The 72,089-nt window shown below is 38.9% G+C and overlaps 3 protein-coding genes and 1 pseudogene across 3 annotated transcripts; 2 read left to right on the top strand and 2 right to left on the bottom strand.

Annotated features, from left to right (window-relative positions):
• Nucleotides 1-15,885: 15,885 nt before the first annotated feature.
• Nucleotides 15,886-22,385, bottom strand: LOC128868862 (uncharacterized). The gene is made up of 4 exons (XM_054111407.1): nt 22,067-22,385; nt 16,400-17,003; nt 16,137-16,333; nt 15,886-16,063 (listed from the first exon to the last, which is right to left on the bottom strand). Exons 1-4 carry the CDS (start codon nt 22,383-22,385, stop codon nt 15,963-15,965), a joined length of 1,221 nt encoding a protein of 406 aa, XP_053967382.1. The 3' UTR covers nt 15,886-15,962.
• A 4,113-nt stretch (nt 22,386-26,498) lies between these two features.
• LOC128868859 (uncharacterized) lies at nt 26,499-27,596 on the bottom strand (the record flags this gene model as incomplete). Its single annotated transcript, XM_054111404.1, has 3 exons — nt 26,499-26,649; nt 26,711-26,907; nt 26,977-27,596. Coding segments are annotated over 3 exons (915 nt in total), but the record flags the coding sequence as incomplete, so codon positions are not given.
• Nucleotides 27,597-36,214: 8,618 nt separating this feature from the next.
• Nucleotides 36,215-37,998, top strand: LOC128866769 (uncharacterized). Its single transcript, XM_054107740.1, has 3 exons — nt 36,215-37,121; nt 37,183-37,382; nt 37,450-37,998. The coding sequence occupies exons 1-3, from the start codon at nt 36,256-36,258 to the stop codon at nt 37,545-37,547; spliced, it is 1,164 nt and encodes a 387-aa protein (XP_053963715.1). The 5' UTR covers nt 36,215-36,255; the 3' UTR covers nt 37,548-37,998.
• A 20,422-nt stretch (nt 37,999-58,420) lies between these two features.
• LOC128868857 (V-type proton ATPase subunit B-like) lies at nt 58,421-59,264 on the top strand (annotated as a pseudogene).
• The last annotated feature ends 12,825 nt before the right edge of the window (nt 59,265-72,089 follow it).

The raw sequence follows: 72,089 nt of genomic DNA, 5'->3' as shown, positions 1-72,089 counted from the left end.
TGGAGGGATTAAAAAATGGATGGAGTGTTGGAAGAAGTGTATACAGTGGCCGACATAACTATGCATACCCTACCTTAGGGAAAATTCAAACACAAATATTTTTTTCTATTATATCATTCAAATTTCGATTAACTTATTAATTTATTTATATTATAGTAACATTATAAAAGCACAAATCAAAATATATCAATTCCAAAAACAAAATATTATTTTGATATTTTTTTTTTATAAATGCCCAGAAACTTGTAGCGACAAAATTTGCGTACCCTTGTACCCTACTAGTAATAGTAAAAGTAATAACGTTATGCAAATGACTCAATACTTAGTGTTGCCGCCTTTTGCGTTAATTACAGCCAAAAGGCGGCGTGGCATACTGTGAACTAATCTCTTAAGAAGCTCTTCAGGTATTTTATTCCAGGTCTCTTGCAGTTTCTGAAAAAATTCTGCTTTCTTTGAGCGGCAACTTGAGCGATCGAATTTTTCGTCTAAATATTGCCATAAGTGCTCGATAGGATTAAAGTCGGGGCTTTGAGCGGGCCATTCTAAAAGTTCTATTGAGTTTTGTTAAAGTATTTCTTTGCTACGCGACTGGTATGTTGGGGGTCGTTGTCTTGTTGATAGATGAATTTGTGTCCAAGACCCATTATTCGTGCCGAGGGCTCTAAGAATGTGCTTAGCATATTGACGTAGGACTCCCCAGTCATTTTTCCTTCAATATGTACCGTATCTGATATACCGCTATAGGAACAACAGCCTCAGATAAGCACACTTAACCCGCCAAACTTAATTGTGCTTTGCACGCACTTTGATTGGAGCCTCTCATTACTTTTTCGCCACACTTTTTCTCTTCTTTTTGTATTTTTAAACTCAAACTTACTCTCATCGCTCCATATAACCCTCTTCCAGAAACTCAATGCCATATTGAAGTACTTTTTGGCAAATGCTAGTCGCGCTTTCATATTTTTATTGCTGATGAAAGGTTTCCTGATTTTGTAATGACTAGAAAACCCCTCTTCACGAGTTCTCCGCTGAATTGTTCGCTCGCTTACATTAATTTGAAGACTTTCTTTAATAAACCTTGCCGAAGTTGTAGGGTCTTTCTTAATTTCCCTTACTATTTGCGTGTCATCGCGAGAATTGGTTACCCTTGGCCGACCTGTTCTTGGAGCGCTCGCAAAGCCGCAATTTTTTTGAAACTTTTTATAACTCTCTGGATTGTTGACTTGCATCTATTATATTTTTTAGCAATTTTGGCATACCCCATTATATTATTTCCTTCGACTTAGGCATTACAATATGCTAAAAGTTGTTTGTTGTAAAATACAAAGGGTTTTTCAATTGGCGCGGGTCGATTTTGGCGCCCTGTGGCAGCCATTTTGTTTTGGTGACATCTGTCAAATCTTTTGTTTATTATTCAATTGTTTATGCCAAATCATCATGGCAAGTTACACGATTGAACAGCACGTTCAAATGATAAAACTTTATTATAAAAATGAGTGTTCATTAACGTAAACGTTGCGCGCATTGCGCCCATTTTTCGGTAGACGTGGTGGTCCTTCCAATTTCTTATGGCCCATATTGAACCATATGGACCTAGACGACATGTGGTTGCAGCAGGACGGCGCTACGTGCCACACAGCAAACGCCACGACATTCCATTTCACCATCTACGCGCCCTTATTGAAACCCCCTTTATTTAAAACGAAGGACAACACACGCGGATATTTTAGTGGTATGCACACTTTTGTCGAATCCGAAAAGCAACTGAGACGCAATTAGTGAACATTGTTCTGCCATGTGAAAAGATAACGGCACATTTTTAACGGCGCTGGTTTGCTATCTCACACTTAGGAAAATAATGTGTACAATCTTAAATTCGAGGAGCAGCTTACGGACTTATTTCCATAACAAAATGTTTCTTCAAGGGGTATTCATAGCTATGTCGGCCACTGTATATCTAAAAGGGGACTATGTTTAAAAATAAAAATGTCTGAAAAATATGGTGTCTTAATTTCTTACACGAGTACTTATTGAACTCCCCTCGTTTATTAGCTTAGCCGCTCAATAATTTTGAATGAACAGCGCTCGCGTGCGGTGGACATGCTATAACGCACCAACCCAAGTGCTTGCTTCGAAATGTTTCTAATACTTACAACACTTGAAAAAATCGTCCTTGCCAATCGCTACTCGACATTTGTACCGGCATCTTCATATGGTTTCTTGTCTTATATTTTATGAAGTCAAAATTATGGAGTTAGCTTATGTTTGGAGCCATGTTTACCACGTGCACCAAAATCCATCTACTACTTTTTATTAGTTATTTTATTTATATTTTTTATTCATATTTAATGTTGAAATAATACATAAAACACTATTTTGTTTTATTTTTAATTACTTTTATTATTTGGTTACATTTTTGTCAAAAAAAACACGAGCGTCTAGTGGTTAAAAAAATATACTCGTATGTACAAAACAATGAATTCATTACACATTCGCAATTTCATGAAAATAATCCAAAACAACTACAACGCACATTTTCATACATACTACACGTGTGGTGCTCTTCTTATTTATCTGCCAAATCTGTGGATGTCTAATGACCAGCTGTTAATTGTCTGTTAAGTGCCTCTGTTAGCTACGACAGAGAGCACTCACGCTCGCATACGTAAATACATACAAACTTTGTGCATAGATGCTAAGCTGCGTAAGTATGTTGGTTTTTGTATGGCTGAATAGTTCCACGCATACGCGCTAAGTGTTTTAATTAACACTTTCGCCGCCATATTTGCGTAACATGATGATGTTCTTAGGGCAGACAGACATAGGCACAAACATTAATTCATAGTAGCGGTGCCTCTTTCTTTGAATAATTGGCGCTTGATTTTGAATTTGTGCGATAGAGATAATACTTGAATGCAAATGAGTGCGCGATTTAACTTGGTTTCGGCAGCGCTTCAATGCTAAGGTCTGAGCAGAGTGCATTTAATTTTTATTTTGCCTTTCATAAATCTTCTCTCATTAAAGATTTAAATCGATTCATGAAGATTGAGAAATTTTTGCCGAGAAAACCTAAGCGAGCGACATATTTTGAGGAAGGAACCTAATCTTCAACTTAGCTTGAGATGAATAAATTGCCGGAGCCAATCAATTCAACCGATTGATTTATTTAGTAGATTCACCGCCTAAAGAAGTTCCAAAAAAGGAAATTACTTGCTTCGAAATGCTGTGTAAGTGACTTAGTCTGGTCGCGGTAAACTTTATTAAGCCTTCCGCGTTTTTTGCAAAGCATTCAGAAAGCGTACTGTAAACTAGCAAATCAATCCCTTTCATAATCTTTTGCTCTTATTTTAATCACTAATGATTTGGTGGCTTGACAAGATAGAGATAGAGACATGAATGAGATTTGCACTTCGACATCATGGTATTTTGTGCACTCTACTCATCCAAACCCAGTTCCCTTACTGAACTCAGGATAGAGCTGGGTTCGATGGAGCGTATGTGTTTTTCCTTCGGCTGCAGTTGGCCAAGGTATGTTAACCTTCTCCGCGGTATAGCGCTGCATTCCAGGAGAAGGTGCGTTAGAGTCTGCTGGGGCTGGTCGCAGAAACGTCCGCAGACCAAATCCCGATCATGTGCAAATTACTTCGCAGTCTGCAGTGGCATGTGAGGATGCCCGTGAGCATTCTCATGTTATCATTCGGGAGGCTTATGAATTCTTTAAAGCTCTTTTGGTTGTACCCTCTCGGTAGGGATTTCGACTGGCATAGCCCCATAGTAGCCGGATGCCATTGTGCATTCCTAGTAGATTAAGTTTCTCGATACATTCAAGTACCAGTGAGAATTTGATCACACAGGACGATAGGGGCATGAGTGTCGCCTGACTGACGCTCAGAATGGCGATTAACTCTTTCCTAGCTAAGTTTATCTCTGTACATAGACAAATGGCATACATATCCGCTTGGAAGATACTTGGAAAACTGCCCATCGGCATAGATCGTTTGGTCCTGGGGCCGTAAATTCCAGCGCCAATGCCTTCTGGGGTATTCGAGCCATCTGTGTACCAGTCAGGGTACACCTCTGGAGTTTCTTTTCAAATGCATGTCTACTCCAATTCAACTTGTTGTTCAGTTCTATTCAGAACTTTTTTTCGCATTTGAAGACCTTAGTGGTATCGTCGCTGGGTAGCTGGGTGAGTGGTAGCTGCAGCTTCAGCACTTCCATGTTTTTAGATGACATCACTTTTCCTCTCCCGAAGTCTTCCCTGGTAATATTTAGCAGCCTACACTGGGCTGATTGCTGAATAACTATATGGAGCGGTGTCAGCTCGAGCAACACCTCCATCGCAGATGTAAGGCAGATCTGCATCGCTCACGTGATGCACACGCATGCTAAGAGCTGAAGCTTAGTTAGCGCTGCCCGCACTGTCGAGAGAGTGACTCTCGATGCCCAAGCGACCGCTCCGTATGTCACCATTGGTCTTATTATCATGATGTACATCCATTTCAGGGTTCTTGGATTACAGCCCCAAGATTTTCCTGCTTGACGTTTGCAGATCATGAGAGCCTTTGTTGCCTTGGGCAGGGTTACGTCAGCACGCCTTTTCTAGTTTAGCTTGGCATCCAGGGCAAGGCCAAGATACTTAACTTCTGGTGGCTTGGTGGCTTTGATCATCTATTCCGGGCTTTTTTCGAACAGCAGTTGCCCTCGGAAAGCAGAGACTAACATCATTCTTTATGGACTCTTTTTGCCGTCATTTTATCTCAAGCAACAAGATTTTGGCGGCCGCCGTAGCCGAATGGGTTGCTACGTGACTACCATTCAGAACTCAGGGGGAACGTAGGTTCAAATCGCGGTGAAACACCAAAATAAGGAAAAACATTTTTCTAATAGCGGTCGCCCCTCGGCAGGCTATGGCAAACCTCCGAGTGTATTTGTGTAATGAAAATGATCCTCATAAAAATATCTGCCGGTCGGAGTCGGCTTGAAACTGTAGGTCCCCCCATTTGTGGAACAACATCAAGACGCGCGCCACAAGGAGGAGGAGGAAGGCGGTTGAACACACAAAAAGGGTGTTGTAGTGTGAAACTTCTTAGGCGTCGATGGACGAGGGAGAATGGAGAGTGAAATTTCAAGGCCATGCAACGTTTTGGGCATTTTCGTTCCGCGAGAGAGAAAAGATATAACGTAGAGAAAAAGGAGAGAGAGAGATATACCATATGTATATCTTAGATTTACTTCAAGCTATTTTCCTGAGTTTTTTCTTGTGGTTGCTAATGTTTAGTGAGAAATAGCACCGCCTACTTTTTGACGCTTATTTGTTGGGGCAAACTTGTAGGAAATATATTTTTGGAGCCTAGTTTTTCGCGTTATATTGCCTTGGTGCCTACTGTTTGGGGCGTTTTTTGGTTCCAATTTTTTTGTCTTTTTCTTGGTGCCTACTTTTCTGGCTAGTGCTTGTGCGTACTATAAAGTGCTATCCATTCCGGCGTCGGATTTATTGGTATTGCCTTGCGGTAATTTTTACTGCTGTGGTCCTGGAATCGTGCGTGTGTGCGGGTGATAAAGGCTCAAAGTAGTGCGCCACCGTTTGTGTCCGGCGTTTACCTACATCGGTCGGCCTTTCTCCGTTTATTTAAAATTTTGTCAATTTGTATTCTCTGCAAATGTTGTGAATTGATTTAGATATATATTCTTTCTCTCTCTCTATCTCTCATTCTCTCTCGGGTCTCTCTCTCTTTCTTTGACTGCCGTGAAAGTTTCGCTTCTGTTATGTGTACTACGCCACACGCACTTTTTTTTATAAAAAATGTTGTAAAGAAGTTTGTGAAATGATTTGTCCATTTCGTCCTTCCTACGATATGCGGTAGAGGGCGCTGCAGTACCTAAACTAGATTTTCTTGAAATCTATTTTTTATGTAACTAATTTTCTATAGAAAAGCATGAGATATATTTTCTTTTATACTTTCACATTTCAATTACGAACTGAACCTTCCTAAAAAATACCTATCCAGTACGAAGTTTTTCCTACAAAATGTAGATACCTACAATTATGGCGTCTGGGGGCCGCAGATGGTTTTCATAAGAAGCTTTTTCATGGCAGTAGTTCACGCGAATCCAAAAAAGGGTGTTCACTTTGAGCCCAATTGGAGGACGAAAGAGAGGCCGACCAAGAAAGATTTGGCTTGATGACGTAGAAACAGACTTAAAAGCGATGAACGTTCGTAATTGAAGAAATGAGGAAAGAGAGGGACTGAATTGGAGGAGGATTGTTGATGAAGCTATAGTCCACCACAGATTGTGAAGCTAAGAGAGAGAGAGAGAGTTCACGCGAAGGCTTGGCATTACTTGTAGAGGGCGACCGCTTTAACCAAAAAAAAAAGAAACAAAAACAAAAAAAACGATTTCTGTCGAATTCGGAGCCACCCCCTAAGTAGTCCCTAAAAACCTCACTAGGCTAAGGCGGCTACCATACGGTGTGATTTAAATTATCAACCTAACATTTTGACAATCTGACTGCACATTTTGACAATCTTACCTTATGTTTTCCGTTGCTTTAATTGTTTCAAGTCTTATTTTTGGCTTGCCATTTTACACTGAAGTTCTGTACACTTTTCCTCTGGAATGCTTTGCAGAAATCGCCTTAATCTGCAATGAATTAAATATTTCCTTTGTTTGCACTCACCTTCCCGCTTTCGTTATTCTTTTGGCGTTTCAACAAAGCTGCCCAAATTAACTGCACCCCCGACCCGCTCACCCTACAAAGTTGACCAACACTTGATGTGGTTAGTAGTTAATTACTACTAAAAGGATAATCATGTCGCAGCCTAAAAGTGAGTTAATGCGTTTTTCTAATTTATTTCAGAAGTATTTGCACTTATTCACTCAGCCTCCTGTTTTTTTTGGAATTTTTCTGCTTTCGCAATAATTCTCAGAAGTGAAATATATTTTTGGAAGAATGTGTAGTAGGCCTGCAGTCAAACGTCAACTAGTTGTGAAATGCCTTTCAACCAGTAGTTTGCTTTGCAGCTGAAGTAGTGCGCCTGCAAACTTTTTTTCAATACTACCAACTGATACATGGCAATGTCCTGTGGAATAGACAAACTTAAAGTATACACAGCTAATGTATCAGCACTTTACTAGGTAATGAAATACTTCATAATAAGCAAAACCCAATGAGGCTAGTCCAATTTGGGACGAAAGTCACTAGTTTTAGATGAGTCGATTTCGGTATCTCCACATTTGCATGCGCCTAATTCTCGTTGCACATAATGGTTAACGGGAACCCGGTGGAATTTGTCGAAAACTTTTGCTACCTCGGCTACACTATCACGGCAGACGGCGGAGCAGATGAAGATGTCAACTGCAGCCTAAACAGAGCAAGGGCGACGTTCGGGCGAAACGAAACACCTACGAAATCCCCATTTCACTAAATGAATTGGTTTCTGTTATTTTTGATTTTAAATGAAATCAAAACTTAATTTTTTCAAAAATATCTTAGTTTTCTAGGTTACATCTTTTTTACAATTTAAAAAAATCTGGCAACAAGGATCTTTCAAGTGCAATTAGAGCCTTCACAAATCATGAAAGTCCTAAAATAGATGGCATTAATTAAGTCTTTTGAAGTAGAATTAGAAAAGTATTATCTTCTTTATATTAGGTATATATACGAGGGTGGATTTTATATTTCTGGTTTTTGGCGCTTCTAGAGTTGTCAAGCGCCATCTTAAACGTTTTGACATAGTGTAACGGTAACTAACGTGATAGTGATATTAGTGTTGTTTCACAGTGGCTTTAAAAATGCATCTTGACAAAAACAAGTAATTAAAACATTGACTCTCACATTTCGCCATTTTTTTAATGAGTTAGTGCGTTGGAAGTTATATCCCTAGCTGACTTCCAGTAAAAGCTTGGTGAAATTTGGTTCAGTGCAAGAGAAGTTATTGCGTCTAAAATGTCAGTATGTTTGTGTCATCGCTACAAAAATGAGTTTCGAACAAAGAGCTTATATCAAATTTTGTTTTAAAATCGGTAAAACGTTTACCGAAACATTTGAATTGATTAAAAAAGTTTATGGCGATGATTGTATATCTCGTGCCACAGTTCATGAGTAGTTGTGTGACGCGTTTCAGAGTTATTTGAGAGGACATAAATGACAAAGAATATACGGGCCACTCGAAATCAGTAATCACCAAAACCTCCAACGAAATTGTTCGTAAATGTATCAAAAATTAACCGAAATCATCATTGAAATTCATGGAATCGGGGTAGAATATCTGCAAAACATCAATTTATCGCATTTTAACTGACCATTTGGGCTCACAAAAGGTCTGTGCACGTTTCATTCCACACAGGTTAACTGAGGACCAAAAATTGCCCAGAATACAACATTCGAAAGACCGCATTAAAGAGAGAAGACGAGAACTTTCTTTACAACTTTGTAACTGGCGATGAAATGCTGTGTTCCCAACATGAACCTGAGACTGAAACTAAGCGGCAAAGTGCCGAATGGAAGGCCCCAGACGAGCCACCACCAAAAAAATCGCGTTTGGAGAAGTTAAAAATCAAGTCGATGCTCATTACGATTCAATGAGAATTGTCCACAAGTAGTTCGTGCCAATGGACCAAACCATCAATTCAATTTTCTATCTTGGCGTTTTGAAGCATTTGTTGCATCGAATTCGTTGAATTCGCCCTGAATACCGCGAAAGAGGAAGCTGGCGCTTATTGCTGATAATGCACCATCTCATCGATCTATTCTTATGACTAATTTTTTGACTAGAAATCGCATTTTAACCATAAGTCACTTACCGTATTCGCCTGACATGGCACCCTGTGACAACTACGTGTTCGGAAAATTGCGTTTGGCCATGAAAGGAAAACGTTTTGCGTCCGTAGAGGTCATTCAAAAAGCTGGTACCGACATCAATGACCTAAAAAACTCTTTCAAAAAGCTTTTAGATCGCGCAAAACAGTGTATCGAGGCCAGAGGGGACTATTTTGAATAAATAAACTCGAAGTTATCAGAACAAAGCTCCTGTCGTTTCTGTTTTAGCTCAGTCTTGTTTATTTTGGACTTCACCTTGTAGATTTACTGGCAAACATCTTTATATAAGTTAACAAATAACACTTAATATAGGATATTTCATAAGTTAAGAAACAGCCCTCGCAATTGCGACATTACATAAGTTGTATCAGCGCGCTATAGCTGCAATGGTCAGCGACGGTAACCGGACACTTTTGTTTTGCTGCAAGAGTTTCCGTTATCGCCAAAGATTTTGCTGAGTCGGCTTGCCGACCATGACATTGTGGCGTAATGCGAGTTTTGGCTTAGCTTAAGTGAAATATTCTATGTATTAAGAATTTAGTTTGGAATACAGCGCTCTTCCAATAAGTCGCTTAAATAAATATCCACTCCGGCACTTGGCCGTTAAATAATTTGTTTTATTGTCTGAGCCCGAGGCCAGCAATAAGAGGCACAGTTCGCCTCTCAACCTAATCTTCACCCGCAACAGGACTGGAGAATATTAATTTATACAAATATAGTGGGCTCTAATTCAAAATTGGAAAGAATCTCTCGAAGGCGTTTGATGTCAAACGAGGTTTCCAGCAAGATGGCTCCTTATCGGGTGACTTCTCTAACCTGATGCTGAAAAATATTGAACGCGCCGCGAAATTCAATCGCTCGGGCACCATTTTATAATATACTAGCAAACCCGGCCCCTTCGCTGGGCACACTAAAATAGAATAGATATGGTTTAGAACAGAAAATATATGATTTTCATATTATTTATTTATTTATTCTTTATTCAAGCGCTTTGGCATAAACAATATTTTTTGTTTTTCTATTTGTTTTTGAGTAAATATAAAATATAAATTGAAAACCAGGAAAAAAGAAATTGTTTTTAAATTTCAAATCAACGCATATGAATAAACAATCGTCTTTTTTGTGATCATCCATGAATTTTTCGCTTCAATTTATATGTTTTATTAAGCATTGGAGCTTTTTTAACCATTATCCATTTATATTTTTCAAAAAAAAAAACGAAAAAAATTTTTTTTTCCACGAACACATAATTTCATTCGGATTTCACATTAAATTCTCCAATTTCGTAAGAAATTATTCACTGTTCCAAAATCCACTCCAAAAAAAATAACAAACAATTTTTACATGTTGCACTTACGTTTTTTCCTTATGGCATCCAAATCAGAAAGAAATATTGACACATTGTAACTCACACTGTCAATTTGACAGTTCAGTCCCGCCCCAAGCGTTAAAAAAGTAAGCGACATTATGGCTGGTTCAAAAGAACGCTGTACCCGTTGCCACTGCTCCGAATTACAACCAAACTTTACGAAACCCATTTTCAATACTTACTTAACAATGTGCGTAAGTTTGGTTTAATTCGGTGCAAAGACACGGCGGGTCCACTTTTTGGCATATATTTCGAGACCCTAGTCATCAATAGGTATGAAAATTACCCCGTATTAAAGCACTTATCAACAGCTTTCATTTGATACCCATATTGTACAAACACATTCTAGGGTCCACGTTTTGGTCTCTATCTCGAGACCCTAGTCACGGAGCGGATGGAAATACTCTGAACTAAAGCATTCACCAACAGCCTCCATTCGTCCACGTTTTAACCTATATCTCGAGACCCTATCTACCAATAGGTATCCAAACTATACGGAAACCATCTTCAATACCTCCTTAACAATGTGTGTAAGTTTGGTTTAATTCGCTGCAAAGACACGGCGGGTCCACGTTTTGGCATATATTTCCAGACCCTAGTCATCAATAGGTATGTAAATTACCCCCTATTAAAGCACTTATCAACAGCTTTCATTTGATACCCATATTGTACAAACACATTCTAGGGTCCACGTTTTGGTTTCTTTCTCGAGACCCTAGTCACGGAGCGGATGGAAATACTCTGAACTAAAGCATTCACCAACAGCTTCCATTTGATACCCATATTGTACATACACAACCAAAGGTTACCCGGGTCCACGTTTTGACCTATATCTCGAGACCCCAGTCACGGAGCGGCATGAAAAATACTCTGTACTGAAGCATTCACCAACAGCTTCAATTTGATATCCATATTGTACAAACACATTCTAGGGTCCACGTTTTGGTCTCTATCTCGAGACCCTAGTCACGGAGCGGCTTGAAAGATACTCTGGACTAAAGCATTCACCAACAGCTTCCATTTGATACCCATATTGGACATACACATCCGAAGGTTACCCGGGTCCACATTTTGACCTATATCTCGAGCCCTATTTCCAAAATAAAATATAATCCATGTTACTCGTGAATGATGTAGCTTTCGAATGGTGAAAGAATTTTTAAAATCGGTCCAGTAGTTTTTGAGCCTATTCATTACAAACAAACAAAGTTTTCCTCTTTATAATATTAGTATAGATAATAATTAAAAAAAACGGATGTAGGGTATTTCTACCTGAAACACATATGGTCCATGAGCGTAGAGGGACATTTTTGCGTCTGCACGTTCATGAAACACATGTGGTTTATATACCCCCTGACGCACATATGGCTCAGGAACGTATCAGTGCTTATCAGGCGCACGTTTCCTGAACCATATGTGGCTCAGCAGACAGGGAACGTGTTAATTATGTGGGAATTACTAATATAGAACGTGAAAATAGCGTTTTATTTCGCTGTAAAATTGTATGTGCATATAATTACATGGAATTCAGTACATACATAGATACATATGTACATACGTCCGAAATGAAATAATGCGAGTGATTCGTAAATACATACATACATACGTCACCATACTATGTAATTCAACATTAATGAGGTGTGGTGAGATTATCGCTTAACGCCTGTTGCTTCATTCGGTTGACAGCGAACACACACACAAACAGCTTTTTTTGGAAAAAGAGCTGCTTTTGTTTAAACAATTTTGGTTAAATAATAAATATATCAGTTTTTTTTTGGTGCAGAACGAAAGTAAATATTTCAAAGTTAAACTCTAAGAAAATTTCATTTTAATTGGTTGATTTGTTTATGATTTATGGCCGTGAAAACAAAAAAATTATGTTTTTTTGCCACATTTTGACCGATTGCCACGCCCCCTTTATATATTTCTTCACATTATATAGATATAAACCTTCCTCTTCAATCAATCTATCTTTAAAAAAAAACCGCATCAAAATCCGTTGCGTAGTTTTAAAGATTTAAGCGTATACGGGGACATAGGGACAGAAAAAGCGACTTTGTTTTATAATATGTAGTGATATAGAGTGTATGTTTGCTGGCGATATTGACCCTCTGCGATTGTATGTCTACTCTCAGCCACCAAAGCTTTTTTACAGAGCCGTATGACTACCCTCGGATACCACAAGAAAGAACTATATTAACAGTATAACATTCAAACAGTATTTATTAAAAAAAATTTATGAATCTTGTTTATCCTTCATAATCTGACATGCTTTGTATCACTGCTCTTTCAACGGAAATGAATGTCGACCGGTGCGACACTCATGTCCAAATTTAATACGTCCACAAAAGGTTATTATCATCGACCCTCTCAAAGGCGCGGTTTGTCCCGCCTTTTCAATACTGGATAAAGAAGCAAAGCGAATGGATCTGGTTGTGAACGAGGACAAGGCAAAGCACCTTCTGTCATCAAACATCGACTACCTTCCGTATCGATACGCACGTCACTGTTGTTGACAGCTAAAATTTCGAGGTTGTAAGGGAGTTCGTTTATTTACGAACCAGCATTAACACCGATAACAATGTCAGCCTTGAAATCCAACGTAGAATCCCTCTTGCGAACAAGTGCTACTTTGGGCGAAGTAGGCAATTGAGTAGTAAAGTCCTCTCCCGATGAATAGAATTAACACTTTATAAGGCTCTCATCATGCCCGTCCTAACGTATGGCATAGAAGCTTGGACGATGACAATAACCGATGAGGCGTCGCCTGGAGCGTTTAAGAGAAAGATTCTGCGGAAGATTTTTGGACCTTTGCACGTTGGCAACGGCGAATATCGCAGGCGATGGAACGATGAGCTGTATGAGCTTTACAACGACATAGACACAGCGCAGCAAATAAAGATCCAGCGGCTTTGTTGGGTCATGTCGTCAGAAAGGATACAAACGTTCCGGCTTTGAAAGTATTCGATGGCAACAGATGACGAGATAGGCCTCTTCTGCGTTAGAAAGATCAGCTGGAGAAGGACTTGGCTTCACTTGGTGTGCGCAACTGGCACCGGTTAACAGGAGGAAGAAGTGACTGGCGCGCTGTGATAAACTCTGTCTGCTTTAATGACCATAAATTATTAACAAAACCGAAATGATAATCGGCTGTTTGAATTGACTCTATTACGATGGGCATTTATTTGATATTTCTGATGCTTCGCGGAGTTTTTAACTGCAGTTAAGTACTTAGCGAATATTAGCTATGATAGTAACTGAGGTACACAGAGTCATAGATGTGATATTAATAAGTTGTGGGTTGCATTGTTTTTCGTTTTGAAAATTATTCGTTCCATAAATGGTATAACCCCAAAAAACCACTATCCATCCAATCCTTACTCCCGCACAAAAGTCAGCGCATTACTTGCATTGTGGCTGCTAAAACAAGAAAAAAAAAACAAAGAAAAAGACACAGTAACACATTGCATCAATGGCGCCAGCAAGAGGAAGCGGGCTGCCGCGGTAATAGCGCAGGCCCACCAAAATTTAGCGAAGTCCTCAACCATCTGTGCGATCCTTCTGACAGAGAAATGTGAAACACAGAAGGCGCTCCATGAAGTAAGAAGGCGTTGTTCCTATGCAACGACAGGCGGGCATTCCCACTATTTAGGACTTGTAGTGGTAGGATAATCACCTACGCTGTCAGAAATCAAGAATAGATTAACGATACCAACGCAAGACTGAGTCTTGTCGAGGCCCTACGCTCCCGAGTGGAGTGAACAAGGAAAGCATAAAGAGTGGTATAGTTTACAATAATAATCAATCACACAATCTGCTTTCGCAAAAACTGTTCTATAAGTACATAATCACAATTCGTTTGTTTGCTGGAAGAACATCATAACCAAAAAAAATTAGATAAGTTTGCAGATATAACCGTCACACAGTGGGAATTTTTCGACCAATTTTTTTATTTTTTTTATTTTTTTATTAATTTGTTTTTTGTTTATAGCGGAACAGGCAAACATTAAGAGTTGTCTTATAAGATACTCTAACGCAATCGACTATTAAGAAATGTGAAGTGAAGAAAATGTGAATTTTATCCAAACTCCCAACTGACTTTCGTATTTGGAAAGAATTTCATTCTAATTCAGTGGTGGTTTCGCCGATCTCACGACTATTAGTTGCCTTGGAATCAACGGTAAGAAATAAGGGGCTAGGATTGATCCCGCAAAAACAAAATGACAAGGAATTCTGCATCAGCAAGCCCAAAAACTTTAGTATAAATTTTTTTTAATTGTTCCAGTGAATATTCTAGTTTTCTCTATGAAAAAAAAAAAGTATTTAGGTTCTCAGGCAGTTAGTGGATGATTTCACCCCTTAAGATGGATGGGAAATTTGGGTACTTGCTGTGATGTTTTACCGTTGATTAGAACTGCAAAAAAAGAACTCCAAACCGAATGTCAATGCATACAATTTTTCGGTTTTAAAATTTTTCTAAATTTTTTGATGTAATACTAAAAAAATTGAAACTTACGCCTAAACGCATTCTTGCAAAATCATTTAAGAGCGTTAAAAAAAGAACAATTATGAAAATCGCTCGAAAATTGCTTTCTCTAGGATTTTTGAACAAAATTTTTTCGACCAATTTGAAATGCCCTTACTTTTACTTAGCGAGGCATTTTCTTTTTTGTCGAGACAACTAGCAGATACAGCACTCATCCAACATAAAGTCCATTGTACTACACTTGGGTTCCCCTTTCAATTTTCTTTAAGTCTATCCGACTTTCGAAGGCATCTGAGTAGATCTTGTGGTGCTAATGAGCCAAGGTTGTCACTCCTCATCACAAAAGTGCCAAAGACCACAAGCCTGTTTCGCGCGAAGGCTGGGGAGACGCACAGAAAGTGGCCCGCCATCTCATCCTTCCCTCCACATGCTGGGCAGAGTGCGCTCTCTGAGATGCCTACCTTCACCCATAGAAAATGGCCCGTCAACAGACCAATGATAGGAGAATCTGCCGCAGTCAGGCGATCATGACAGGTAATATCAGTTTTGCCCATCTGCAGCCTCTCTCAGTCTGCCAGCCTCACTTGAGGGTTGAAGTAACCCGTTTGCTAACCGTGGCTTTGAAAGCTGCAGAAGGGAATACATCCTAGCTAAAGAGTCCAAGATATTGTGGCTCGCGATACCCACGTGTCCCGGGACCCATGTTAGCATCGTGATATTATGTCTGCTGACTAGTTCAGCTTGGATATACAGGACTCAACTACCCTTGGAGTGGTTGGTGAGCTGGCTAAGGCCATGAGCGCAGCTTTGCTGTCGGTGCAGACACATACAGATCTACCTCTCCATCTGTTTTCCACAACAAAGTTCATCGCTTCTTGAACAGCGTACAACTCCACTTGAAACACAGATGCATGCATTCCAAGAGCAAAGCGTAGTTTTCCCCGGTGGATTCCACGTAGACAACAGAGCCGGAGCCGTGCTCGGTCCTGGAGCCATCCATGAAAACGGAAAAACAGTGTTTGCCGGGGGGCTCATTTTCAAAGTTTGACCACAAGTGAGCCTCTGTTAGCAAAGCATAGCAAATGGAAAATTGTGAAGCAGTTTTCGCAATTTTTATAGTTTTTTCGTAAGAACGTTTTTCCAGCAAGCGAGCGATTTGTATTCGATATTTTTTGTTTTTTACAAATTTTATTATTTTTTCGCTTTTTGTGTTAGCCATAAAAAATGTATTTTAAATAGTAAATATAAAATTGTTTTTATTCCTGAAAATATAGCCCGTATTATCAGTTTATTGTCGTCTTTACGACATATGATATACTGAACCCTGTCTCCTCCGTGCTCCACTGTGAATCGCTAGAGAAGTACATAATGTAAGGCGCGGTTGCTAAAAAAAATATCAGAATGATTTAAAAAGCTCCAAATTTTTCATAAATTATCACAGCAAAGCGTTAACCTACCAACTAATATCTGGCCGCTAGTCAGCCCTTGGCCACAGAAATAGGTCGGCTGGTAATATGTATTGTCTTTGAACATCGCATCCGGTATCATCAGGTAGTCGTTTTGGCGCCCCTCTGTATAAATAGTTGGATGGCACGCCTCGTCGTAGAATGAATTTGTCTGTTCCGCAGAAAGAGAGAATTTATTTACTGTATACCTAAAAAGTGTAAAACAGTATTTAATAACAAAATCTTATTGTTTGCGCACTCTTCTGTATGCCTACTCGATCATTGTGGTGCCCGGTAAAGGTTTGATACAGATCGTGTACTTCATATCCATCATATAGTAGACATTTCCGAAACTTTTAATCGTTCCAGTTGGTTGTCTGAAATACTGCAGACAGCCAGGTGGTGCAAGTAAATCCAAATCACTGTTTTTCGCTGTGAAAATTGTACGCAAATCCTGCAGATTAGCTTGTCCCATGAACGGCAGCAACATGCCACTACCAGCCTGCTTTTTCGGTACTGGGCACTCCAGTTGTGTGACCACCAAATACCAGGTGGATTGCGCCCATTGCGTGGGTAAACTGAATTCCAAGGTGATTTGTGATGCGCCAGCTGCCACATTGAATGGCAAATATAAATGTTGACCACTATTTTCGCCACACACCGTATAGCCGCCGACTGTGAAGGAGTCGCTACAAATCAGTGTGTTGGCGTCTGTGTTTTGTGTGGGCTGCTGCAACTCAAAACGTTGAAATTCGATAAGCACTTGACAGACTCTGTTGTTGTACGGTGTTATGGTGTATTGACATGACGTTGGCAGTTGGATGGGATTTTTGATGATAGTGCGCTTCAAGTTCGAAATATGGCCGCATTGAATATTTGCTGTAAATGATATGAAAATTTTTTTTTTAATTCTCCGTAAAAGGTATTTGAAGCACTAAAATCCAAAAACACTCTATAAAAATAAGTTATATTTCACGCCAGCTTCACTTGACATGGGAACATCTCTGTCTCTGTCTCTGTCTCTGTCTCTGTGTCTGTCTCTGTGTCTGTCTCTGTCTCTGTCTCTGTCTCTGTCTCTGTCTCTGTCTCTGTCTCTGTCTCTGTCTCTGTCTTTGTCTTTGTCTCTGTCTCTGTCTCTGTCTCTGTCTCTGTCTCTGTCTCTGTCTCTGTCTCTGTCTCTGTCTCTGTCTCTGTCTCTGTCTCTGTCTCTGTCTCTGTCTCTGTCTCTGTCTCTGTCTCTGTCTCTGTCTCCGTCTCTGTCTCTGTCTCTGTCTCTGTCTCTGTCTCTGTCTCTGTCTCTGTCTCTGTCTCTGTCTCTGTCTCTGTCTCTGTCTCTGTCTCTGTCTCTGTCTCTGTCTCTGTCTCTGTCTCTGTCTCCGTCTCTGTCTCTGTCTCTGTCTCCGTCTCTGTCTCTGTCTCCGTCTCTGTCAATAGGGTGACTAATTTTGCGCCGTCTTGAGCAATATAATCTATTCGTACATCCTTTGTTAGATGTTTGGTCAAGCTCCATCTCCCATTTGTGGTCTGCATCTTGTTTCACATATGGAGGGGCCAACCCTTTTAAGCAGCCTCCGAACGCCCGATAGTCTTTTATGAGAAGTTTTTGTGTGGCAGAAATAAAATCATTTCCTGTCACTCGTTGTTTCATGCCTACAGCGAATACTGCGCTTTTTGGCATTTTTTAATCTAAAAGCTCAGCCTCCTCTTAAGAAGTGTTTACTCAGTGACCACAGACCTGCATGCTGGTGTTTAGAACAGCTTTTCCATTCCTATTGTAGTCCATTTGGCAAATCCAGTTTCCCCTAAACAAACTATGAAAACCCCCAAAACATTCAAAGTATCCTGAAATCAGAGGGCTATAAGGACTGAGTAGCTAGAAAAAAAAACAAGCAAACTAGGAAGCTGCGGTTGAATTTTGTTGAGGAGCACGTAAAACATGATGCAACTTGGTGGGGTGTTGTCATTTTCCTGGATGGGAACAAATTTAGCCTATTCGGTAGTGACGGGAAAGTCATATTTTGGCGGAAGCCCAATGAGGAACTTAAACCACAGCACCTGTAACCGATGATAAAGCACGGCCGCGGCAAAACACGGAACCCGCAATTTAGTTTTTATGGAAACAATTAAGAATAAGGAAATATATTATGTTAATGTATTCAAGGCAGAATTTCAAACAGTCAGCAGAGTTGGGAAAATCGGCATTAAGCCTGGTCATCTTTTGACAACGCGGTTGAAAAAATTTGACTCGACAGAGGCAAGCAGCTTCTTCGGTGGCATGCGGTCGATGGCTATGAAAATATTCTTTTCATAGATGAGAAAATGTTCACTGTTGAAGAAGCTTTTATTAACTGAAACAAAAAAATCTATGCTAAAACTTCCAAAGACGCAAAAAATTTTGTTCCAAAGTTTCAGTGTGGCCACCATTCAGCCTGCGTAATGGTTTGGTGGGGAGTGCCTTACCATTTCCGCGAAAAAGGGGACCGGAGCAACAGTGTACCAGGAGGATGGCTTAGAAGGCATGGGGACGCTATGGAGCAGTACTCTAAGCAATGGAGAGCGTTGGATCTTCCAGCAAGATTCCGCTCCAGGCCATAAGGGGTTAGAAGTAGTCAAAATTTTCAAAAAAGTGGATTTGCATTTTCTTAAAGTAGAATATCTTTAAAATATTGTGTGGCAATTTAAAGTGAATCCGGCAAATATTTTTCCAATTAACAATGGCGCTCGGGCGCTCGGACGCTCCAGATCATTCGAGACCAAGTAACTAGCTGCAAAATGGATGCTGCACATATGAAAATGCGAGGTAAGCGCGCTTACGCTAACACTCGAGAAGTTAGGCAACAGCAAATCGATATTTTGGAAGCTGCTATGACGGCTGACACAGTGTAAGTAGTAAAATAATTCGAATAACTCTACATAAATCGATAGCGAAACTTTCAATGCGTTTTTTCTCAGAACTGTGTTTTTTGAACTGGTGATCACTCGAACTTGAGAACCGCTTGGCAGATTTAAATAACATTTATACTGCTTTTGAAAAACATAAAATCTCGTGCCTGATCGAAGAATTTTTTTTTTTCAAAAATTTCGATTTTTTTTAAACAATTAATTCTCGGTGTTTTTCTGGAAAATCTGAAAAATATTACCTGAGGCCACCATATTGTTAATTTAAAAAAAAAAAATCGATCAAGCACAAAATTATCTATTCATAAAACTTATTTCTCTTGTGCGATTGATTTTAGATGAATCTCCAAGGACTTATGATGATCACCGCAAGGGACTTCTGGAGAAACGAGCTCCACACAAACAGCGATAACTTTTACAATTATTCATTTTTTTTTTCAGAAATTTTTCTAAAGTTAAGTCGAAACATGATTTATTTGTGCTATGCTTTTATTTTTGTAAAATAAAGCAACTGACTAGCAAACAAAAAATTATCAAAATCATAATGTTATCGAGCCTACCCTAACCACATTAGGCAAAAACCATCCAGCTGTGCATAAACAACAATATTCTTCGGTTCATAATCGCAGAAGATCGGCCGATCCGTTTGGAAGTCCAGATCTGAATCCATTGCACTACAGTTTGTGGTCAGAAATTTGGCGAGTCTGAAAAAATCTTTTGTTCAAACAGTGACGTCAATATCCATGGAAACCGTACGTGCCGCAAATAGCTGAATGGCCGAATCGTTTGAAGCCTTGTATAAAAGAAGATGGTGACCATTTCGAATGAAAATTCAAATTTTTTTTATTATTTACATGATTGACTAAAACTAACTTCATTAAAAAAAAGTATGATTTCATATCTATAACCGATTTACCTTATAACAGAACTTATGGCAGGACTATTTTTGTAGGAGAATCAACTTTATTTTTATTTCATAATAAAAATATTGTATTAAAATGAAGTGAAGCAAAAATTGTCAAAGCTTGCCAATAAGTCACTGTGCTGTAATTATTATTATTCTTATTAAACGCACTGTAGGTTTCCAAATTTTAACACAAGGCTTCTATGGGAAAATCTCTAGGATAAAACTGATCTATATTTGCTGAGGTATCTACTATGGAAGAGTAGTTTGATCTCACCCTTTTTTGCCCACCTTTGTTCGTGACTTATTCTAACAAAGAAAAATCGAAAAGAATCGCTGCATAGGAACTTGGCTGGTTTGCCCCTTCATTTCATTCTTGCGGCACATTTTTTTCTAACGATTTTGCAACCAATTTTAAAGTAGTTGCACATGCACATCCTACATTTATTTGACCTACATGTTTTTGTGAAGGAAAACATATTAGGTACGCAACTAAGTTCCCGCTGTTTGTCAATAGATGCCGCCAGCAATGTATGTTAGTCGATTCTAACATAACCCAGGTGTCACAAACCAAGCTTAGACATATGGTAAACAAACTGCTTCTACACATTAGTGATTTTGTCTTGGCATCATACACCTTTGGTTTTGTGAAAATGTCTGATTTCGTGCCGAATAATCGTCATTTGCGGGAAGTGCTGATTTTCCTCTCTCATTGGAAAAGGCGGCGGCTGAAACGCATCGAGAGCTACAAAAAGTTTATGGAGATGCTGCTTTAAGTGAAACAACGTGCCGATATTGGTTCCGTCGCTTCAAAGACGGTGATTTTAATGTTGATGACCGTCCGCGTGCCCCGTGAAGGAAGGCCAAAAACCTTCGAAGACGCTGAATTGGAGGCATTGCTCAACGCGGATCCGTGTCAACCGCAAGAAGAGCTTGCTTCAGTATTAGGAGTTACCCCCCAATCCATTTCCAAGCGATTGCATGCTTTGGGAATGATTCAGAAACAGGGGACTTGGGTTCCTTATGAGTTAAAACCAACAGATGTTGAACGTCGTTTGTTCGTTTTTTCGCCTGTGAACAACTGCTCCAGCGGCAAAAAAGGAAAGGTTTTCTTCATCGCATCGTGACGGGTGATGAAAAATGGATTCATTACAGCAATCCAAAGAAAAGAAAGTCATGGGGACTACCCGGTCATGCTTCTACGTCGTCGCCTCGGCCGAATATTCACGCTGCGAAGGTTATGCTATGTATTTGGTAGGACCAAGTTGGTGATATTTATTATGAACTGTTAAAACCAAGCGAAACCATCACTGAGGTTCGGTATCGACTTCAATTGATGCTGTTGAGCCGAGCACTGCGCGAGAAGCGGCGAGGCATGAAAAAGTGATTCTACAGCATGACAACGCGTGACCTCACGTTGCCAAACCCGTTAAAACGTAGCTGGAAACACTGAAATGGGAAATCCTACCCCACCCGCTATATTCTCCAGATATTGCGCCGTCCGATTATCACCTGTGCCGATCGATGGCCTATGGTCTAGCTGATCAGCAGTTCCACTCATATGAAGACATCAAAAAATGGCTTGATCCGGAGATAGCTTCAAAAGATTAACAGTTTTACCGCGACAGAGATACCAGAAAGATGGGAAAAAGTAGTAAGCTAGCGATATAAAGTTGTATTTTCATAAAACTTAGTTGCGCACCTAATAAAATCAATGAAAAGTTAAAACAATTACTGGGCTGGGCTGTCGAGCGCTTGAAGTTTGAGCAAACTATTTTTTAACATTGACGGCTAAAATAACATCCATGATGAGTCAACAATTTATGTTAAGTTTAAACTTTTGCAAAATCTGTCGCTTTTCGCTCGATCGAATGGACGATTGAAGATCACATTTTTCCGAAAAAAATCATATTTTTAGCTGAGGTGCATTTTTAGCGCTGCAACTACTTTAACAAACAAAAGTAGCACATTTGGGGGAAATATACGCATGTCATCATGAAAAAACCAGAAGCCAATCACGACTAGTGGAAACATAAAAGCTAATGAAGAGAGCAACGTGTTTTTATGTGATCCTTTCAAGAAGTCTTAATTGGTTTTATTTTTTGTTTTCCACTCGCCCATTTATTGGCATCTCACTCACTTTCACAACATACGCCATAGGTACTACAGAATCCTTTCGCCGTGCCGCCTTGACGCATGCAATTGAAGCGCGTTAGGCAGGTGCCCGATGTGCCCTCGTTTGTGGTGCAGGCGGCGGCTACTGAGCTGTGGCGAGATTCGCGAAACATGCGCGACTCTTCTGGTTCTTCGTAGGGTGTATTCGAATAAACATAGCTGACATTAGCGTTGCTGTACAGGATATTATCACTCCACACGGCACAGAGTACGTTGCGAGCGAAAATCAATACTAATAACAATATTTGGTGCAAAAGCGCAGAACCGCAGGGTGGCAGGTGCATGTTTTTTTTAGGATTTCTATTATTGCTTATTAATTAAAAAATATTTTTTTTATACTTCTTCTTTTTTTTGTATTTTTTTATTTAGTAATATACTTTTCAGGATTTTATTATATTTTAACTTTGCGCGACAAAATTTTTATATAAGTGTTCACTCTTTTCTACATAGAATTTCACTTCCTTTCCTTCGCCAATATCTGTTGTAAGCTTCAAATTTGTGTGTATGTATGTATGCACTCTCATTCAGTCGTCTAACGCCCACTATCACTCGTACAACGCACGCGCACGCATCGCAAACTGTGACGTTAGTGAGCCGAAGCGTTCGTTTTATAGATTTGCTGTAGCGCAGACCGCACACACACCCGATCGATCACTCAGCGCATTAGAAGCCATGCATTGATTCTGATGGGATAGTTCGTTTCACCAATCAAGCGTTCGCTGATTCGAGCCAACTGCTGAGCACCCGAGCAGTGGTGTTCGTAGTGAATCTCTACAAAGAAACAAAAACAAAAACATAAAGCAATAACGTCGAAAGCTCTTGCGCTAGCTTGCGCGCACTTGAGTCTTCCGCCTGTTTGCACAAACAACGTGCTCCGTTCTACGGCTACCTTTGTCATGTGTAAATATTTGCAAGCGTTTAAGTGCTTGAAAGTAATATGCAAACTCGCCAAAAATACGCCGAATTAAAAGTTGGCATTAGTTTCAAAGCGCATATTTAGTTTGTAAAAATTTCTTTTTTATTTACACAACATTTTTTTTAATGTTGTAGCCTCTATTGGAGCAATGAATTTGTGCCTGGCTCAATCAACCGTAGCTGGCACATCCAGCCGACGTTCGTTCGACTTTCTTCTTTAATTATTTCACACTCGTTGACTTGCATGATTTAACCCACTAATTTGTTTCGCTTTGTTTTTGGTCAAAAATTCTGTTAGTTGGAATTTCTAAATTAGGCAATGTTTGCATGTTCATATGTTAGCCAAATATTGGTTTTACTCTATGAGAATGAAGTATAGTTGGCTGTGTAAGCATTTAATTCCCATGGAATATTCGCGCTAGACAAAGCAAGCAGAATTTGGGCAGCCGACGTAAAAGGCTTACGAGTTTCGAGTTGCGACGCCGCACTGAAGTCAAAAAGGGGTAGCCGCTCTACCACTCAGGTGGCACTGAGGTGTCATATATTTGAAAGCCGCAGCAGCTAAGAGTGTCCTAAGGCTTAGAACATCTAACAGGCAGCTGTTTAACGAAAATGTGGCCTGACTCCTTCATAACTACGAGAGGGGTTCAATATGTATCCGTGTTAGAAATGAAGATAGCATTTTTTCATTTTTTTTATCAACATAGTCCCCCTTTAGAACGATGCACTTCTGGGCGGCCGCCGCAGCTGAATGGGGTGCGTGACTTCCATTCGGAATTCAGAGAGAACGTAGGTTTGAGTCCCGGAGAAACACCAAAATGAAGAAAAAGTTATTTCTAATACCGGCCTTCCCTCAGCAGGCAATGAAAAACCTCCGAGTGCATTTCTGCCATGAAAAAGCTCCTCATAAAAAATATTTGCCGTTCGGAATCGGATTGAAACTGTAGGGAGGAGCTCGGCCAAACACCCCGAAAAGGGTGTACGCGCCATATATATATACTTCTCCCAACAGTTTGGCCCTTTTTGAACACCTCCAAAGAATAGGATTTGTCGAACTCTCCAAAATATCGGCGATGGATTCCTCGTTTGAACGACATTTTTTCCCAGCGAGCCATTTCTTCATGTTAGGGAACAAGAAAAAGTTGCAGGGAGCCAGATCGGGTGAATACGGGGGATGCGGTACCGGGGATGCGGTACGGGGGATGCGGTACGGGTGATGCGGTACGGGTGAAGCAATTTATGCAGTTTGGCGGCTACAACTCCGGATGAATGTGCTGGTGCATCAACGTGGTGAAACAGCACCTTCTTTTCCGCCGAAAGTGGCCGTGTCTCCTTCAATTTTTTGTGAAAACGGTCCAAGAACTCACTGCCGTATTGCCCAGTTATCGTTCTTCCATTTTCTAAAAAATCCATTAGGATGACGCCGTTCTCATTCCAAAAAATCGTCGCCATGAGCTTTGCGCCCGATGGGACTTTCTTCGCCTTCTTTGGAGCAGATTCACCGGCAGAAATCCATTGCTTTGATTGTTGCTTAGTTTCTGGTGTGTAATGATGAATCCAGGTTTCATCAACGGTGACAATTTGATGCAAAAAATTCTTCGGATCTAGCTCAAAATTGCTTCAAACACTACTTCGAAGTTAACAGCCGCATCCGCTTGTTGTCCACTGTGACCAATTTTGACATACATACATCGGGCCAACAATTTGTTCATCGCCAACTTAAATAAAAATTAAAATATTAATTGCCGTTCCGGTCGACCCACCTAAGGCCTTTGTTACTTCGCGCACTTTCGTTCGTCGTTCAGCGAGAATCATGTCGTGGACTTTTTGAATGATTTCTTCGGTACGTCTGTCGGGCGTTCTGAGCGCTCCTCATTAAAAAACGATGTTCGCGCACGTTAAATTCGTTGAACCAATATCCAACTTTGGTCATAGATGGCAAAGCGTCCCTATAGACAGCATCCAACTTTGCTTTTTCTCCTCGCATTTTTTCCCCATCCAAAAACAAAAACCAAATTACCGAACGATACTGCACTTTTTCCATCTCAGGAAACATCACGAAACATGTCTTACGCGAATAGCTGCCAAATCCAAACTAACCTATCAACCAGTCTGAAATTTGTTTTGCCGTCATTTGATAGATGGCAGCACACGCTAATGTCCACTTCTCTCCGGTACTCCCTCTGTCACCAAAAACGGGTGCTTGTTAAACCGCCCTCTTAGAAGTAGAGTGAAACATTGAAACCGGTCGCGGAAATTGATTTGGGTTCAACTTCGCCATTCACTTCCCAACCTAGACATTTTTGTTCATTCCAAGCAATGATGAGATTTCAATCGTCACAAAAAGCTTCCAAAGGGGAAACTCATCTGCCATCTTCTCCCAACCATTCTCACTAAAAGAAGCTTACAGACTGATAAAGCCGGAAGGTACATATACAATTTACATGGCTGGAAATCTTACGAGGCTGATGCACCTCGTTGGTCCTCCATTCATTCGCCTCGTTTTCAGACACAAAAAAAGAGGAGCAATCAAGGGACTAGACTACTAGCAATAAGAGCGACATGTTTGAAGTCTTGTAGAACTAACATGGATTAGAATGATTTAACATCTTAATCGCGATAGGTCTGATAAAATTCTTCCTTGCATCTTAGAATCCTACGAATCCAAGCCTCGTTCCGGACAACTTTTGGAGAGAGAAATGTGCAAAGCAACCAACCTTGTGAGGATTAATCCACGAATGACGACCAGCCAGATCGCAAAGAAAAGTTCCATAAGTATATATGTCCGAATGCAATACGAAAAATTCTTAAGAAGGCTGAGTCTCACGAAAAAACCTTTCATATCAAGAGTAAATCGACTTAAGCGAACAGCTTTTGCAAAGGAGTTTTTAAATAAGCCACCTTAGTTTTGGAAAGCAGTTATTTTCTCAGATGAAAGCCAATTTTGCATTTTTGGTATAAAAGGCCGCAACATTATGTGGGGAAAACCGGAAACAGCACTCGATAAGCAAACCCTGGAGCCTACAGTAAAGCACGGTGCTGGAGGGGCGATGGCGTGGGGGTGTATTGCAAACTCGGCGTTGGTAAAATGCCGTTTATAGCATCGATAATGAACAAATATGAGTATATTAATATTAAAAAAAATAAATTACGAGAAAGTGCAAATCAACTGGGTCTGGGTGAAAAATTTATTTTTCAACCCGACAACGACCCGATGCACACTTCACAGAGATTGCTAAATTCTGCTCGATCAAAAATATTCCAAAACAATCGTATTGCAATATGGTGGAATGCCCTTGAGAAGGGTGTGAACATCAAAAAACTTGACAAGGAATAGCTTTTACGAGTATATTGCCTGCTTAGGCTTGAAACGACTTTACTAAACTGAAAAAAATTTGGAGGCACTCAAATTCGCCTTTGCTCGTTTCTATTCGAAGACTTTTTTCGAAATAAAAAGAAATTTTAGACATTTAAGTCACTTTAACGACTTTTATTCAATTAATTCGCGGTTCACAGAGTAACAAAGTCCGAAGTATCAAAGCGCAGTTTTAATGCGATATTCAATGTGGAAGCCCGTTTCCACTTCCTGCCAATGCTCATCGCTGGCAAAATACATAATGAACGGGCCTGATCCTGAAACAACGAGAAACAGATTTTAACAAACACGCAATTCACCAGCATCTCAACATCTTACCCACTAAAACTTGACCCGCAGTGAGGCCTAGACCACAAAAATACGTTGGCTGATGTGCTCTGTTATCTGCGAAGTACGAGTTTGGTATCATCAGGTAGTCGCTTTGGCGTCCCTCCGTGGATATGGCCGGATGGCAGGCGTCATTATAGTATTCGAAAGACAACTCGGACGACATTGAAAACTTCTTTACGGTATATCTAAATAAAGTTAAAGCAAAAAAACACCTGCACTTCAACTCAAACTTGAAATATTAATTTCTTTCTTACTCGATCTCGTTGGCGCCTTTTGTGGACTTTATACAAATCGTATACTTGAGATGGGTCATATAATGTGTGCTAATGCCATCGCGATAGTTGAAGCTCTTTATAACTCCTGATGGTTGTGTATAGTATTGGTCACAACCGATGGGCGCCAGCAAATCTAAGTCATTGATGAATCGCGAAAAAAGGTTACGCATATCGAGCAGATTATTCACCACGCCACTGATGAGTGGCGGCAATCCATCGCCGAGGTGACTGCCAGCAGGTGGGCACTCGAGTTGCTCGACAATCAAATGCCAACTAGATTGCGCAGAATTCGAAGGTAAATTAAAGCTTAGCACTGTGCTGTCTGCCGTGAATGGCAAGTAGATATGTTGGCCGCTATTATCGCCACATAATTTGAAGCGGCCCGCCGTAAATGAGTCCGTACAGGTCAGAGTGTTCATGAGCGCATCCATGGTCGGTTGTTGCAACTCGAAGTGTTGGAATTTGATTAGTAATTGGCAAACATTCATGCTATATCGGCGAATTGTGTTCTGGCATGTGGACATTGAGAGGGTTTGGGTGGGACTGCGAAGAACAGCTCGCTTCATGCGTGATGTTTGGCCACATTGCAAGTTTGCTGGGGAGTGAAGAAATAAGTAGAAGGCATTTTAATGATTTTACATAAAATGCTCATCAAAAAGATGCTAGTGTTGGAGAAGCTAATTTATGATTAAATTATAATAAAGGGTGGTTAAGTTTTAAGAGGCGGTGTCGATTTTAAATAAAATAGAATTTTTTTAGGAAAATATTATCAATTCTCTTTATTATGATAATATTGGTCAATTACGTACGAAACAAAATATCGGCCAAATGGCCGCCGCGGCCTCGGCGGCACACCTCCATCCGAGGGTTCAAATTTTCGATGACGCTGACGCATAATTGAGGTTCTATGCCGTTAATGTGCCGAATTATCTCATCCTTTAGCTCTTGAATTTTTGCTGGCTTATCGACGTAATATATACCGTTTTTTCAAATAACCCCAAAAAAAGAAGTCCAACGGTGTCGTTGACGTTTAGGTATGGTTCACATTCAACATCGGCCTTTGAAATTTAAACACCCTTTATAACACCTTTGGAAAAAGTTGAAATATTAGCAAAAATTTTAACAAAAAACTTTTTCCGAACTTTTCCTTACTTCAGTCTTAACCGTAGACCTACGTTGATCTCGACTTCGACCAAATTATTCCAAAAAAAATGTAGAGAATTCATAATCCTCTCCAACGATAAACTGAGAATGCTCACCGACATTTCCACAGGTCATTGCAGACTGCGTAGTCATCTGCACAGGGTTGGGATATGATTCCCTGACTCTTATCATTTCTGCGATCCATCTCAGAAGACTCCAATACACCTTCTCCTTGAATGTAGCGCTATAACGAGGAGAAGGTTGAGGCATCTTGGCTCATTGCAGCCAGAGAAAAGACACATACGCTCAGTCCAACCCAGCTCTATCTTTATTTATTTATTTTTCATTTATTTAGCAAGACTATGTATTATATAATAGCAGCTGCCCCTCGGAAATCGCAAACCTGTTTGTATTTCTGCCATGAAAAAGCTCCTCATAAAAATATCTGCCGTTCGGAGCCGGCTTGAAATTGTAAGCCCCTCCATTTGTGGAACAACATCAAGACGCATGCCCCAAATAGGAAGAAGAATTGGGCTAAACACCCAAAAGAGGGTGTACGCGAATGAAAATTTCGCTTCAACCTTAAGATTTTTTAAGCTCTCTACTCATTACGACTATACCTCCTCATTCGAACTCAGTTGCCTCAAGAAGCCTTTTTATTATAAATACTGGAAAGAGCGTCAATATCTTCTCCGACAGTCGAGCGGCAATTAAAACCTTGAGCTCGGTTTTTGTGCGTTCAGAATTAGTCGCGGAATGCCCGACTTCTCTCTCGATGTCATCCAAAAAATTAGATATTAGGCTCATGGGGTTCCTGGTTACAGCTGCATAGAAGGAAACTGCTGGGCTGATAAGCTTGCTGAACAGGAGACCATGGAGACGGTTTCATCGTAGAACGAGAGGCATGGAGTTCCCCTGGGAACCTCTTGGGTCTCACGTTAACTCTGTGAGTGCTGGGCTAATGCGCAAACGTGCAAAGTCCTTCTGACCACGGCTAAATCGGGAGCGTTCAAGCGAACTTCTAAGCCTAACAGAGCCGCAGCTCTCGAATTTGGAAATCGGACATTGTTCGTTTGGTGTTCATGCAGTGAGACTTCGCATTGCTTTAAGACGTTTCTGCAGAAGCTGTCTGAAAGTTGAGGTGGAATTATCTTGGCCACCTCTTCTCATCTGCCCTGGTCCCGTCGAGCAAAGATTTAGACATCTGAGCTCTCACTTTTTCGCTACACCTGCGAATATTGCGGGCTTAAATATAAAACAGCAGATGAAATTCATCAGTAGCTGCAAGCGCTTGATACGTAATTAGCCACTATTGGTCGTCATCCTCCAATTAGGCAATATCCTCTAATCCAAAGCACCCTCTTCTGACAGGCAGCATGGTTTTAGAAGTGGAAGATCTACCTTGGGAGTCATCCAAGATGTAATAGCTAGTGTAGAACATGCCCAGGTAGGTAATCGATACTCCAAAAGCTTAGTATTACTAGCCACACTGGATATTAGAAATGCTTTCAACAGTTTAAGATGGGACGACGTAATTGAAGCCTTGAAGGTAAAATTCAAGATCCCGAATAATCTTCAATAGATTATTCGTAGCTATCTAAGCAATCGCGTGATCTTATACGAAAGGCGAGAAGGTTGTAAGACTAAACAAATAACAGCAGGTGCCGCCCAAGGATCAGTACTCGCAGCTGAACTTTGGAATACAAGCTACGATGAAATCCTTTGAATAGAAATGCCTGAGGATGTGCATGTAATGGGACACGCAGATGACTTTGCAGCTGTAATAATCGCCCGAAACACTGACGAAGCCAAAAGGAAGTTAAATCAGGTGATGATCCGAGTTCAGACATGGCTAGAAGACCATAGATTAAAGCTGGCCACAGGGAAAGCAGAGCTAATCCTTTTAACCAACAGACGTATCGCATTAGAAGTAGAGTAGAATGGGGTAAGATAGGTATGGGGGCACAATAGGTAGGTGGGGTTTTCGTCGCACTGTTTTTGCAGAGGTCACTCGTCTTATGTGAATTGAATACGTGGTGGGGAACAACGTTTGCGACTGTCATTTCGGCCGTCACCATTCATTAGTTATCCTAGTTCTGGCGTCGTTTAGTTTCTTGTGAGCTTTTCTCCGACATAGCATTTTTTTTATTCTACGGTGTAGTGCATTTAATGTATGTAAATATTTGTCAGGTGAGTTTTACTTTACGTAGAAAATAATGCTGAACACGAATAATGTGTTAGTTTTTTGATATTTTTGTTCTTAAAAAAAATATCGACACTAACATAAAACATGTGCTTGGGGGCACTATAGGTCAGCCGTCTGGGGGCATTATAGGTCACTACTTTTAATTGAATAAAATAAATTTTAATTGTTTTTGCAGCAAAATGGTGCGTAATTATGTGCGAAAAACGCCGAAACGAAATGAAGAGGATGTAAAAAACGCAATCGCGGCAGTCCGAGATGGCGCTAGTGTTCGATCAGCCTCTAAACAATTTAAAATTCCGTTCGAAACATTACGTGCTCGCGTGATGAATTAAAGAAAAATTCCTAACTTTTATAACATGTGCAGTGTTCATACTCTATAAATAAAAGTTAAAACGTTAATTTCCAAGCCATGTACATTGTTCTTTTCCTCTCACACATAGTGACCTATCGTGCCCCCCGATTTTGAAAATATCGAAAAAAAGTACCTTTGTCTTATTGAATGCAACTTCCAAAATATTTAGCCAAATATAAGTCAGTATAACCAAAATGTTAGCAGATAAATAACCTTTCAAAATCTTGCTTATTTTTCAAAATCAATGCAAAAACACCGTAGCAAGAGCTCTCCAAAAAAAAATGACCTATCTTACCCCATTCTACTCTAGATATAAAAGTACTCGACGCCACTTTATTGGCAAAACGGAGTGCAATTAGGCACAAGGCTAACTTACTGGGCGCACATAAGTCATGCTGCCACAAGAGCTGCCAAAGTAAGCGGCATGTTAAGTAAGCTCATGGCGAACTTTGGAGGCCTAACACAGAACAAGCGAAAACTTTTAATGTACACGACGAACTCGATTCTTCTATATGCATTCGCTAAGGGTGCAATGCCGTCAAAAAAAATTTGTAATATGTGCAACGCACCTGCGCTTTCAGAGTGACTTCTTCATACAGAACAGTAGCTGAAGCAGGGGTTTTAGTTATCAGCGGAATCATCCCTATAGATATTCTAGCACAAGAGCGCAAATGGAGATGTCAGGAATCCCAGTAACATGCAGCTGCAACATTAGAATTCAAACGCTCACACTTTGGCGCGCAAGATGGAACTCTGAACGGTACGGTAGATGAACAGCGAAACTAACACCCGAGTTAACCTCTATAACCTCTCTCAGTTTTTTGTCCGGACATGGGTCCTTTCGCAAGTATTTGTGGCGATTGTGAAAAGTGAGCCTACCAAACTGCATTTATGGATGATGTGGAGCACACTTTCTTTAAAAGCGAGAGGTGGAACGAAGAGAGAACAGCTCTGCAACGAGCTTTTGGTGTATTTACACCTGAAGAAAATATCGAGAAAATGACGATACACGAAGAAAAATGGAATGCCGTCGCAAATTTCGTGGAGGATATTATCCGAAGAAAGAGGCGTGAAATATAAACTTATGCTGAAGAGCATTGGGCGTAGGTTTCTCAAAACAGACGACCCTGGATGTAGGATGAGTAAGTAAGTGACCTTCTTAGAACGCCGTCTTGGTCGTCTACCTCGAAGCAAAGCGGGAGCAGTACCGGGGTGGTGGTATTTTTAGTGGTGTTACCACACACGTAGTGTGGCGCCGGTTACCATAGGTAGCGAAAGCATTTTTAACCCAACCCCACCGCAAGAAAAAAAAACAAAAAAGGCCCTTCTTCCTTTTTCCACCTGTTTGGCTCTCTTTCTTCTGCTTTCCCTCCTCCCTCCCCCAGTATGGTATCACAATGGACGAATTTTAATAATTTGTCCAAGTGAGCCCTTCGCAAGAGCAGCCATTTACTCTATCCTATCCTCAATAAGCCTAGGTTGGTGTTGGAAAAGACTGAGCGTGTGTGCCTTTCTTCTGGACATATCAAGTTCTGCATAGTAAATGGTTTTCCAAGGGGGGGGGGGGGGGGGGGGGGGGGGGGGGTCTGCTTTAGAGGCTTCAAAACATTAATTTTTTCTTTTTCGCATAAATGTCTTCCCAAACTATCCAAGAATGTGCCCTCAAAATTTCAGAAGCAAATTCAAAATGTTTTTGGAATTACAGAAGAAATTTTGAGAAAGCGTCGAGCAGGTATACGAGAGGATTTTTTATATATAGGACTATGAATAAGTTCGTGCGGTTTTTTTTCGAAATTTGAAACTTTATTGACGTAAAATGGTTACAAATTTAATATTCAAAATATTGTCCATCGCTTACTACTACTTTTTCCCATCTTTCTGGCAATTCACGGATTCCCTTTGTGAAAAATTCGGTCGGTTTTGCCGCAATCCACGAATCGATCCATTTTTTGACTTCATCGTAATTACGGAAGTGCTGGTCAGCCAGGCCATGTTGCATCGATCGGAAGAGATAGTAATCGGATGGCGCAAGGTCTGGACTATACGGCGGGTGGGGTAGGACATCCCATTTGAGCGTTTCTAAGTATGTTTTGACCACTTGTGCAACATGTGGCCGAACATTGTCATGTTGCAAAATAACTTTGTCGTGTCTATCGGCGTATTGCGGCCGTTTTTCTCGCAGTGCTCGGCTCAAACGCATCAATTGTCGTCGGTAGACATCCCCCGTAATCGTTTCATTCGGTTTCAGTAGCTCATAATACACAACACCCAGCTGGTCCCACCAGATACACAGCATAACCTTCAGGCCATGAATATTCTGCGCCGACGTCGATGTTGAAGCATGGCCAGGGTATCCATACGTTGCCCGACGTTTTGGATTGTCGTAATGGACCCACTTTTCATCGCCAGTCACAATTCGATGCAAAAAACCCTTTCTTTTGTGCCGTTGAAGCAGTTGTTCGCATGCCATAAAACGGCGTTCAACGTCTCTTGGCTTCAATTCATACGGCACCCAATGGCCTACCTTTCGGATCATTCCCATGGCTTTTAAACGTTTGGAAATGGTTGATTGATCAACTCCCAAAGTTTTTGCAACCTCTTCTTGCGTTTGAGCCGGATCTTGATCGAGCAATTCCTCCAATTCGGTATCCATGAACTTTGGCGGCGCACCCTCGCGTTCTTCGTCTTCCAAGCCAAAATCACCACTTTTAAAGCGTGCAAACCACTTCTGGCACGTTCGCTCAGATAGAGCATGCTCACCATAAACTTCCACCAAGATACGATGACTTTCGGCTGCTTTTTTCTTCATATTAAAATAATGAAGAAGAATTCCCCGCAAAAACACATTATTTGGCACGAAATTCGACATTTTCAAGTGTGGTAAAAATATTGTTGTTTACGCTTCAAATAAAAAACTTATACTGACGTTTGTGCCTTACGACAGTAGCTCTCCAATGAATGTTTGGAAATGTGGATCGATGGAATAATAATCAAGTTACGCCATCTGTTGTAAAACCGCACGAACTTATAAATAGACCTATTACAAAAACTTTGACTCGCGATTTCTCGGTTTTTTATTTTTACGACTTTTCCTAATTAGCGGGAAAGATAGGGAAAAAGTTAAACGTCCTATCGAAACGAGATAACATTGATTGTATTCGGAATTTTTGGGTTTTTGGTTTCAGATGAAAATTGCGACCTGCATCTTTCCCGCCGCACGACACATGCACACTCGAGACGCCTCGGCAAAATGCTTGTACCAGACATAATACGACATATATTTTAATGAAAAAATTTGAGAAGACTCTTGAAATATATAACAATAAAACCAGAAAGTTTCGTTTCATTCGAATATTTATTTTCTTCCCAAAACAATCCACGAAAAAATCGATTTTTTGAAGCTTCTAAAGCAGGCTCCCCCATTAACGATTTTTATGGTCGGAATTGGATGACATTGATCTAGATAACGTTTATTTTCAACAAGACGGCGCTACGTGTCACACAAGCAACGAAACCATTGATATTTTACGGCAAAAGTTTCCGGACCGTGTTATCTCTCGAAGAGGTGATCACAATTGGCCACCGAGATCTTGTGATCTAACACCTTGTGACTTTTTTCTTTGGGACCATGTGAAAGAGAGAATTGCCGCAGGCTAACAGCCCAGAGTCGATTTAAGACCTCAAAGTGGGAATTCATGAGGCTATCGAGGGCATAGGGCTATCGAGGGCAATTCGGTTATGGAAAATTTCATGAAAGGGATATTGTCCTGTAAGCGTGATCGTGGTGGTCATTTGCTTGATGTTATTTTCCACTATTAACGGTATACCTTCTGCTTTCTAATGAAATAAACATCCGATCGTTTATATTAAAAAATAGCATTTTCCTTTGAATATCGAGTGGCAGCTGTGTTCGAACTTTGAGTATTGGCCGCAGAAACGGGAGAAGTCGATGAGCCATATCCCGCGATCTGCAGTAACCTGTGAGAATATCAGTGAGCAGTGCCAGTTTGTCTTCAGTAAAGTTTTTGGGAGATGCTTAAGGGGGTCTTCTGGTCTCGAGGCCCTGAAATTAAGGGTTTTTTTTGGGATTGATTGTGACAAATACTGTGAATATTTAAAAAAAATTTTTTTTTTATTTTAAAGGTACATGTCTTGTCTTTTAAAAAATGGTTTTGACTTTGAAAAAAATTAACACCCGCGACCTTGAAATGGCGCTGAAGACGTCCACCTCCAAACGAAACAGGTCTCCATTTTGGTCACGGTTTTTCCACCTGGGTAATCAGAAAGCAAAAATTAGATATGCGTTGTCTTCAGAGTTGCCCTGGTTAAGTTTTCCCGTGACAGATTTTTTTTTTAAATTTTTTTCAAAAGTTATGCAACAATTTGCAAAAAAAATTTTTTTTTGCTCATTTTTTGAACTTTAAAAGGTTATAAAAATGGAATGAAAAAAAATTTCAAAAATCGTACACGGGGAAACTTAGCGGTAAGTTTTCCGAACCTTTTAAGACCAAAACCATTGAAATCGGAGTATAACTACTATGAAAAGTGTGACCAAAATGCTTAAAAAACACGATTTTCGGGGAAACGCGTTTAAAGATAAAGTTTATGATAAAACGGCCGGAGGAGGGTACACTTCGGTGCCCAGAAAAATGTGAAAAAATGCGATTTTCAAAAAATCCTTTCTGAGGCGTATTCTCGCATACACATACAACAAAATTATGCAAAAAAAAAAAAATCGATTTTTTTTTCGCTGGAGACCAGAAGACCCCCTTAAGCCCCTTGTGCCACTATGCCTGCCTAATAAAAAGGGGAAAAATATACCTACTTTAGGCTCGTAACGCAAAAAACCTGCTGATGCGTGCTTTGATATTCGCCGCATTCCGCTTGGTCGCCTAGATCTCCATAGACTAAAAGGGAGTTATGGCAAATACGAGTTGAATTTTATTACAAAACTATGCAAATCATCTGGCTTTGCTTATATTTTCACTAAAATCACTTACATAACTGGGCCAGTGAAAGCTCTAACAACGCGACGAACGCGAGGCAAAGCGCCAGACACTTTATATGCAGCAACATTACACCAGAAGCGTACGAAATTAACTAAGTAAAAATATTTCGTTATTAACTATTTAATATTTCTCAATAGAAAACTGTGATTGAGGCTAAGATGCTGCAATTTCTGTAGCACAGAGTGCCAAATTTTTGGGGGTACACACCCAAAAAATTTCCAAAAAATTAATTCGATAACGAATCTACAGATTTTTAGGCCATATCAATGAAGGGCTGCGCACTGAGTGATGTCGTCGAGAATATCTTATCATTCGACTTTGCTTGTACAACATCTTTTGTTGATAATTTTCAAAACAAATGTAATGAGCGAACAATTCCGCTCGTGTAACGGTCCAACTAACGAAATGTGATAATAGCATTTACTGATTGCAAACACCAGACAAGATACCAGGCGCAATAAAAAGTTGGTTATACTACGCCGGCGGCAAGTAGTAGTCAATTGTCGAGCTAACTTGCAACAACAAAATATTTACAACTTGCATAATTCATGACTAATTTAACTGTTGTTCTAGCTAAATATTTCATCAACCGCACAATTCTGACGCAATCGAAAATGCAGCCGCACTCACCCCCCACCAATCACTTGCGCTACACCGCCTTGTTACTCATCATTTGTGGCACACCTGTCGCCTTGGCCGCCAACGCCGACGCTGCCAAGCCCAACTGCGGCGCCAGCACTGCTGCCAAGCACATCCAACTGTTGCAACCGTCGAGTCCACCACTCAAATGCATCTATCACATAAACACCTACAGCCGACAAGTGTGCCAGCTACGCATCGATTTTTCGATGACCCTCGCCCAGCCCAGCATACCCGATGCGCAGAACGGCTTGTGGTATGTGCAATGTGTGAACGATTATTTCGCGGTTAATAGCTTGAGACTTTGCGGCTCGGAAACGGCGCAACACATTTATGTACCACTCAATGGCACCGCCGGCGCGCAGAGTGTCGAACTGAGCATTATTTTGGCGGCACGCGCTGGCCGTAATGGACATTTACCCATACCGCGCTGGAATATGGTCGTGACACAACTGGAGTGTCTGCCGAGTGCGGCGCTGCGTAGTACACTGGATTTGGCACAGCAGGAAGACGATGAGCAAGGCCATGTAGACATGCAACTGATGGCAGGAGCGCCGCAGGAGAATATGGAGATTGAGAAAACTGTGCGCTCTATAGTACCACACGCCAACTTCAGTGATAGTTCTCTCATTGCACCAACGGGTTGTTTGCAATATTTCCCACAGCCCACAGGCACTATTACCTCGTTCAATTATAACGGTGGTGGTGGCATTTATATGGGCAACTTGAATTATGCGATCTGCTTCCGTCGCCCACAATCGACCAAACTACTTGAGTAAAACTGCAAAGGAAAACATTTGGCAAAGCTTAGTTAATAACCGTAAATCCACTTTTAGACTCAAGGTACGCTACTTCAAACTGGGTGCCGAATATAGCCACCAGAAATTTCAGGAACTGGACAATTATTGCCGACCACAGTTGCACAGCGAGGGTTTAAGTGAAGACTATTTGTTGATACCGCAGGCCACTATCGAGGACAGCAACATACGCGCCACACATTTCTGTGGCAGTAGCATACAGGGTGACACTGTTACGAGTAAAATTTGATTTTCTCACCAAATGAATTTGCGTGCAAATAATTTTTCTTTTTTCGTGTGTTTTAGGCACCAACCCAGGCCCTTTGATGCTGATTTTCAACAGCGATGGCAACTACAAAGCCGGACGGGAAGTTGGCTTCGCTTTAAGCTACAGGGTAGTGTAGATGTACAGACTAAAATTGCTAAGCAGCTTGCACGCAAAAAGCTCAATAAAGCACTCCCAGTTGCCGCTTGAAATTTCGTGAAACTTAACTTAAGTTGCTCAAAAGCTTTAGGTAACTTAAATGTGTCACGAATGGTAAACTTTTTAGGATATTAAAGCTATCATAGCCCCGGGGTGTGCAACTATGGTAAGAGGAAGAAAGTGGTGCATGTAAATGTACTAATACAGGGTAGGCCATATAGCGTTTGCTTTTTGAACCACCTATTTTTTTGAGAATGGTAACACAAATGACATGTCAAATGTGTTTATAATTTACTTAAAGGTTTGACATTTACAAAATGGGACGCTATACGCCTGAGCAAAATTGGGAAATATTGAAAACCTATTTCCAAAGTGGTGAGTCTTCTTCTTCTTTTCTGGTTTTCGGTGGCTATGTCAATAAGCAAAATTGTCAGATTTGGGGGTCAGAAAATCCACACGTTACTGTAGAGAAGCAAATGAATCCACAAGGAGTCACTATTTGGTGCGGTTTTTGGTCTGGCGGCATCATCGGGCCATTTTTTTTCGAAAATGAGCGAGGAGCCGCGGTTACAGTAAATGGCTAGCGTTACCGTGACATGCTCCACGAGTTGTTTCCAAAAATTGAAGAGGATGACATGGACGACATTTGGTTTCAACAGGACGGTGCAACTTGTCATACTGCCAAAGTTACACTCGAACTTTTGGCTACCGTTTTTGAAAACCGAATAATCAGCCGAAATTCCGATATCAATTGGCCGCCTCGGAGCTGTGATTTAAGCCCGTTGGACTATTTTTTGTGGGGAGCCGTTAAGGACAAATGCTATGCGAACCATTCAGAGAAGATTGATGCTTTAAAACTCGAAATCGAAGTTACCATTCATGAAATTGGAGCCCAAACAATCGCAAATGTGCTTAAAAATTGGGTTGATCGAATGGCCTACTGTAAAGCCAGTCGAGGCAGTCATTTGAACGATATTATTTTTCATTCATAAATGGCAATGTTCAATCTTCAAAATAAAGAAAAATTTTGAAAAAATATTGGCCCTTATTATGAGCAACATTCGATCTTCGACTGTAGTCGAAAGTGCTGATCGAACGAATTTTCATTTGGTATTATGGTGCTCACTCGCTGAAGAACAGGACTATTGTGAATTTCGATCGCTCGACGCATTTACAATAGATAATTTTTTCTCAGCTGATACAACAAATCAAAAGAAAAAGCGGTTGTATAGAAAATCTTTGTTAACAACATTTTAAAAAGTTAAAAAAATTATTTTTTTGAGAAAATGAGTACAACGGAGTTGTGGTTCGACGATTCATCTCAATGCGAATAATGTAAATTTTAGGTTTGTGATCATACAATGAAAATAACTTATATAAATCCGAAAAATCCTGGAGCTACTCATGATTCTATGGCTTTCAACATGTCGCCATTGAAAGCGCATTTAGAGGAGCAACATCTCAATGGCGGTCGCAATACTTGGCTCCTCGGTATGTAATAAACAGCAATTGAAATTCCGTTTTTAATAATTTTTGTATGTTTCAGGTGATGCTGGATACGCTCTAAAATCATATTTAATGACGGCGTTCATAAACTCTGAGGAAGGGTCTCCACAAAGGACATAGGTACAACAAACCACATGCTAAAGCGAGAAGTACCATTGAGAGAACAATTGGAGTCTTGAAAAACCGATTTAGATGTTTGTTGCAGGCAAGAGCTCTCCACTATTCTCCAAAAAAAGCAACACAAATTATTAATGTGTGTGCAGCTTTGCACAACAGTTGTCTGCTTTACAATGTTCAACTTCCGGATGAAGAGTTATCCGATGAGACCCTCAACGATGATGCTGAAGATATTGAAGTGGAGTCAAATAACGGAGAAGCAGGAAACATAATAAATTAAATTCTTAGAATATTATGGAAAAAACTAAAAAGTATTAAATAAAAACCTTTACGCCATAGTTTCTTTTTTATTTTTGTTATAAATTTTCTTTATTCAAATATTCGTCATCCGTCAGCCCATACCTGCCAAGGGAAAATAAACAGGTATTTCTACAAACATCACAAAAAAAACCATTATTAACCTTAATCCATTTTGCTGCCGTTCTAACTGGTGGTCTCAATCAATTAAGCTCCGTTGTAAACTCTTCCCATTTTTTTGCTGCTTGAACTTTTGTGCAAATTCCCTTTGCGAATTGTGGATTCTCTTTCATTAATGCAACCAGCCTTTCTAATTGCTGTTTGGTACTCACGACTTTCGACCTGCATAAAATTAACAACATTAGTATATATTTGTTATTTTATTACTCTAAAGCCATAAATAATCGCAAACAACTTACATTTTAACAAGTTTTCCCACAATACGCTACACAATCGAAAGCAAAATTGCATTCGACTCTAAATTCGGTATACAACGAAAATTTCGACAGGCATGCACCGCTCATAATACTATATTGACATTCGATTTTCGATCTTCGACAACCATCGAATATCGAAGATCGAATCCAACTCATAATAGGGGCCATTGATTAGTTTTTTTTCTTATATAACCTATTCCAAAAGCAAATTTTACATGGCCCACCCTATAGTTTCGAGAAACACGAGTTTAAACTTTCAAACTCTCGCATCAAACTCTCGTCGGGCAGTTACATTTTCTACTAATTTTTACAATCGCCTTCCACAGAAATACGCCTAAAACTATAAAAAATATTAATCTTAAAAAAATCAATTTTTGGAAAATTCTGGATGTATATAATCCCTTAATGCACATTCCCCCGACAGTTGGTTCTACGTTATCGGAACTACCCGTGAATGTATGGATAATGTTTTTGCTACTACTGCAACAACAACATTAATTAATGCAATAAATTTGCCCTTCGGTCTCAATCAAGCAAACACCGACGTGAACCCAGCCTTGAGCTTAGATTTGAGAATGGCAGACCTGGTCTTCCAACGAGTGGTGGTTTTGTTGGTAATTCAAATGAGTTAACAAATCTGTCTCTCTCACTTACTCTCTCTCTCTCAAATCAATTACTTGCAAGATGAAGCATTTGTGTCTACAAGCGAATGAGCTCGTGTTCCAAGGCCACAAGGAAATGCCGCCAGAATTCAAAGTTTTGAAAAAGCCTTTTGATTGCTTCAAATATTTCTTAACAGATGAGTTTCTAAGTGTACAGGAAGTTTAGTAAGCCCTCACTTGTTTAAAAATTTCAGATATGTTTTTTCGTGTTTTCTCCTTGGCCTAGAAAATGAATTTATATACGCGTCACAAAGATGTCAAAACGCGGTGCGGAACAGATGGAACTTTATTGGCGTCATGCTTTTCAAGCCAATCTGTCGATATACAAATATTCGTTCGTATTGGGAAAAACATTCCTCTCAAATAATAAGGAATACGATGACTCGAAGCAGATATGAAGAAATTCGTAAACGACTGCATTTTAACGATAATTTGTCCGCATGACAAATTATGCTGTTTACTTAACTGCAAGTTTCATAGTTCTATTTTAATGTAAGTGTTTTTACGAAACTTTTAAAGTAAATCTCGTAAATTGTTTAAAGAAAAGAAGAAATTTTAATATTACATTACATTCAAATATCACACAAATTAGAATTATTATTAAAAACATTTATCTCAGTTACAAAAAGCCGCGAAATACTCAGCACTATTTACCTCCTCAATTTACTTATCCCCTTTAAAGGGGCCCCAATTTCACACCTTTTTCTTTCTCACTTAGATGGCAACATTGCACCTGCTCCATCGACTGTAGCACCCATCGAACATGTTGCGAATAGATAAATGGCACAAACAGCCGGCAACGCGCACGAACAAAACACAACCAAAGTGACGCCGGCCGCCTACGAACACGACGGCATACAAAAGCAAAGTTAGCGGGAACAGCCTCACACTGCGAACGTAGTTTATCAGCAACACGTGCACTACTTATATATGATGCTGTTGTTCAAGCGATAGCGCCGGCCCAAAAACAACCCAATGGTAAATGTGAGGCAGCAGTTGTTGCTAAACATGTTGCTAAGGTTGGAGAAGTGCAGCGCGTGAGTGATAGAGGCATTTTTGCAAAAAATAAATGAGTGTGACAAATACTGGCGAGCTCGTGTAATGGAGAAGGGGATGTGTAAAAATAAAAGTTAAATTTTACTTGTTGTTTTTCATAGAGCGTTTTAAATTTTAAAAAAGAAATCTAATGTTTCTAATAATAAACTAATTTTTTTAAATATATAAAAAAATTCAAAAAAAATTTATTTCAAAGGAAGAATTAATTTTTATTAGAAATAATAAGAAATTAAAATTTTGTTATTTCAATTAAGGAATTAATTTGTATTAGTTATAATAAGAAATTAAAAAAATTTCATATTAGAAACTAATTTCAAAAAATAATTTAGTTTATAATAAGAAACTAATTTTTATTAGAAATAATACGAAATTAAAAAAATTTCATAAGAAATTAAAATAACTGTCACCAATAAGAAATTAACGTTTATTAGAAATAACAAAAAATTAAAAAAAAATGTGTTTTTTCAAATAAGGAATTAATTTTATTAGAAATAATAAGAAATGGAAAAAATGTTTCTAATAAGAAGTTAAAAAATTTTCATATTAGAAATTAATTAAAAAAAAAATTTAGTTTATCATAAGAAACTAATTTTTATTAGAAATAATAAGAAAATAAAAAAAATTTCATAAGAAATTAAAAAAATTTAATAAGAAATTAAAAAAATTTAGTTCCTAATACGAAATTAATTTTTATTAGAAATAATAAGACATTAAAAAATTTTTTATTTCAAATAAGGAGTTAATTTTCATAATTTATATTAAGAAATTAAAAAAATTTCACATTAGACATTAATTAAAAAAACTTTAGTTTATCATAAGAAACTAGTTTTTATTAGAAATAATGAGAAATTTAAAAAAATTCATAAGAAATTTAAAAAATGTTTTTTTCAAATAAGGCATTAATTTTATTAGAAATAATAAGAAATGGAAAATTAAAATCAAGTAAGAAATTAATTTTCATTAGTAACAATAAAAGATTTAAAAAATTTAGTTTATAATAAGAAATGAATTTTTACTAGAATTAATTAAAAAAAAAATTATTTCAAATAAGAAACTAATTTTTATTAAATATAATAAGAAAATAAAAAAAAAATCATAAGAAGTTAAAAAAATTTAGTTTCTAATTGGAAATAAATTTTTATTAGAAATAATAAGAAATTAATTTTTTTTTTTTATTCAAATAAGGAACTATTATTATTAGAAATAATAAGAAATGGAAAAAACTGTTTCTAATAAGAAGTTAAGAATTTTTCATATTAGAAATTAATTAAAAAAAAAAAATTTGTTTATCATGAGAAACAAATTTTTATTAGAAATAATAAGATATTAAAATTTTTTTTTTATTTCAAATAAGAAGTTAATTTTCATTATTTATAACAAGAAATTAAAACATATTCGTATTAGAAAATTAATTTAAAAAAATTTAGTTTATAAAAAGAAACTAATTTTTATTAGAAATAATAAGAAATTAAAAAAATTTCATAAGAAATGAAAAAAATTTAGTTTCTAATACGAAATTAATTTTTATTAAAAGTAATAAGAAATTAAAAAAAGTTTTTTTTTTCAAATAAGGAACTAATTTTATTAGAAATAATAAGAAAGGGAAAAAAATGTTTCTAATATTATTTATTAGATATAATAAAAAAAAATGTTTTTAAATAAAGAATTAATTTTTTTAGAAATAATTAGAAATTAATTTTTTTTTATTTTAAATAAGAATTTAATTTTTATTAGTTCTAATAAGAAATTAAAAAATTTTCATGTATGAAATTAATTTTCATTAGTAATAATAAGAAATTAAAAAAATTTAGTTTCTAATACGAAATTAATTTTTATTAGAAATAATTTAAAAAAAAATTTATTTCAAATAAGAAACTGATTTTTATTAGAAATAAAAAAATACACGCAAGTCGCAAAAGCGATGATAAAAATAATATCAATTCAAAATTTAGAATTGCAAAATTTCCGAATACCACAAGTTTTAAACACCACTTGCCGGCTATTTGGAAATGTTGCGTGCAAAGTTGCGCTTTTCAATTGTGTGGGTGTAATTGTAGGTTTGCATGTGCGCCAAAGATTGTTAGTGGAACAGTTGGCGAGCGCCAAACACCACCCATCTAACGAACAAGTTGCCGCCACTCGTTGCTTGTTGCCCACTGCTTTTGTAGTTGGAGCTTCGAACGATGGCGCAATTCAGTCTTTGCCGAACTGCCGCGAAATATGACAGCAAATAGCGGATGAGCGGATGGAAAGTGCGAATTCGGGTTTTTGTTTAAAAATAAAATTGTGTGTGTGTGAACGTTTGAGAGGAAGATCGTGAAAACATAATGCGCTGGATGCGGTAGAAATAATTTGAATGATTTGGTTAAAATAACTGAATAAGACAGAGTTCAACTATGGTGTTGTTTTTGGATGAAATCAAAAGCAAATCTTTGTGTTAAGTGAAATGTGAAGCGCTGATAATGGCAAGTAAATTTAAAGATTTCTGCTGTGATTGAATTTGTGAGTTGTGTTGCGTTAATGGCAAAGGAATTGAGTTGAGAGTTGAAAAGAAATTAATATTTAACCTAGTTTTAATGTTGAATATAATTAAATTATTATAAATATAAAATGCGAGCGCTGCAGTCTCAGTGTAAGTTATGGGTGTAATGAAAAAAATTTAAGTAAAAAAATTAAAAACAAAATTAATTAATACAAAAGTGAAGCGTAGTGAATTTACCGAAATTAAAAAAAAAAAAATTGCATTAAATTGTATCAGTGTGACATATACGTATGTATGTATGTGCATAAATTTATCAATCTAAAAATTAAAAAAAAGAATATATTTGAGTGACTTGAAAATTTTATTTAATTTATATTTAGATTTTCAGAAAATAAAAAATATTTAACAAATTAATTTTGAAAGGGCTAGTTGAAGTGAAGTTGTAAATACAAGAAAATCGATTTTAATCAGGAAAAAAATTAATAATTAAGTATTTGGTATTTCAAAATAGTTTTTTTAATTTACTTGCTTTATTGAGTGCCCTAAAAAAATTGTATGTTACAAGTTACGAAGTTTGTGTATTATAAACAAAATAAACGTAAAAGATTTTGAAAAAAAAATTAATAATTTTTTAAATAAAGAAATAATTTGTAATGATTTTTTAAATAAATAAATAATTTTTAATGATTTTTTAAATAAATAAATAATTTTTAATGATTTTTTAAGTAAATAAAAAAAAATTATTTTGAAAAAAAATGTAATAATTTTTTTAAATAAATAAATAATTTGTAATAATTTTTTAAATAAATAAATAAATTTTAAGGATTTTTTAAATAAATAAATTAATTTAATTTTTTTTTAATAAAACAAGAATCCATACGCATATAAAAAAACTATTAATATATTAAACTTCGCAACCTTAAGTACCGGTGTAAACATTTAAAGAAAAATAAATCTCAAATGCATATAAACTCAATTTAAAATAATAAAAAAAAAAAAAGAAATTAGTAATACTGCAATCTCTGTTCACTGTGCTTACGTAGTAAAAAAGAGGAACCCTACAAATTTTATTGAAAACCTGTGTAGTTATGCATTAAGAATATTTACTGCGAAGGAATTACATGGGCGGCAGTTATCAATTAATGAATTTGCCTTTGGAGTACAAATCTATATTACGTACGCTCGGGCTGTTAATTAGAGGTAAGAAATTTTCAATAAAGATACTTTCGAGAAAAACTTAATCATACTGCATTTATGTGAGTAATTATTTACTGAAACGCCTTCAATTGCATACAGGGTGGTCCATATATTGTAGTATTTCAAAGAGATTTGGTTTAACTTGCGTTGTGAAAAGTCCCACAAAGTTTTCGACAGACTGACAGCGAAAGGTATTTGGCAGCAAACAAAGAATATGAAGCAATTTGTGAAGAAAGCAGGTAAAATGTTTTCATTTAACATTTTCGAGGTGTACGTGCATTTTTAACGACTTTAGTCCGCCGTTTCATCCTATAATTCTTTAGCCGAGAAGCTAATTAGCTAATTAATCTAGAATCTCTAGAAAAGAGAAGAACAGTCTTTTCGCTTTCGTTCATTTTTAGTGTTTTTAATGATATCGACTGTGCAGCTCTACTTGAGCGGGTTAATTTTAATGTTCGACAAAGAAGTCTTCGCAATTTTTACGCTTTTTATGAGGAAAACTTTAGACTAAATGTGCGAGGAATGCACCCGTTGCTCGCACACTTAGATACTATTATTCATTATACAATTCCAGTCTGCTTGATTTCGCTTTATGGAAAATTAATTTTATAAAAATTGCAGCCAAAAAATACTTGTTTAGGAAAAATTACACTGTGCGACAGTGAAATTATACTTTTATGGAGACCTAGTACAACTTGTAGGTTTTGAAAAACTAAGAAAAATGGTATAGGAGAAATTTCCAATACACCCCCAAAATCTCATTTTATGGCCATAAAACCGTTTTTCAGTAGGTTGATGTGAAGAATCACTCCTAACTTCGCCAATTTCCATCCGATTTCGAATTTGTTTTTTTAGTTCGAAAGAACAAAAACAAGCCTTTTTGACAGTGTATTGACAATTATTCTGAAATTACAACTGACGAGACTGTAGGCGGAAGTATTTGGAATTTTTTTATTTTTTCTCTATTTTTTCAACTTTGACATAATTTTTACGATGTTATCCGATATTGAGGATTTTTTTTAGTACACTACTGTTCTATATTAGTAAATTAAATTTTGCGTCGAATGAGCTATATTTGACTGTAATTGAATTAAAATCAATGGAGTTGTGTGAGTTTTAAGTTTTTAGTTTTTTTTTACTAATTTGGTATGTAGGCATTGAATCATGAAAATGATAACAAGTGTCTTTATAAACACATAATATTTATTGGAGTATTGTGCAGTGCAGCATTGTACGGTATGGTACGGTGCAGTACACAACGGAACTGGTTCCAAACTTCAAAATGCATTGGAAACGGCCCTTTGGAGTTTAGTATGGTACGGTACATTTGTCATTCTCTTCATCAGTTTTGAATACTTCTCTGTAAGAAATTCGTTCATTATCATTCATCTGAAGTCGTCATCAACTAAATTCAATTGTTTAAATCGAGAAGCGAGCGTTTCAGATTGTCTTCCCGATAGAAGTAAATCACGAGAAAGATCCTGAAAATCTGAATTTGATACAATGTGTCGTTCTGAAGACGTAGAACCAGACGGAAAGTACTCTTCATCATGAGGTTTATTGTTATCAGTTTGATCATCATCAGCAATGAGTTGAACTTCCTTCAGTTCCTGCAGTTGAGTCAATCATATCGTCTAAGACTACGGGGTTCTTAACAGTTGCAACATCAACATACTTTATGTGCTTTCGAGCTTTATAATGATGACCGTTTACGTCCGTTTTATAAAAATAACAATCATCTGGTTTATGATAAGGCTAATGATGCCACATCATTATTGAGAAATTCGACTTTTCTGGCAACGTTTTGATTTATATCTCTTGAATTTTAATGAAACAAACAAAAACTTTGACGTTTTATTAATAAATGTACAGTGTGAACTTTGGTACACTTGGGAGCTTTTTCATATCTCTATTGAAAAAAAAAAGTGCTATAATATGTCAGATATTTTCGTAAGTTCTAACCAGTTCTGTTGTATGCGGTATAGTGTACTCTTATGTATACATATATACTCCAATAAATATTACGTAGCTATAATAACGCATCAGAACACGTCTTTATTCCCATTTAGCATAAGTTATACCTACATACCAAATTAGTAAAAAAAAACTAAAAACTTAAAACTCACACAACTCCATTGATTTTAATTCAATTACAGTCAAATATAGCTCATTCGACGCAAAATTTAATTTACTAATATATAACAGTAGTGTACTAAAAAAAATCCTCAATATCGGATAACATCGTAAAAATTATGTCAAAGTTGAAAAAATAGAGAAAGAATAAAAAAATTCCAAATACTTCCGCCTACAGTCTCGTCAGTTGTAATTTCAGAAAAATTGTCAACACACTGTCAAAAAGGCTTGTTTTTGTTCTTTCGAACTAAAAAAACAAATTCGAAATCGGATGGAAATTGGCGAAGTTAGGAGTGATTCTTCACATCAACCTACTGAAAAACGGTTTTATGGCCATAAAAGGAGATTTTGGGGGTGTATTGGAAATTCCTGCTATACCATTTTTTTTAGTTTTTCTATGCCCACAAGTTGTGCTAGGTCTCCATAAAAGTATATTTAATTTTTTTTTTTTGTCACACAGTGTTATTGAAAACTTAATGCTGGGGGAAAAAAAACTACTTGGCACAAAATCGTATTGACTTAAATTATTTATAAAAATTTCATTTAATAAGACATTGGAGTAAAATCTTTAATCAAATACTCAAAAATACTACTCCAAAACTCCTAGTCTTGAAAAAAAAGAAAAATGATGAAGTTTGCAAAAATTTACGGACTGCCTTGGAAGCGTTTGAAGTTATCTGATGAGAGATACCAGCTCTTAATAGAAAGCGCATGCGTGAGCTTCTCATATGGGAAGCTGATCGGTGTATAACTCGTCAACGCAGATATTCTCGACTGGAAAGTGGCAGCCAAGTGTATAGTTCCATTTGTCGGAAAGTCGTGTACTTCCATTATGAATAAAATCGCAGACTAGCCAAATTCTTCATTCAGCAAATTTCAGCAAAAATACCCAACACTCAGCCAACAGAATAGCTGACTAGACCTTCTCCACTAGATGCGTATTTCAAACATTTAAAGATTTTCTCACTGAACATTGCAGGGAGAAGAAAGCTCATGTTAAATTCGGGCATAGCACTTTTTCTCCCATATGGGTTGTGTGACGAACACCAACAACAAAGCAAATAAATGGCATTTCGACGTAAGTGACAGCTCGTCAACCATCAGTGAAGACCTGTAACTGCGTACACAGGTTTGTTATAATTTATAAGAGATAAATTCTGGCTGCATTAACTAGGAGGCTTCTTTTCTGCTCTCTAGATTAAGGGTTTAGGGGTAGTCAGAATTAAAAGAAGAGCTCGAAACTCGTCATCTGTGTCGAACTTTGGCCTCCCTCAAACACTTCGACGAAGAATTTCGATTCTTCGCAGATATAATTTTTTTGAAGTGAAACTTCTTAGGCGGCGATGGACGAGCGAGAATGGAGATTAAAATTTCAAGGCCATGCAATGTTTTGGGCATTTTCGTTCCGCGAGAGAGAAAAAAGATATAACGCAGAGGAAAAGGAGAGAGCGAGCTATATCTTAGATACACTTTTGGCTATTTTTTCCTTGTGGTTGCTAATATCTAGTGTGAAATAACACTGCCTACTTTTTGGCGCTTGTTTGTTGGTGCAAACTTGTAGGAAATATATTTTTGGTACCTACTTTTTGACGTTATATTTCCTTGGTGCCTATTGTTTGGGGCGTTTTTTGTTCCCAATTTTTTGGCGTTTTTTTGGTGCCTACTTTTTGCCGCTTATTTCCGTTTCCTGGCTAGTGCTTGTGCGTACTGTAAAGTGCTATCCATTCCGGCGTCGGATTTATTGGTATTACCTTGCGGTAATTTGTGCCGCTGCTGCGGCCCTGGAATCGCTGCGTTTGTGCGGGTGGTAAACGCTCGGAGTAGTGCGCGTTATTGCCACGGTTTGTGTGCGGTGTTTCGTCTACTTGTATTCTCTGCAAATGTGAATTTATTTAGATATATATTCTTTCTCTCTCTCTCTCTCTCATTATCTCTCGGGTGTCTCCCTCTTTTTTTGTCTGCCTTGAAAGTTTCATTTCTGTTATGTGTACTACGCTACACGCACTTTTTTTGCATTTTCTTTAAGTATAATGTCTTAAAAATATTGTGTGAAAATTTGAAGTGAAGCCGACAAATACTTTTTAAGTTATTCAACAATTAACAAAAGGCGTTCGGGCGCTCCGGAGCTCGATAGCAAAACTTTAACTGCGTTTTTCTCAGAACTAATATATGTTTTTTGAACTGGTGATCACCGTAATTTTAAAACCGTTTGGTAGATTTCAATAAAATGTATCTATACTTCTTTTGACAAAAATAAAAAACTCGAGCCTGATCGAAGGATTTTTTGATTTTTGAAATATTTCGATGTTTTTTTTTAATTTCGATTTTTTTAAACAATTAATTGTCGGTTTTTTTCTCGAAAATCTGAAAAATATAACTTTTACAATTGGTATTATTTTTTTTTTTTTTTGAAATATTGGTAAGGTAAAGTCAAAACATGATATATAATATTAAGGCTATGTTTTTATATTTGTAAAATAAAGCAATTGACTAGGAAACAAAATTATTGAAAATCATCATTTTTTTGGCCCCTTAACTGCCCCCAACCCCTTAAACATATTTAAGTTTGTACAGTTGGCAGTAAGTAAAAATAATAATTAATGAAAATTAATAAAAAATCTAAACGAAAATTTGGGTTTCTAAATCATTACGCTTCAGTTTTTTATGTACACTATGCCGTTTCCCATTTCACCACAAATCATCTTAGCTGTTGTGCATTTGTCTAATTACTTTGCTTTCCACTTAATCCTTATCCTTATAAGGCTCAAGCAGCCAGATTCACGTGATTTTCAGCAATGCTTAGTGCCCCAGCAAAGAGAGTTGTTTATTCGCATATCGGTTTCCTACTGCATACTTTACTATTATTCATACTAATTTTCTTTCGCCATTAGCTTTTTTTGGGGTTTTCATAGAGCAAATGGCAACCGTCGGCAAACAAAGCAACCGCATTAGCCAGCGTAATGAAACAGCTGAAAAATAAATAAAATCACTAAAGACATCATTAGTGGTTGCAATCTGCTTTTTCCTGCAACAAACAATGTAAGCTTCTTTCTCTGTTGGGGAGAAAGGTTTTGCGTGTCTGTGGAGGTCGGGGGAAATTTATAGTATGCGATTATTGTTCGCCTTGTTTCAAATGAAATAACAAAAAAATAAAAAATGAGAAAGTGGAGTGCTCGAAATAAGCTAATTCACTTGTATTTTTGGGCAGTTTGCAACCATTTTGTTTTATGAATCTCTTCACTTCGGTTAATTGGCTATTAAATAACGTTAAACCAGTGAACTCGTGGGCTTGGCTAAGAAGCGCAGCTGTTGTGAATGCAACCGCAGCTCTATATAATTTTTTTTCTATCCCTTTTTTTGCTTTTAGTGGGAGAAGTAGGGTCCAAAATGCCTTCGCACTTACAGCGACCGACGACCACTAAAACAATCCTACCTCCGCTTCTGGGGAGACTCCCTTCCCGGAACTACTTTTTGCGTTACTTGGAAAGGGCGCAGAACGACTCAGTGAACCTACATTCCAGTTATTGCTTGATACTCACGTGACTGGTATCAGATTGTTCACCAGCAACGGGTGTCCAAGTAACACCTCCAGTTTTTGACGCTTGTCTCGAAAACAGTCACATTGGACAATGACATATTCTGCATCTTCGATCGTGTTGGAGCTGTGTGGGCAGTAGGGGTTATCTGTCAGCTTAAAACGGTGGAGGTACGACCAAAAGCATCCGTGTTCACTGATAAGCTGTGTTAGATAAAACTCAACGTCGCCGTGTTTCCTGGTCACTCATCGCGCAATTTCAGGTATAAGCCTTTGGGTCCACCACCCGTTGACTGACTGATCCCCTCTATGTTGCAATTCTTATACGGATTGCAGACGTTCTGTAGCATTTTTCTCCTTTGATGGGCTCGCTTCCTGCTTGTCATAGAGATGACCCATTTCTCGTGCACGTACATCCATAGGAAGTTTTCCGGCGATAACGCAAATCGCGTCGTCAGAGAAGATCCTGAATGCGCAAGCGCCTCTTAATGCATTCCGTCGTAACACCTGTGTTACTAGTCGTACGCTAGATAGTTTAGTTCCCCTATGGAGAGCAAAAGAATCCATCACCTTTGACAGAAGGCGTCTTCTCGCACCTTGTGCACCCCCCATTATTTGGCAGAATTCTTGTGGAACGTACCGGAAATTTTGTATGTTTTCAGTCCGTCGCCTGTATCGTACTGCAGAATTCTGTCGCTAAAGTAGCTACAAATTATGCGCATCAGGTACCCAGGAACATGAAGTTCTTTTAAGGGACTGCGTATGCTGGGCCACCTCGCCGAGTTGAACGCATTTCTGACGTTTAGGGAGATGGCACAAAACTCCATTCGGATGCTGGCTCCGCGTGCAATGTTTGTCAGCATTCTGGATCCACAGTTGATCTAGCCAGTCGAAAGCCATATTGTCTGTCAGACAGGCCAGTTTGACATTCCAAGTATTCTTGCAGTCGATTGCCTATAATGCGCTCAAACACCTTGCCTACTGTGTTGTGTATACAGAAGGGCCTGTATGCTGGGGGTTGGTCTGGCTGCTTCTGTGGTTTGAGTTATAAGACTAGCCGTTGCAGTTTGCATCTACTGTTGAAGATTTCTTCTTTAAGACACGCTTCATACATTTTCGCAACCGGATCAGGCTTTGCCTGCATTGCTGTCTTAAAGGCGATATTGGGTATGCTATCGGGTCCAGGAGCTTTTTCGTCTTTAATGCGACTAAGGGTTGTTTCAAACTTCTTCCGGTGCAACTGGGGGCACTCTTATTCCATCTTATGCGATCCTAACTTACCTACATATTCCAACCTATATGGTTGTATATGAGAAGTTGTTCCCAATATAAGGTTTTCAACTCGATACCCAGATTATTGTTGGAGAATTCGAAGGTCGAATTTCATAAAAAACATCAGTCTTTCTCAAATCTCTTTTTTTATTTCCGTTACTCCTTTAGTGAAATTGTGTTCCATTCCCGAGTGTTGGACACTTTTTTTTAGCTCTCTCACACATCTTATAACTCTTTCTTTCATTCTGTTAAACATTTATTTCGTCAGGCCTATTGCCTCTTCATGAAGATCTGCGCTGTTGCTCAGCGCGACGCAGTTTGGAGATTACTGTTTTTGCCATATTACATACAGCGGACCAATATTCTTCGGACTCTATCATTATATCGAATAGGTTATCAGCCGTAATTGGCTTCCCCACCGTAGTGCTTAGTTCCTCCCTTTCTAACGCAAATCGCGGACAGACAAACAAAACATGTTCTGCGTCTTCTCCAGTTGGTGAACAATGAGAACAGTACGGGTCGTCTTCGTGCTTAAAGCACCCATGTCCTGCCAGTATTTGGGTCAGATAGTAATCTAACTGTCCATGTTCACGGTTAACCCATTTGGAAAACATGGGAATCAAACGGTACGTTCAGCGTCCGTTGGGGGACGAGCTCCATTTTTCCTGCCATGAACGGAGGCTACGCTCTCTTGCTTTCTTGCGTATTGTCACCCATTCTGAAGTAGCTCTTTTTTTTATAGATTTCAGCATACTCTGTTGCCATTAGGTTGATTGGGAGTAGTCCTGCTATAACCATAATGGCGTTTTCCGATACCGTGCGAAACGCGCAGCACACTCTGAGGGTACTCAATCGGTACATCGATTTCATACACTTCACATATGACCTGTAGTTTGTGGCTTCCGCCCATGCTGGAGCTGCGTACAGCAAAATCGATGAGACCACAGTATTAAGAAGTCTCCTGCTGTTTTGCCTAGGGCCTTTAATATTCATCATTAGTCGTGTTAGCGCAGTTACTGCTTCTGTTGCCCTGCTGCTCGCGTATACCAAGTGCTCAAGAGTTAGACCACTGCTGCACAACCATTCCTTTACTCTTCCGACAGCCTGGTTGCACGTTTCTTCGGCTCGACGGAGTGTTTTAGCCGCGACCACAACAGCTTAGTCGTCAGCAAAACCTAAGATTTGCGACCCTAGAGGCAGGCTGAGGCGCAAGACTCCATCGAACATAACGTTCCAAAGTAAGGGTCCCAGGACTGAGCCTAATGGAACTCCGCCAGTTCCGTATAGCCATCGAGTACCTTTAATTGCCTCCTGCGCGATGGTCTTGACTGCAAACACAGCGCATCTGTTGTTGAACGGGCTTTCCGGAATCCAAATTGTCGGGGTGATAGACCGCCTAAATCCTCTATAGCAGCCTCCAGACGGACTGCAATCAGTCGTTCCAGGATTTTCCCTGCAGTGTCGAGCATGCACAGGGGGCGGTAGCCTGTAGGATCCTCCGCAGGCTTGGATCCTTTTGGTATTAAAACCAGTTTCTGCAACTTCCACTGGGTTGGAAATTTGCCTTCCTTTAGACATGTATTGTAGAGATCTACCTACAACATGGCTACTTATATGTATTTATCTATACCTATGTGTGCCGATACGTGCTTATGTATTCTTATGTGTACTTATGTATGCCTGTGTATGACTATGCGCTCTTATGTATACCTATGTGCGCTTATGTATACTTATGTGTGGTTATGTATACTTACGCGGACTTATGCGTACTTATGTGTGGTTATGTATACTTATGCAGACTTATGCGTACTTATGTGTGGTTATGTATACATATGAGGGCTTATGCGTACTTATATGTGGTTATGTATACATAAGCGGGCTTATGCGTACTTATGTGTGGTTATGTATACTTATGCGGACTTATTATACATATGTGTGGTTATGTATATTTATGCGGGCTTATGCGTACTTATGTGTGATTATGTATACTTATGTGGACTTATGCGTACTTATGTGTAGTTATGTATACTTATGTGGACTTATGCGTACTTATGTGTAGTTATGTATACATATGCGGGCTTATGCGTACTTATGTAGGAATATGTATACTTATGCGCGCTTATGCGTGCTTATGTATGGTTATGTATACGCATATATATACTTATGCGTACTTATGTATGATTATGTATACTTATGCGAGCTTATGCGTACTTATGTAGGCCTATGTATACTTTTTTAACTATGCTTGCATATATCTTCCTTTCAACAATAAATAACTTTTTTTTATATGTATGTATAGCAACAAGCAATTAATTCTTCACCTTGTTTGTTTCTTTATGGATGCATACGTAAACACTTCAAAAAGTTTTCTTAAGTATTTATATGTCTCATATGAACGCGCTGTTTCTGCTTCTTTAATGCGCCAAGTTGCCGAAGGTAATTACTGAAATACCAAATGCGCGAATGTTTTGCATTTATTGCTAATTATTTTATTGGTACTGCTTGTGGGGAGAAGCGCCCAATCAACCGTAAACACCACAACTGACATAGACATTAACAGCCTGGACATGGACTTCACACTTCGCACAGTGAGACACGCACACACGCACTACAAGGTAGGGATGGATTCAGCCAACCAGCGCACAAGCAACTACAAATTCTTGAGTGGGCTAAGCAAGCAAAAAACGAGCAGATGCTGGCCTGACTATAAATACAAAATTGATGGCGGAAATAACGTGGCATCTACCTACATACATCCATACGAGTACACTAGCAAAGTGTAGATCGAATTTATACTAGTGCGGAGCTAAATGCCGTGGAAAGGCGATTTCACGCCATATCAGAGTCAAGGATATCCTTTTCAATAAGCGGCAAAATTTATTTCATAGCAATTTCCATGCTTGCCAATTTGTTGTTGTTCATATACACAGACACCAGTGTAAATATATGTATCCATTGGGGTAAATTTATAACCAATTTAATTAAGAAGTGGCATTGAAGTAGAGCCAAAACACACACACAGCCAAAGTTTCACGCGAATGCAAAGAAAGTTCCATCATAGAGGATGAGGGCAAAAAAGACGTGCAAAAGCAGGATTAACAGCAGCGCAAAATAGTGTTGACAGCTTCCCCAAGCGCATAGCCCATCTAGGCATATAAGAAGAACAAGCACAGTCGGTTGAATGACCCACTGTTTAAGTGATGAAAATAAATGTAAAAGCATCTTAAGAGGCTTCGTTCCCCCTGGGTGTAGGATAAAAAGCATTAAAAGCACAACTGCAGGCAGCAGGAAGGTAACAAAAAAATATTATACACGGAAAAGCACTGACGAAGCAAGTGGGTAGTTGGTTACCTGAGTTCGTCGAGAAATGGAAAACATAAGAATGATGTTGGAGGCACAAGGTGTGTGTGGAGCCAGCATTTGTTGTAAATGGCGCTTTACCACCGGCGTCAACAAAACATGAAAAGGAGCACTGAAACCCCAGTTTGTGGATGCCCAAAGTAAGCAACTGCATGCGTGCACACATACAAGCGCACCTTAGAGGGAAGTATAAATTTGAGGAAAAAAACGCTTCAAACAGAAAAGTTCAAATACCACTGCAAAGCAATGTGAAGAGACCACTTGAAAGTTTAAAGTGGAGCAGGCCAATGGCGAAGTGAGAAAGTTTTGCAAAAGCCGCACTCTCTTTCATGTGAATATATTTTATTCCGAGACACCTACTTAAAATCATATGAAGAAAATTGTGAATTGAAAAAAAAAAAAAAAAAATATGCATAAAATTATACAAGCCAGCAGAACATCACTACCAAACTTTTGGATTGCGTTGTCATTCGCGGGTTATCACTATTTGCACAAAAAAAAAAGATGAACCTCTTATGAAGTCGAGTTGAAAATAAGCAAACGCAGCCACAAGCCACAAGCCACAAGTACATGCAAACAAAGCTGGCAAAAGAGGAAATCCAAAAAAGTGTAAATTTTCCAGAAAACGTTACTGTCAATGGTGTGCGTGTGTGGGCGCAGAAGGTCAAGGAGGTGGGTAAATAAACAAAAAATATGTGTATATTTACATACAGATGGATTTTTAATACAGCTAAAGAAAGGACGATACAAGGATAGCGTCGCACAAATATTCTCTAGAGCACACTTGTTTACAGTGAATGATATATGAGTGTTTTTGTTGTCGGCTTCTTCCTGGGTATTTTTGATGCAAGCATTGGGGCATACACAAGCGGCAAGGCACTTATGTTGATGCGTTGAACCGTACCAGCTGAAGAAAATTTCTTCTTCAAATTTGTAATGCAAAGCTACAAAAAACTGTTAAGCGTCGACATAGCGCGTTATGTGCACTTGAGAGCAACAGCATTTCAAAAACACAAAGCAGCGGAAAGACCTTTAGTTTGCGTAGTTGTGCCAAGCAAAGAAGGCTAACAATCAAGATGAAGGTTAACATGAACGTATTTCAAGAAAACTTATTAACTTCTCTACGAATAACTTAAGGATACAGACAAGTATTTGAACTGGTTCATGAAGAAGTAGGTAGGTGCAATGGCTGAATTGTGCTTGATTGTTTTTTAAGTACGCATTCTTTTCCAAGAATAATCGACTATTTTACTGAATCTTTCAAGCTTTTTCAAATTATCAAACGAGCTATCTACATCCTCTTCAGCAAGGTTGTTTAGGTTGGTTGCCAAATAGTCCATTTCCGGTATAGCCATCAGCACCTTCTTCGATTCAACTTTTATCTCCTCAATCGACTCGAAACGCGTCGACTCGAAACGCGTTGAGTTTTGGGAATAGCCAGAAGTCACACGGAGTCAAATCAGGCGAATACGGTGGTTGCGGAACGATATGCGTGGAATTTTTGGCGAAATGGTCACGAAGAACGAGTGCAGTGTGAGACGGTGCATTATCGTGATGCAAAAACCTAGAGTTGTTGGCCCATAATTCTGGTCTTTTTAGACGATTTGCTTCACGTAAACGAAGCATAACGCTCAAGTAATATTCCTTATTAACAGTTTGGCCAGGTGGAAGGAATTCATAGTGCACCACACCACGAAAATCGAAAAAAACGGTCATCATGACCTTTATTTTTGAACGACTTTGACGTGCTCTTTTCGGTCTGGCCTCGCCTTTAGCACGATATTCGCTTGATTGGTCGGTTGTTTCAGAGTCGTAAGCATAAATCCAAGTCTCATCTCCCGTAATGATGTATTTGAGCTTGTTCTGATAGTCTGAAAGCATTGTTTCACACACATCAACGCGACGACTTTTTTCCAAGAAATTGAGAGTTTTCGGGACCAAACGAGATTTGACTTTTCGTAGGCCCAAATGGTCTTTCAAAATGGTTTTCACAGATCCTTCTAATATTCCGATCATATCAGTAAGGTCTTTAACAGTCAACCGACGATTTTTGAGCACTAACTCCTTCACTTTATTGACGTGTTGGTCATCTGTTGACGTCGATGGTCGTCCGGAGCGTTCCAAGTCATCAACACGTTCTCGACCCTCTTTGAAGTCTTTGTACTACTTATAAACATTTTTCTGCGATATGGTCGAATCACCAAATGCCTTCTGCAGCATGCTAAACGTTTCCGCAACCGAAATTTCACTCCGCAAACAAAATTTGTTGGCACTTCTCTGCTCAATCAAATCAGACATTGTAAAAATCGAAAAATGCACTCTTGGTCGTTTGGTAAACACAAGCGTAAATATATTAGTAATGATAATGACATTCACATGAAAGTTGGCCCAGATGTTATTAACACTGCTGCCAACTCACGAAAAAAATAACTAGAGCGAAATTTTAATCCCGCGAAGTTTGACAAATAAATTCACCTTACTTTTTGCCTCCAACCTCTTCAGTAATGTTGCTTAGGTTGGTTGTGTGCTTCCAAGGGCGCACATGGCTTCAATGCTTTCATGATGCTCTTGTTTTTATCGCCAAGAGCAGTCCCCAGTGTTAGAAAAAAGGAACCGCGGTTATTACTGAAGTATAAAAGATATATATTTAAAATCCTTTTACATGAAAGTATGTACATACAAAACTACGAGTCGCAATTACTCAATAAGTCGTATATTCTTCATCGTTGTCGAGTATAGCCTGGCATCTTCTTCATGCTTTGAACCAGCTTTTCTGCGTAGCTGGTCTACCCTGGTGTGATGCAGCAGAGTGAATTTTTCTCCGTATGTGTCTTGGCCGTTTCCAGGGATTTCATCTCCCAGCCACGTTTGACTTACAAGACCGTGTCTGGTGTCAATGGTCCTCTGGTCATCTTGGACGGAGTAAAATTCACAAAATTCGCCGAAATCGTGCAATTGCGTCTTGCTGATGGCACAATTCATTCCGGACAGGTGCTCGAAGTGAGCGGCTCCACGGCTGTCGTTCAGGTGTTCAAGGGTACTTCAGGTATTGATGCTAAAAACACAATTTGTGAGTTCACCGGTGATATTCTGCGAACCCCTGTGTCTGAGGATATGTTGGGCCGTGTTTTCAACAGCTCCGGCAATCCCATCGACAAGGGTTCCCCAATTTGGCTGAAGATTTCTTGGATATCCAAGGTCAGCCTATCAACCCCTGGTCGCGTATCTACCCTGAGGAAATGATCCAAACCGGTATTTCAGCTATTGACGTGCTGAACTCCATTGCTCGTTTTCAAAAGATTCCCATATTCTCGGCTGCTGGTTTGCCACATAACGATATCGCCACTCAGATTTTTCGTCAAGCTGGTTTGATCAAGGTTCCTGTAAATCTGTTTTGGATGATCACGAAGATAACTTCGCCATTGTGTTCGCTGTTATGGGTGTAAACATGGAAACTGCTCGTTTCTTCAAACAAGATTTCGAAGAGAACGGTTCCATGGAAAATGTGTGTCTGTTCTTGAACTTGGCCAACGATCCTACCATCGAACGTATCATTACTCCACGTTTGGCTTTGGTTGCTGCCGAATTCTTGGCATACCAGTGTGAAAAGCACGTGTTGGTCATTCTTACTGATATGGACTAGATTTTGCAAACTTGACGCACGAGTTGCTTTAAATCATGGACTCGCCTTCCGGCAAGATGCGTTTTCATAGTTCCCTACACATTTTCAATGGGGTTGGTGTCTGGGGACTGGGAAGGGCAGTCCAGCACTGTGACTCCATTTTCTTGTTTTGTTGTTTCTCAATGTGTTTTTCTGAGAGCAGTGTTTTTGATGATGTGGGACGGTACGATATGTTCGCCTCCTTCAGTCAACGTTCGATGGTGTTGATACTCACATCTATTCCCTTCTTAGCAAGAACTAAGCGTGCTTGGCGTAGCAACAAAGAAGGGTCCCGCTTAAAAAGTTGGACGCTCACTTTATCCTGCTTTTTTGTCGTCAGTCAATTTAAGCCGCGCCAGGAAAAGTCATCAACATTTTTGAACACCTTAAACCGCTGATTCCACATCACAACCACCTTTTTTGATTTCTTAATCACTTTTGCAGCCGCGGCGGAAAATAATTTCGGCCCTTTCGAATGAGTGCAAAAAAATACCGCCTCCAAACACTTCGCGTACTTCTCACTCATTTTAGTTTGGTTGCGTTTACGGGAAAGTTTCAAACGACACTAACCTGAGTTAGCGCTGGTGACGTAGCCCTTGAGTGGGACTATTATGCAGCAAAACGTAGAACGAAATATTTCTTGAAGTTATAAGAAAAAACCGGTTATTTTCCTCTGACACAGACTGTATACAATAGTTTCAGCATGCTCACTCGAGGTCAGATTAAAATGACGAATTGTGCAACGCAATAGGTAACCTTTTTATTTGCGATTTACTCAGAACTCATCTCGCTGTTACTGGGAAACTAGTTTTACATGAATTGCTTATTAACATAAGCAAGAAAAGGATCAAAGGATAAGAGAAGGATGTGGTCATTCTGATGACAAAGAAGCTCCTCCTGACTATGAGCGGGTTCATGCAAACAGCGCTAAGGGAACGCTCTAAGCGAGCGACCTCCAACGGTGTAATCGTTAACCCAGCTAAGACGCAATAGTTCTGTTGACTAGAAGATATAAAATACCGCATTTTCAGTTACCATTTATAGATGAAGTAATACTGACCCAATTGAACGAAACCAAGTATCTTGCCCTAGGTCTGGTCAAAGCTTTCTTGGAAAAGGAACACCGAGGAAAGGATGAAGAACGCTTGTAGTGAATGCCCTCTTTATCTGTGAGAGGACTCTTGGCACACATTGGGGCCTGAAACCAATTATTAACATTGGGCGCACAATACGATCACCAGATATATTTGCGACTTACAGAGCTTTCGTGTGCTTTTCGTGAGGGTACAGACACAAGAGTCTCATAAAATTCCAACGAATAGCTTCGGTAGGTGCGCACCTATCGACGCCTCAGGCGGCGCTGCAAGTGATCCTCCATTGATATCTATGTTAGAGGGATATCGGCCAAATCTGCTTCTAGGAAAGTTCTACTATCTGTGAAACACTTGCAAGAGTCATTGCAAACAAACTATCTGGTTCCCTAGTTAGATTTGACAGAGACTATAAATAACATCCGACAGGAAGAATTGACGGACTTGAGTCATATCAGATAGTAGTGGTCACCCATCTTTATACTGACGGCTCAAATACGGTCAACGGCACTGGATCGGGAGTGTACTCAGAACAAATATACTTAAATTATGCTGCATCAGACCAGGGTAGCGTCTTCCACGCTAAGATCTACGCGATAGATAAAGCAGCAAAAACTATAACACTACTGGACTTACCTCCGACAAATCTTACTCGTCATTCTCGTTGATAGTTAAGCAGCGATTAAGGTACTGGCCTCAGCGCGCATCCACTCAAGATGTGTTAAAGAGATCAGGAGGTCGCTCTCGCTTATCCAACAATACAACACCACATATTGTTGGGTTACCGGCCACTCTGGAGTGGAGGGAAATGAAAGAGCGGATGAGTGTGCAAGGATATGCTCTGAGCAGGACCATCAGCGAGTAGTAGAGGATATAAGCGTATTTCTAAACGAATTATACAAAGCGATTGACTTGAGCGTAATCGCGGAAAACAATAGAAGGTGATCTCTGACTACGAACTGTAGGGTCTCCAAAACGCTCTGTGCAAAACTGATTTTTAAAAGGACAAAATGTCTGCTTGGATTCAACAGATAGACTACCAACGTCCTCACAGATATTACAAGGGGTCACTGCCCTGTTGGAACCCCAGCCAGTAGAATGGGTTACCTCACAATGACTTCGAATTCAAAACTAAAAAAAGGCGACGCTATAAAATATTTTTTATTTTTATTTATTTATAAGAAACCTGGTTTTTTGGACTCGTGTGCATTTCCTCATCTCGTTTCCGTGTGAACAAAAGCAATGCGTGCACGAAATTCATTTGGTGAGGGGCTCTTAAAATAAATGCGTTTATCCAAACGAAGGATTGCGCCCACTTTCCAAAAAATAGTCAATAGTCAATAGTCAAATTTTCTAAAGTTAAAAATTCCAATTTCTAAACTCATTCCATGTCTGAAATTACAAAAATAACTAAACTGTAGTCCTAACAAATTACCGCTATATGGGAGGTGCGCGTGAATTTTGTTTAGATTTCACCCATTCTCATTGACACATACGTAAGTTGTCCAGGCCCACGGGAGGACGTACAAACAAGCATGACTACGTCGTTTCGTGTCATACTTCTCAATATTTTGCTTCTCAAAATATTCATAGATGTATGTAAGTGGATCGATATGTACCTCATTTCCGTTGTGCTGTTACGCACAGCGGTTATGTCAACGAAATTATAATAGCGTACACACACACACTTACAAAAACACACATAACACTAATACAATAAGAAAGTGAATAAACACACGAACCTTGATGTAAGAGACAAACAACCCTTTTAACAGCTCAACTCCAAACTTGGTGAACTCTGATGCATTTGACCTTAAACAGAGGAGAAAGAAACTTTGCATGCAATAAAAGGAAAGAGGAAACTTGATAATTTTATTTAGAATTTGATAAAATTGAGCGCACTTGACCTTCATTTCTCTGAATGCAAGCACACTTTGTTGTAGTCTGTGGGGTTTTAGGGAAGTGCTGGAGGCTTACGACCTTTTTATTCATGTCGGATTGTTCGACTAGTTAAATTAACTTATAAATAAAGGGTTTTCCAATAACAGGTGTTATTTTGAATAGCCCGCTATTTTGGTAGATGTCACTGCTGAACCAGTAATTTTTTGGTATTTCACAAGTAGAAACTGGAAACTACATAGAAAATGGAACGACGAACGCTTAAACAACGCATAGAAATTATTAAAATTCACTATAAAAATGGTGAAAATTTGGCAGAGATGGTTCGTAAAACTCGATCATTTTTGAGTCATCGTGATGCACCTTGTCGGGCCGCAATACAGAAATTGGAGAAAAAAAATTCGAGCTGTTGGGACAAGTTGATGATATGAAGAATAAAACCCGTGCACGTCGCTCAAGAACAGCCGAAAATATTGCTGTTGTAGCCGAAAGTGTTGAAGAAAACCCAGGCTTGTCCATTCCTCGTCGTTCTTTGGAATTAGGCATTCCACAAACGTCATTTCATCTAATTATGCATAAAGATTTGGGTCTTAAAGCTTACAAAGTCCAGTTAACACAAGAACTCAAGCCGGCCGATCATTAACAACGTCGTCTCTTTGCTGATTGTGTCGTTGAAATGCATGAAAATGTTCCGAAATTCCATCGAAAAATCATCTTCAGTGATGAGGCCCATTTCCATCTCGGAAGCTTCGGCAACTAGCAAAATTGTCGGATCTGGGGCTCAGAAAATCCAAGAGTTATTGTTTGTTGAAAAGCCTCTCTATCCTCAACGTCTTACTGTTTCATGCGGTTTATGGTCTAGCGGAGTCATTGGACCTTACTTTTTCAAAAATTAAGCTGGAGCAATAGTTACGGTGAATGGGTTGCGCAATCGAGATATGATTAACGAATTTGTATGGCCGGAATTGGATGGTATTGATCTAGATAACGTTTATTTTCAACAAGACGGCGCTACGTGCCACAGAAGCTACAAAATCATTGATCTTTTACGGGAATAACATCTCTTATTATAAAACCCTATATTTGACTACGATTAGGCAGCGACTTCAGGCTGTCAACTTAGCACGCAAAAGGATTAGGTTGGAGAATAAGTTCGTAGAGTTTTTACCGAAGACTTTTAATAAAACAAAAAACAATAATTATATCAATAAATTAATCAACCCCACCTCGCGACCAATTTTTTGATGCCGTTCTGCCAAAAATCGCCTGATCAGGTGTCAAAGAAGTTGTTGAGCCAGTTTACAGTTTTTAAAGACCTCTTTGTTATCGAAGGTAACACCAGCCCTTGATATGGTTTAACAGGGAGCGGAAAACATTCGAGCTTTTGGAGTGTGGCTTTGACGACTTGTGCAACATGGGGCTTGGGGTTGTCGTGAAGGATTATAGTTTGTCCATATCGATCAGGTCTTTTCAGTTGAATAGTCTCATTCACGGGGTGTAGCTGGGCAATGTAGAGCTCCCTGTTGACGATGGCATTCTTTTCGAGCACTTCCTAGTGTACAATGCCTTCCCAGTTCCACCAAACACATATCATGGCCTTCCTTGAATGAATATCCGTCTTGACTCTGAGCTTTGGGGTATCTCCTGGAGCCACCTACTCTTTCTTTGCTTCATTTTGATGTACAGGCACCATTTCTCATCTTCCCAGACGATTCGGTACAAAAAGCGAGGATTATGACCAGGTGTTGTTGGATAGCGTGCGAAATGCTGAGAAACAATTTGAAGGCGACCTTCTTTGTATTTTTCGTTGAGTTTGAGGGGTACCCAGGCTCCCAATTTTTCGGTAAATCGCATTGAGTGTAGGTAACTGAGAATCGTTTTATGATCGCAGTTCACTTTTTTCGCCAATTCCCGACTGGTTTGGCGACCGTTCTACTTCAAAATTGATTTGAGACGTTCTTCATCGATTTCAGAAGGTCTTCCGCTGCAAGACGTGTCATCGACGTCAAAGTTGGCATTCCCCAATTGTGAACTTTGCAAACCATTTTCGTGCTGTAGGCTCGCCTATAACACCTTCTCCATGCACGTCGCAAATATCCCGGGTTGCTTCAGCAGCTTTTTGACCTCGAAAAAAAAGCAGAGAAGAGCAGGTGTGAAAATGTTGATTTTTGCCACCTGGGTGGGTATTCCATTTGTAGCCTCAAAACTAATAAAAAGTAAATAACTCAAAAATACAATTAACGCAGTTTTGTAGAGCAGAAAGAGTTCTATCGAATGAATACTTAACCCTTGACCAAACAGCAAACGACTCATTGTAAAATAAAAGAAAATATAAAAACGCTATGACGCAATGTTTACATTTAAATTCCTTGTGAGGAATGTATCTACCATTCATTCCATTTATAAAATTGTACAATACTTTCATAGAAGGAAGCTTCCCCATTGATACACTTGCACTTGATTATTTACTTACTTACGGCGTTAACCCTAGAAGGGTACTGTGAGTAAAATTTACTCACATAAGGAATAGATTTGTTCGTAAATCTGCAGGTTGGCCACACTGAAAGTCAAGCCACTAGCAGTGCTTGGCCCACTCTGTCATTAGTCGGCTGCCGCAAGCATTGAATGGTGTTGTTTGATTTATCGCGCTTGTGGACAATTTAAAAAAAGTTAGTGAGTAAAATTTTCTCATCGGTACCCTTTACGTGCTAAATTGTGTGAGTCAAATTTATTTATCAGTAACTTACTACGTGTCTAAAAAATATATTTTGTGCTGAATTATGACAATTATGTTTATGTTTTGTATTATGTTACCGTAAAGAAAACTACAGAGCATACAAATAGCATGTCGCGGGCTATCACAACAAATTATTTTGGATGCAATACTTGAACTAGAATCTGAGGAAGAAGACAATTTGGAGCTGGAGCTTTGTAACTTTGATGAGGATTCTTGGGACAGTGTTGCAACCAGAACCAGTGCCAACCAGAACCGGGAGAATTAAATGTTGTCGAAGAAAATTTGCTACACGGAATCATAATTGCAGAAGAAGCTGAAAAGGAAGAAAGTTAGGAAACACCTGGAAGCAGCAAACGTAAAAAACATAAACTTATTGAGGGGAGAAGAAATGAAAGATCAGCTGCTCAAGAAATTCGTGAAACAGAAGAGGTAATTACAATTATTACACCTAGTACCAACAATCTGGTCGGAAAAGATGGAAATTTTATTTGGAGTAAGGAATCTGTTGCTGCGCTAGGTCAAAAAACTCCTTCAAAAAATATTGTTCACATTCGCCCTGGCCCAACAGCAAATGCAAAAAATGCGATGTGTTCTGTCAGCTGCTTCAAACTGTTTTTTACCGCAGACATATTGGAAGAGATTTTGGTTTATACAAATAAAGAAATAAACATTTAAAGGGAGAACTATAACGATAAATCTCACGCGGTTTGGTCAAATTTGGAAATGGACGAACTTGAAGCATTTCTTGGTTTGTTAGTCTTGTCCGCTGCTCTCAAAGATAATCACTTGGCAACACATAATGATGTTTGGCACTACCTACTGTGGAGAAAGGTACAAGGCAACCATGCCTGAGAGAAGGTTCAAACTTATCCTAAATTGTCTAAGGTTCGATGACAAAGAAACAAGAACTGCTAGAAGAGAAATTACCAAACTAGCTCCAGTTTCTTCTATCTGGGACAAACTTCTAAACAATTGCAGAGTGAACTATAAGGCTGGAAGCTATATAACCATGGATGAACAACTAGTTGTATTTTGAGGCAAATGTCCATTTAGGATGTATATTCCCTCTAAACCCAACAAGTATGGCATCAAAATTGTCATGTCTTGTGATAGCGGAACAAAGAGTATGTTGAATGCCATTGCTTACCTTGGAAAAGGAAGAGTTCCTCCTGTAATGGCTGCTGGTGAATATTATGTTATTGAACTGCTGAAAAATGTAAAGGGCACCAATCGGAATGTCACGATAGGCAATTGGCTTACGAGTGTACTACTCATTCAACGTCTCCGTCATGAATACAAAATAACAAATGTTGGCACAATAAAAAAATAAACCACAATTGCCTATTGAAGCTACAGATATAAAGTTTCAAAAACGAGCCGCATCCACTTCATTGTTTATATTTCATGAGGATTTGACAGTTGTATCATACAAGCCCAATAACAATAAACTTGTATTATTGGCGTCTAGTATGCACAGTACGGGTAGTATTCATGAGACCACTGGAAAACCAGAAATAGTGCATGTGTACAACTCAACATAAGGAGGAGTTGACAGTTTTGACCAGATGTGCCAAAACATTAACCATGGCAGGAAAACCAGAAGGTGGCCTCTAGCATTTTTCCAAAATATGATGAACATAGCTGCAATAAACGCATACATCATTTACGCGCACAACATGTGTAGCCGTGGGCAAAAGCCAGAATCCCGACTTAATTAATTTTATCTCTACACAAGGAGTTAACGGAAGGATTTCAAAGTAAAAGATTAGCAACTAATACAAACATGAGCATGGCGTTGAAAAAATCCATTCAGAATATTGTAGGCGCAAGCCAAGAGGCCCTTAGTGCCGGAGAAGACCAAAAGTACTGTAATTTTTGTAGTTATATCAAACGTAGATACACCACCACTTATTGGAATTGTGGATTAGCTATTTACGGTGAACATGCACAAAAAAGTGCCCTGAATGTACTTGAAAAACAATTTTTATGTATTCATCATCGTCAAAAATCAATAATAAAGTATTATTTTTGCTTATTTCACATGTTATAATACAAAATTACACTTATATTATATGCTGGCTTTACATTTTTTTCATTTAAAACTACTATTTTACAAAATAAATCAGATAATAACGTTAAAAATTCTGAAGTGAGTAAAATTTACTCATCGGTACCTACAAGCGCCTACAATTTAACCGTACCCTTCTAGGGTTAAGTGTAGTAGGTGCCATCTGTGGAAGTCCCCTACATTGGTTATCTGGGCTTCAATATCTACTTGAATTGCAACATTTTAATTAATTGAGGAAAGCTTACTTTTGATTAGAAAAAACACCCTCTTATTTACAGTCATTCATTAAAAATTTACTATTTATTAGTTGTCAAATATTTATAGTCATTAATTAAAAATAATTAATGGCATCCGCGCTAATAGAAACAGAAACAACTGCCTAAGCACAGAAGCACGAAAATGCAAGTTCATAAAAAGCAACAAGAAATGGTTGTCAGTTAAATGAAAACAAAACTTAATAGGAAAACAACTCAGCCCAAAGGCCATATACGCCCATCCTGCCCAAACGAAGGCGCTTATATGTATGTATGTATGTATGTAGAAGTTCTCACAGTTTTTATCACTTTGGTTCCTATTGATTACAGCTAAACAAATATGAAGCTAAGCCCCATAGCTGCTAGTGATGTCAATCCCGAAATGCCGGGTTTCTGTGATCTCGAAAAAGTTTAAGTTTCGAAATAAAAGAAGTAAATAAATCAACGCAAAAATCAAATATTCAACAGAACAAATAATACTTAATAATTTCGTTTAGGAACGATTTTAGTCTAGTAAATATTTGAAAGAATTAAACAGCGTCGAATAATTATGTCAAAGGTTTTCGCTTTTCTAACGAATCTTAGTAACATAAATGAGCTGAAACATGATTTTTGCAAATTTCCACCTTTAACTACAATTAAAAGGAAAGCTCGAAACTCGTCATCATTGTTAGCGTGTCGATCTGTGTCGAACTTTGGGCTCCCTCAATCACTTCGACGAAGAATTTCGATTCTTTGCAGATATAATTTTTTTGAAGTGAAACTTCTTGGGCGTCGATGGACGAGCGAGAATGAAGAGTAAAATTTCAAGGCCATGCAACGGTTTGGGCATTTTCGTTCCGCGAGAGAGAAAAAAGAAGTAATGTTGAGGAAAAGGAGAGAGAGAGAGCTATAACTCATGCATATATATCTTAGCCTATTTTTCCTTTCCATTCCGGCGTCGGATTTATTGGTATTGCCTTGCGGTAATTTGTGCCGTTGCAGCGGTCCTGGAATCGGTCTCTCTCGGATCTCTCCCTTTCTTTGTCTGCCTTGAAAGTTTCACTTCCGTAATGTGTACTACGCTACACGCACTTTTTCCCGTCCAAAGACCTGGGCGTCGTCATTATCTCTATCAATACCCCTTTTATAAGGCACTTACAGCTTACTATTGTCGATCTTCTTTACCATTTCGATTTGATCCATTCTCAGAACATGACCAGTCCACTTAAAATGCTAAAGCTTTTTGTAGTCGGCGATTGGGAAGTTGTTTAGTTCAGCTGGGCATACATCGTTGTAACGTAGGCCATAGTTGACGTGATCTATACGCATCGGTCCAAGAATGCGACGTAGAATTTTTCGCTCAAATCTGTTAAAGTCCTCTTCATCCGCCTTACGAATCTCCCAGATTTCAGAAGCATAAGTAACAGAAGGATTAATTATAATTACAAAAATTATTGTTTTATAGAGTTTCAGATTTGTTCGCTTAGAAAGAAGCGGAGAGACTTTTATAGCGAAGAAACTTTTATAGCGAAAAGAAGACCAGGTTTCGCGCCTGGAGACACGCACTCGCAAGTCGAAGGGCTGTTCAGCCGGTTTAAATCAGGTCTAAGCCGGTCAGAGTGTAAATCAAGTATAAAGCTTTGCCAGCTTAGGTGTCCATTTCAGACCGTAATCACTAAACTTTAATCTTCATATTAATGCCACGGTTAATAAAGCAAGAGATGCTATTGCATTTATAAAGCAATGGTAACAAGAAAGCGATGATTCTCAAGTTCTGAAAGCCCATTTTACCTACAACTTTAGGAAGACTGATACAGGAATAGGGGTCGACAGTCTGGAGTCTGGATTACCAAATTTAGGTGAATATGCTAAAATATCTTCTAAAAACACATTTAGTTCTTGCCTTAAAAGGTGCCAAAAACTGTGGAGTGTGGACTTAACCATGGTCCGTTTACCAGACACAGAGGCGTAAGTGATGATTGGTGTGATAAGTGATGTGTATATCCATAGGACCACAGCAGGTTTCAGACACCAGGTTTTACCTATCTCTGCGGCATTGCTGAAAAATCCTTAATGCGCGAATCACCTTCAGTGAAACGTGTGTCTCCCAAGTCAGCTTCTTATCCAAGATTACTCCTAGATATTTAACTTCATCGGAAAGACAAAGTGTCACACCTTTCAGTATTGGAAGACTTAGTTCATCCAATTTCCGTTTTCTCGTAAACAAGACTATAGTTGTTTTGTTCGGATTAACGGAAAGACCTTGTCTCATGCACCAGTCATCGATTTTGTCCAGAATCCTCTGCACTTTCTTGCAAAGCCCTCTTAGGGAAGACATCGTCCGCATTTGCTTGGACATGAAAACCGACTTCCTGCATCTCCGCTAGTAGAGAGTCCACGACCAAGCATCACAACAGCGGAGGAAGAACACCCCCTTGGGGGCATCCTTGCTTAGCCCTGACGGTGATTAGTTCGTCACTGTTCTCACCAGCGGTTAACAGCCTCTCAGAGAGAATGGAATATATCCACTTTACAATGGTTTGATTAACTCCATGTCGTTCGGCAGAGGAATATATTGAGCCAAAAGTGGCATTATCAACAGCCCCCTCAATGTCCACAAACACGCCCATTGTGTACTCGTCAGCTTCCAGCCCGGCTACAATCTTGCTAACAAGTTTGTGCAAGGCTGATTCACATGGTTTTGCACTCTGGTGAGCGTGTCTCCCCAGCTCAACTTCTCGAAGATCTCCATTCTCTCTTAGTCCATATTCGGAGCCGGTGTAGGTGGATGCGTACCGGTAGGAATACCAGTAACTGCGCTCTGTTTGTCTTTAGCGAGGTTTAAGATCTGAGTGCTTTCTTGATGGTTATGTTGTCATGTAGCCAAGGAAGGCTAAGTTCTGCTGATTTACGACGCTTAGTAGACCTTCTTGGTTCATCATGTGTTGGTTGGTCAGGTAATCGTTGTGCTTATTGTAAGCTATAAATAAAAAATATGTTTCAAAGTATAAAGTTTCAAAAGCATTTAAGCGGTTATTGCGCCAATCGAATCTTTGGTTGCTCCACTAAATATTCCAATGTCTAGAAAATGACGTTTTTTCAACAGACTCCATAGTTATGTAAAACTAAAGCATGCTTTTTTAAGAGCTTGATAACACAGTCCTGCGAGGTACAGTTTCTAAAACGGCTAAGGGTGTTTCTTGAAGGTTTTGTTGTGCTAAATAGTCAAAAAATGCAGATTTTGGCCATTTGAAAAAATTTTTTTTATGCAAGGTAAAGTTTTTTTTTAATTTTCCACAAAGGCGTCGCAAAGTACTACTCTTCAGCTTTAAAAACCATTTTTAAAAATATTTTTGCGATTAATATAAAAAAGTTATACTGTGTAGTTCAAAAGCATAGTACAAGGCAGGAGTATTGTTGGAATGACCTTTTTTATGATAATCTGGTAGAATATTTCACTGTATTTATTTTTTAAATTTAATACCCGTCATATGTGCGTCGTGGCTCCATTCAATCGGTCCTATTTCTTACTACGTTTTCCCATAAATCTGGCAGTATGACGTCAGGGGTGTCTTTAATATTTCAACAAATCGATTGTTAAGTGCGCTGTATGGCAAGCTGCGCGGTCTTATTGGTACCAAAAGTCCTCGTTATTTAGCTGATTAATGAAAAATTCAGTCGGCATGGGTCGAAAGCGCTCACCATTCACTGAAACGCTAGCGCTTGCCTGATTTCGAAAGATATAAAGATCGATGGTGATACCAGCTTACACACGGCACGTAAAATGGACGAAGTACTCTATGAAATTCGCGAACACTTTTTTTTTCTTTTTCCAAAGTAAATTTCCACAAGTTGGGTGCGTTGCTCTGACGTTAAACGATTCATGATGACTTGTCAAACCCTACTGAACAGAAATGTTAACACAGCTGTCCATTATCAGCTGTCAAACTATATTTATCGATAACGATAGTTCGTATGCAGCTATACAACACCCGATACATCAATTTCGTGCATGCATTGCTTTTGATCTCTGCGAAACGAAATGGGGAAACAATTCCAAAAGTAAAATGAGGAAACACTTTTACTTGTGCGTAATCCCATTATAGTAAATATTTCCTACAGCAACAAAATGATTCAACTTGCATTCCAAACCGCACCGGCATTAAATATTCGCTTTGAAATATTTCTCACGGCGGCTGCCGTAGCCGAATGGGTTGGTGCGTGACTACCATTTGGAACTCACAGAGAGAACGTTGGTTCGAATCTCGGCGAAACCAAAATTAATAAAAACATTTTTCTAATAGCGGTTGCCCCTCGGCAGGCAATGGCAAACCTTCGAGTGTATTTCTGCCATGAAAAAACTGCTGGTAAAAATATCTGCCGTCGGCTTTAAACTGTAGGTCACTCCATTTGTGGAGCAAGACGAACGATTCCATCTCAGCGCCGTCAGTAAAGGCTGTGGTACTAGCTTTCCCATCGTTCCAATCCTGCCATTTGTGGAGCAACAACAAGAAGCGCGCCATAAAAAGGAGGTTGAGGAGCTCGGCCAAACACCTCACAAAAGTGCACGCGCCAATTATTTATTTTTATTTTTTTTATAATTTCAGAATCAGATCTTCAAATGACAACTGACGTTTCACGCAATTCACAGCAAGTAAAGACAGTTTTGTGGTAAAACTTAAAAAAATAACTGAGTTAAATTATAGCCTTAGGCGTTCGGCGAAAAGCTCACTTTGTACCCTATCAAAATATGGTTAAAACCAAATTGGCAATCAA

This window comes from Anastrepha ludens, chromosome 6 (assembly GCF_028408465.1).
Source record: "Anastrepha ludens isolate Willacy chromosome 6, idAnaLude1.1, whole genome shotgun sequence".
NCBI classification, from domain to species: Eukaryota; Metazoa; Arthropoda; class Insecta; order Diptera; family Tephritidae; genus Anastrepha; species Anastrepha ludens.
The sequence above is the reverse complement of the archived record's forward strand: the minus strand, read 5'-3'. Positions and strand labels throughout refer to the sequence as shown.

Excerpts from the sequence above, each read along its gene's own strand:
- LOC128868862 (XM_054111407.1), bottom strand. The coding sequence starts at position 22,385 with ATGCACCTGCCACCCTGCGGTTCTGCGCTTTTGCACCAAATATTGTTA. Across the intron at positions 17,004-22,066 it reads CTATGGCGTATGTTGTGAAA|CAAATATTCAATGCGGCCAT; the intron begins GTGAGTGAGATG and ends TATCATTTACAG. Across the intron at positions 16,064-16,136 it reads TAGCGGCCAGATATTAGTTG|CAACCGCGCCTTACATTATG; the intron begins GTAGGTTAACGC and ends TATTTTTTTTAG.
- LOC128866769 (XM_054107740.1), top strand. The coding sequence starts at position 36,256 with ATGACTAATTTAACTGTTGTTCTAGCTAAATATTTCATCAACCGCACA. Across the intron at positions 37,122-37,182 it reads CAATCGACCAAACTACTTGA|ACTCAAGGTACGCTACTTCA; the intron begins GTAAAACTGCAA and ends ATCCACTTTTAG. Across the intron at positions 37,383-37,449 it reads ACAGGGTGACACTGTTACGA|GCACCAACCCAGGCCCTTTG; the intron begins GTAAAATTTGAT and ends CGTGTGTTTTAG.